The sequence below is a fragment of the Heloderma suspectum genome, chromosome 17, assembly GCF_057233095.1.
Source record: "Heloderma suspectum isolate Gila_16-S chromosome 17, 16-S_ref, whole genome shotgun sequence".
Lineage (NCBI taxonomy): Eukaryota > Metazoa > Chordata > Lepidosauria > Squamata > Helodermatidae > Heloderma > Heloderma suspectum.
This window is the reverse complement of record NC_139474.1, coordinates 21,682,110-21,752,342: the sequence shown is the minus strand read 5'-3', so window position 1 is coordinate 21,752,342 and position 70,233 is coordinate 21,682,110. Positions and strand designations below refer to the sequence as shown.

At 46.4% G+C, this 70,233-nt stretch overlaps 3 protein-coding genes across 9 annotated transcripts; 1 reads left to right on the top strand and 2 right to left on the bottom strand.

Annotated features, from left to right (window-relative positions):
- Positions 1-12,114: 12,114 nt before the first annotated feature.
- On the top strand, positions 12,115-31,474 carry LOC146334707 (SLAM family member 9-like). 6 transcript variants are annotated; one of them, XM_084824244.1, is made up of 7 exons: positions 12,115-12,376; positions 13,136-13,480; positions 13,615-13,914; positions 19,584-19,709; positions 19,942-20,021; positions 24,525-24,613; positions 30,781-31,474. In XM_084824244.1, exons 1-6 carry the CDS (start codon positions 12,301-12,303, stop codon positions 24,606-24,608), a joined length of 1,011 nt encoding a protein of 336 aa, XP_084680370.1. In that variant the 5' UTR covers positions 12,115-12,300; the 3' UTR covers positions 24,609-24,613; positions 30,781-31,474. The 6 variants fall into 6 exon arrangements, with proteins under 6 accessions (XP_084680370.1, XP_084680368.1, XP_084680366.1 ...); XM_084824242.1 differs by having other exon boundaries at positions 19,930-20,021; XM_084824240.1 differs by having other exon boundaries at positions 19,927-20,021.
- Positions 31,475-47,534: 16,060 nt separating this feature from the next.
- On the bottom strand, positions 47,535-57,068 carry LOC146334706 (intelectin-like protein). Of its 2 annotated transcripts, none has more exons than XM_084824237.1 (8): positions 56,961-57,068; positions 56,209-56,273; positions 53,998-54,162; positions 53,114-53,361; positions 52,507-52,665; positions 50,821-50,941; positions 49,209-49,312; positions 47,535-49,084 (listed from the first exon to the last, which is right to left on the bottom strand). In XM_084824237.1, exons 1-8 carry the CDS (start codon positions 57,062-57,064, stop codon positions 48,932-48,934), a joined length of 1,119 nt encoding a protein of 372 aa, XP_084680363.1. In that variant the 5' UTR covers positions 57,065-57,068; the 3' UTR covers positions 47,535-48,931. The 2 variants fall into 2 exon arrangements, with proteins under 2 accessions (XP_084680363.1, XP_084680364.1); XM_084824238.1 differs by having other exon boundaries at positions 53,114-53,337.
- Positions 57,069-60,228: 3,160 nt separating this feature from the next.
- On the bottom strand, positions 60,229-68,161 carry HJV (hemojuvelin BMP co-receptor). Its single transcript, XM_084824235.1, has 3 exons — positions 67,899-68,161; positions 65,348-65,850; positions 60,229-62,798 (listed from the first exon to the last, which is right to left on the bottom strand). The coding sequence occupies exons 1-3, from the start codon at positions 67,990-67,992 to the stop codon at positions 62,166-62,168; spliced, it is 1,230 nt and encodes a 409-aa protein (XP_084680361.1). The 5' UTR covers positions 67,993-68,161; the 3' UTR covers positions 60,229-62,165.
- Positions 68,162-70,233: the final 2,072 nt, after the last annotated feature.

The following is a 70,233-nucleotide window of genomic DNA, read 5'->3' as shown; positions in this document are numbered from 1 at the left end:
GCAAGTTGAGGTCCCTCGTGGTACGGATGACATAGTCGTGACTTCGCAGCCATCGGTGGTTTTCGCCTGGAAAATGCAGAGTTCCAAGTAGGGATGTCAGAGAATTCTGCCACGGATCTCGGGGAGGCCGAATGCCAGTGCATTCGGCCCCCCAAAATCTGTGGTGGAACGGCCTGCCACCCCCCCCGCCACCCCCCGCGGATCCCCCCAGGACGAGACTTACCTGGGGCGGATCTTCCGGGTGGCAGCGGCTCCGGTGGAGGCTCCGGCGTTGGCACGGTGGCGGCCAGTCTTCCGACTGGCTGCTGCCGCTGCCATTTCCCATGTAAAAAAAAAAAAAAGACGTGATAGGCTACATAAAGATTTACGTAGCTTATCACGGCTAGGTTAAAAAAAAAAAAGTGATAGGCTACATAAAGATTTACGTAGCCTATCACATCTGACTTTAAAAAAAAGCACGCGCGTATGGAAATGGCGGCGGCTACGGCCGCCGCCATTTGCATTCTTTATTTTGGCCTGTCTTGGTCTACGTAAATATTTACGTAGACTAAGACGGCGAAAATAAGGGGAACGCAAATAGCGTCCGCTACGCTATTTGCGTTCCCCTTATTTTCGCCGTCTTAGTCTACGTAAATATTTACGTAGACTAAGGCAGGCCAAAATAAAGAACGCAAATGGTGGCGGCTGTAGCCACCGCCATTTGCATACGTGCATTTTTTTGTTTTTTTTAAGTCAGATGTGATAGGCTATGTAAAGTTTTACATAGCCTATCACAGCTGACTACAGGGATGCAGACGGCGGCAGCTACAGCCGCCGCCATTTGTGTCCCTGCTAGCCATCGGCCAGATGTCCGGCTGCTGGCGGAGCGAGCCGGTGGCTCCACAGAATCCCTGCCGAGCACAGCCGGCCGGCCAGGATTCCGGGAGGGAGGCATGGAGTGCCTCCCCCCCCCCGGCGAGGATTCCGGGGGGAGAGACGGAGCGCCTCCCCCCCCCACCATCAACATAATCCACGAAAGGTAAGTCACTTTCGTATATCCCTAGTTCCAAGGAGTCATTTAACTGCAAAATTTTGGGTTTTCTGGAGGTTTCCCCGACTTCGCATTTTATAGTGGGCATGTTGTAGACATGCGTAGTGCCTGCGTCATTCTGTGACGGCCCTTTACTCCCATCGGCCTTCGCAGCTGCAGTTACAGAGGCACAGAGGGGAGTTTTCATCTATTTTTTAATCACACTTTCGCACAGTTTCGCAGCTTCATATCTTCGCAACGGTTGTGGACTTAGTACCCAAGGACCGGGGGGGGGGGCGGTCTTGGGGAAGGACCAACATTGGTCCAGCCACCATTTCGGAGTTATGACTAGGCACGTAGCGCTCATGCTTGTGAGTGCGAACCATTGTGAGGGTCTCTGGCTGGGGAACTGACAAACTGATAGTGTAGAAATGAAGGAACATAAAACACCCACAGAACACCCACTTTTTACCTTAAAAGGGATGGAAAGACACAGCAGAGCCCCTCAAATGCAAAACAGCCAGTGCAGTGTTGCACACCCACACTCATGGCACTGTACAGCTGCGCATTTCAGTATAATGGCAAAAAAAGGGCACGGTGAGTATGTTTGGGAAGCGTGCAGTACATCGCGAGTGTATCGCAGGGCATGCTGACCCAAAGCCACATTGCTGCGCAGTCCCGACGGGGTGGGAGGTCAAAGCTTTGCCATATAGATGCAGCCCTGGACAAACTTCTGAAGTGGTGCAAAAATGTGTGTCTTTTGTTTTGTCCTGAAAAGTAAGATGTCATTGCTGAAGTCCAGGCAAGGGATAATTGGGAGTGGCTATAGCTCAGTGGCAGAACATAGGCAATCTCAAATTCGGGGGAGACCTTGTCAAGCTGGTAGCAGTCACCTTCAGTCATGTGCAGCTTTTGCTCAAGGGTTATCCATTTACAAAATGACACTTCATAGGGTACAAGAAAATAGGTCTCTGTCCCAAGGAGCTTACAATGTGAAAGTTGACACATGGAGGCAGGAGAAGAGGGGAAGGGAAGGGAAATTGAGGGTGCTTCCAGATATGGCTTTCATTGTACAATCCCTTTCCTCATTCACAGAATTTTACGGGGTCAAAATTATGTCATCTTCCATTTGCAACCCTCCAGTGTCTTCCCATTGCTTCTTTCTGTCTTTTTTCTTACCAGAAAAAAATCAGTTAAGGAGGAAAAAATGGAATAGCTACCCACTGCCTTTTGACTGGCTGTGCTAGGAGTCCTCCATCTGAAAGCACACAGAGGCATTTCCAGATGAGGCTGCTGCCAGTCAGTGTCGACAATACTGGGCTAGATGGACCCAGGGTCTGAATCAGTATAAGGCAGCTTCCTGTGTTTCCGAATGGAGTGGGCCTATAGGGAGCTATAGGGCTTCACCCTGGTAGAAGCCATGCCTAAGGGTGCCAGAAGCCATGGCTCCAGCTCTCAATCCCTGAGAAAATTCTGCAGCAGATTATAAAGCAATCAGTATGTAGGCACTTTGAAAACAATGCAGTGACTACGCGAAGCCAACATGGATTTGTCAAGAACAAATCCTGCCAGATGAATCTGATCTCATTTTTTGATCAGGTCACCTCCCTTGTAGACCGTGGGAATGCTGTAGACATCATATACCTCGACTTCAGCAAAGCTTTCGACAAAGTGCCCCATGATATCCTGATGAGCAAACTAGCTCAAAGTGGGCGAGATGAAACAACGATCCGGTGGATCCACAGTTGACTACAGAATCGGACTCAAAGAGTGCTTATCAATGGGACCTTCTCCAACTGGGGAGAGGGAACGAGTGGGGTACCGCAGGGCTCAGTCCTGGGCCCAGTGCTCTTCCACATTTGTATTAATGACTTGGAGGAGGAGGTGCAGGGAATGCTGATCAAATTTGCAGGTGGGCTGGCGTGGACTTGGTCTTGATGCAGCACGCACAGCTCATCCTTGACCTGCACGCTGGGATCTGCAAGTCTGCAGTGAGTTCCTTGGTCACCAACTCCTTCACTGCCTCCATGCTGCTGTGCCCCATGCATCTGTGGGGTGTGTGATCTGCCCTCTTGGCCTCTTTTCTGCTGCCAGCAATCTCATACATAGAGTTCCTCACCCTGGCATTGCCCCACAACCTCCCTTCTCTGGAGATCTGGCATTCATCCCGTTCGAAAAGTGGGCCAAATCCATCTGCTGTGAGCTTTCTTACTGAGAGCAGGCTCCCCTCCAGGTCTGGCACAAACAAGTCATCTGTCAGCTTTGTGTTCCCATCATGCAGTGGTGCTATACAGTCTATGGTGCCTTCTCCTATTCCAGCTGCTTTTATCTGTTTCCCATTAGCCAGGCAAACGTAACCCTGCTTTTGGTGATCCAGTTCCTCGAAGAACCCCCTCCGGCTGGTCATGTGGCTGCCAACTCCTGAGTCCAGCACCCAAACCAGGTTGTGCCTCTGAGCTCTGGTTACTCTGAGGCAAAGAGATGGGCAGGAATGCAGCTCGCAGCTTACTCTGCCTTCATAGAATCATAGAAAAGTAGGGTTGGAAGGGGCCTACAAGGCCATCGAGAACAACCGCTACTCAATGCAGGAATCCAGGTCAGAGCATCCCTGACAGATGGCTGTCCAGCCTTGTCTTGAATGCCTCCGGTGTGGGAGAGCCCACCGCCTCCCTAGGTCATGGGTTCCATTGTCATATTGCTCTTACAGTCTGGACGTTTCTCCTGATGTTCAGCCGGAATCTGGCTTCCTGTCACTTGAGCCCATGATTCCGTGTCCTGCACTCCAGGATGATCGAGAAGAGATCCTGGCCTTCCTCTCTGGGACAACCTTTCAAGGACTTGAAGAGCGTTATCATATCTCCCCTCAGTCTTCTCTTCTCCAGGCTAAACATGCCCAGTTCTTTCAGTCTCTCCTCATAGGGCTTTGTTGCCAGTCCCCTGATCATCTTCATTGCCCTCCTCTGAACCCTCTCCTTGCCTTTTGTTGCTCTTTGGCTCCCCCTTGCAGCCGTTTTCAGGACAGTCTCTCTTGAAATGTGCCCTGGCCCTACACTTGTAGCATTCTTTTGTCCGTGCCTTAAGGGCTTGTTCTGATTCCCTCGTGGCCTTTGTCTCCTGCCTAGCCTTTGTCCTCTCCCATGAGGCGTCGGCCATGTTTTCCATCCTGTGATTCCACGCACTAATCAGCCTGGCCTTTACATGGTCCAATGCTAGCTCTGCTTTGGGGAGCGCTTCCAAGGCTGTTATGAGGGGCTCATAGGAGTCATCTAGGCTGCACAAGATGATGCCACATCCTCCTCCTCTGGGGTCTCTAGGCCAATTGCCTGCAGCTCCTCAACAGCTGGCAAGACTGCATTTACATGGTCTGGTGAGCTGGCTCCTTTCTCGGGATTCACTTGAAACAGCTTCCTCTTCAAGAAGAGCTTTGCATTAATGTTGGTAGGCTGGTGCACTTTCTGTAGGGCCTCCCACATTCCCTTAGCTGTTTTCTCATTTCTGATGTGGAGCAACTGGTTATTTTGGACTGATAGAGCAATTGTTGCCCTTGCTTTTCTCTCCCTTTTGTCCCAGTCCTGGGGGTTTTCTGCAGGGCGAGCCAATTCCCAAACCTCCCACAAGTCCACTTTTGCTAGCACCATTTGCATCTTGAACTTCCATATCTGGTAGTTCCCAGGGCCTAGTTTTTCCATGGCTGCATGCGTATTTCCTTCAGCCGTCATTCCACCCTTCAAGATTTCCCCCCTCTTGTCTATCTGATGGATAGTACTCACAGGTCTCCAGGTGATTCCTTGCAAAAGCTTTTTTCTTCTTCATTGGCTGCTAGGCCCATAACCTGAAGTCTGAATCTGCCCCCCATCAGTAGCCACGGATGTAGACAGAACACACTCGAGGGGTGGGGTAAGAACAGACTTTACTGGAGATCTAACAAGCTTACATATCAAGGTAAGTTGGCTGAGGTCAGCCCCGTGGTCAGTATCCCTTGCAGGAGGAAGTCGGAAGAAGAATAGGAGAGTAGAGGGAGGAGACAAGGAAAAGGCAGAATGACCTCTCAGAGACCCCCTCCCACCTAGCTCAGGTACATATGAACCCTTCAAGTTCAGGTTAAGTAACTCATGGCCCAAGTCCCTCCAACAAAAATAACAGCACATGAGATCGAAACTGGGCCAAATGCACTCTGTTTGAACTGTCATCCAGCTGTCTTTTTGCCACAGGGTACAAGACATATCCTAAATGCTAGCCCATATTCCACATGGCTACCTGGGGGATCCTTCGGGATTGAAAGATGGGACAGAAGTCAGATTAATGTCATGTGTATTTCCTGCCTTGGGCTTCTCTTAGTTGGTTTTACAGTATCCCTCAAGAGACAATTACGGCTCATTGCAGGTGAAACTCAGTGCAGGAGGAAGTGGTTTTATGCCCTACTTGTCATGCTATTTCTTATCCTGGCTGGAAGTTTGGGGATCTGGCAATGGAAGGGAAACTGGCAAAGGGGGGGGGATGGCAGTAGGCAGAGGTACAAAACAGCTGTATCCCTCTTTAGCCTCAGTCAACAGGAGCTGGGGTTGGGCAGGGCCAGTCCTACCGTTAGGCAAAGTGGGGCGGCAGGTGCTGAGGGGTGAAGAAGACAGTGAAATATTGGAGGACAGAGCTTTGTGTGCCACATGGCCAGCACTGCAGCCCCAAGCTAGTCTGCAGCCCCCAGGTGCAGTGGAAGACCCTGGCCCATGGCCAACGTCAAAGTGAGATTGAACCGCCAGCCTGATCACCTTCAGGGACAGGTGCCGTCCTGTCCTTTGCCTCAGGCAGCAAGACGTCTTGGGTTATCTGTGTGCTTGGAGTTTCCTAAAGTGCACCCTTCTTCCTTTGTTTTTCTGAGACAAGGCAGATTTGGTCAATGCCGTGGAACAACGTGGCTCATGTTACATTCACAGGTGTGGTTCTCGCAGTGCTGACGATGGGCATCAGAATGCAGGAACTGCAAATGGGAGGAGACTCTGAGAAGGTGGCGATGACCGGACAAGACTGCATTACACAGTTGTGTCAGCCTTGGACCAAATGAACATGTACTCCAAAGCACATGGGAGAAGCCCCCGAGGAGAGGATGGTGATGGATGTGCCTGATCTCATCTGATCTTGGAAGCTAAGCAGGGTCAGCCCTGGTTAGTGCTTGGATGGGAGACCTCCTGGGAATCAGACTTCCTGCACTGAGCAGGGGGTTGGACTTGATGGTCTTGTAGGCCCCGTCCAACCCTATGATTCTATGATTCTATGACAGAATGAGATTGCATTACACAGTTGTGTCAGTCTTGGACCAAATGCACACATAACATACTCCAAGCAATTACATTACTTTGGTGCCAAAGCGTTCAATACCTCGTTAAAAAACAGACAAACCTCAGGAAAGACGGGAAAGTGGAAGGGGCGCTCCTTCAAAAGAAATACCTCCCCCTCAGAACTAGTTGCTGTTTCCGCAACGGAGCCGCTTCCACCAAAAGATCCCCTCCCTTCTGTGCCTGCTATCTGAAAAGTTACCTCAGTGTATGAAGCTAGCAGTTTTCTTAGTTAAAGTGGAGAGGTAGGATAAAGCCAACAGACTGCAATAGTCATAGTCCTGTTTCTCTGATAAATGTCAACTCATCAACAATTTGGGCAACCAGATGCAGGAATATCCAGGCCAACCCAGGTTTATCTTTAAGCCCTACAACTCTGATCCAATTAGATAACTCATACATGCATTCTGATGGCCAACATCTATCCACTTTAGATGAGAAAATATTTGCCAGCATTAATTGGAGTGGTTGCCATTTGTTTCGTATTACAGCAGTACTGTCTTCCTCGCACTTTCCTTAATGATTAAGGCTGATTTACAAGTTTCTGTGTTGTTGTTTATTCGGTCAGTCGCTTCTGACTCTTCGTGACTTCATGGACCAGCCCACGCCACAGCTCCCTGTCAGCCGTCGCCACCCCCAGCTCCCCCAAGGTCGAGCCTGTCACCTCCAGAATATCATCCATCCACCTTGGCCTTGGTCGGCCCCTCTTCCTTTGGCCTTCCACTTTCCCGAGCATCAGCATCTTCTCCAGGGTATCCTGTCTTCTCATGATGTGGCCAAAGTACTTCAGTTTTGCCTTTAATATCATTCCCTCAAGTGAGCAGTCTGGCTTGATTTCCTAGAGTATGGACTGATACTCCATGCTATTTGAAAAGCAAATAGCCAATGTTTTAAGGAAGCATGATGTAGTAGTAATGGGGGACTTCAATTTCCCCGATATTTGTTGGGAGACAAATTCTGCAAAACATGGCCCCTCCAGGAAATTCCTGACTTGTGTGGCGGATAACTTCCTCCTACAGAAAGTAGAGGAAGGAACTAGAGGATCGGCTATCCTTGACTTGATCCTAACCAACAGAGATGACTTAGTGGATAAAGTAGCAGTTACAGGAACTCTGGGGGAAAGCGACCATGTTGTACTTGAGTTCTTGGTTCTAAGGGAAGCAAAAGCCGAGTGTACTCAAACGCGTACCCTGGATTTTAGGAAAGCTGATTTTAATAAACTCAGAACAATGATCAGTAAGGTCCCATGGCAAGCAATGCTAGCGAGAAAAGGAGTCCAAGATGGGTGGGAACTTTTAAAAAAGGAAATTCTCAAGGCACAATCACAAACAATTCCAACAAGAAGAAAAGGTGGAAGACAACAGAAGAAGCCAATGTGGCTTCACAAAAAGCTTAGGGATGACCTGAAAACAAAAAAGGACACATATAGGAAGTGGAAAGAAGGCCAAGTAACAAAGGAAGAGTACAGGCAGGTAGCACAGAATTGCAGGGATGGCGTCAGGAAGGCTAAAGCGGAGAACGAGGTGAGGTTAGCGAGGGATGCTAAAAACAACAAAAAGGCTTTCTTCAGCTACGTGCATAGTAAAAGGCAGAGGAAAGAAATGGTTGTTCAGCTATTAAATAAGGATGGCAAAATGATAACAGATGACAAAGAAAAGGCAGAGGTGCTCAATTCCTACTTTGGCTCAGTCTTCTCCCAAAAGAGGGTCTATGACCCCCCTGGCAAAGGCGAAGTACAGGCTGAAGGGGCAGGATTGCAGCTTGAGATCGACAGGCATATGGTCAAGGAACACCTCATTACTTTGAATGAGTTCAAATCTCCAGGGCCAGATGAACTGCATCCTAGAGTCATAAAGGAACTGGCAGAAGAGCTCTCAGAACCGCTGTCTATTCTCTTTGAGAAATCATGGAGGACCGGGGAAGTGCCAGATGACTGGAGGAGGGCTAACGTTGTCCCTATCTTCAAAAAGGGTAAAAAGGAGGAACCTGGGAACTACAGACCAGTCAGTCTGACATCAATCCCTGGGAAAATTCTGGAGCAGATCATAAAGCAATCCATCTGGAAGCACCTTGACAACAATGCAGTGATTACTCGAAGCCAACATGGATTTGTCAAAAACAAGTCCTGCCAGACAAATCTGATCTCATTTTTTGATCAAGTCACCTCCCTTGTAGACCGTGGGAATGCTGTAGACATCATATACCTCGACTTCAGCAAAGCTTTCGACAAAGTGCCCCATGATATCCTGATGAGCAAACTAGCTCGAAGTGGGCTAGATGAAACAACGATCATGTGGATCCACAGTTGGCTACAGAATCGGACTCAAAGAGTGCTTATCAATGGGACCTTCTCAAGCTGGGGAGAGGTAACGAGTGGGGTACCGCAGGGCTCAGTCCTGGGCCCAGTGCTCTTCAATATTTTTATTAATGACTTGGAGGAGGAGGTGCAGGGAATGCTGATCAAATTTGCAGATGACACAAAATTGGGAGGGATAGCTAATACTTTGGAAGACAGAAACAAAATTCAAAGTGATCTGGATAGACTGGAGTGCTGGGCAGAAAACAACAGAATGGCATTTAATAGGGACAAATGCCAAGTTCTGCACCTAGGAAAAAGAAACCAAATGCACAGTTACAAGATGGGGGATACGTGGCTCAACCACACTACGAGCGAGAAGGATCTTGGAATTGTCGTCGATCACAAGCTGAATATGAGCCAACAATGTGATGTGGCTGCAAAAAAGGCAAATGCTATTTTGGGCTGCATTCATAGAAGCATCGCTTCCAAATCCCGGGAAGTACTAGTTCCCCTCTACTCAGCACTGGTTAGGCCTCATCTGGAGTACTGTGTCCAGTTCTGGGCACCACACTTTAAGAAGGATGCAGACAAGCTGGAGAGGGTTCAAAGGAGGGCAACAAAGATGATCAGGGGACTGGAAACAAAGCCCTATGAAGAGAGACTGAAAGAACTGGGCATGTTTAGCCTTGAGAAGAGAAGACTGAGGGGAGATATGATAGCGCTCTTCAAGTACTTGAAAGGTTGTCACAGAGAAGAAGGCCAGGATCTCTTCTTGATTATCCCAGAGTGCAGGACACGGAATAATGGGCTCAAGTTACAGGAAGCCAGATTCCGACTGAACATCAGGAAAAACTTCCTGAGTGTCAGAGCAATACGGCAATGGAACCAATTACCTGGGGAGGTGGTGGGCTCTCCCACACTGGAGGCCTTCAAGACGAGGCTGGACAGCCATTTGTCAGGGATGCTCTGACTTGGATTCCTGCATTGAGCAGGGGGTTGGACTCGATGGCCTTGTAGGCCCCTTCCAACCCTACTATTCTATGATTCTATGATCTTCTTGCAGTCCAAGGCACTCTCAGAATTTTCCTCCAGCACCACAGTTCAAAAGCATCTGTCTTCCTTCGCTCAGCCTTCCTTATGCTCCAGCTCTCGCAGCCATAGGTTACTACGGGGAATACCATTGCTTTCACTATGCGGACCTTTGTTGTCAGTGTGATGTCTCACCTCTTAACTATTTTATCAAGATTTGTCATTGCTCTCCTCCCAAGAAGTAAACGTCTTCTGATTTCCTGGCTGCAGTCAGCGTCTGCAGTAATCTTTGCGCCTAGAAAGACAACGTCTGTCATTGCCTCCACGTTTTCTCCCTCTATTTGCCAGTTATCCATCAAGCTGGTTGCCATAATCTTGGTTTTTTTGAGGTTTAACTGCAACCCGGCTTTTGCACTTTCTTCTTTCACCTTCGTCATGAGGTTTCTCAGCTCCTCCTCACTTTCAGCCATCAAAGTGGTATCATCTGCATATCTGAGATTGTTAATGTTTCTTCCAGCGATTTTAACTCCAGCCTTGGATTCATCAAGCCCAGCACGTCGCATGATGTGTTCTGCGTACAGGTTGAATAGGTAGGGTGAGAGTATACAACCCTGCCGTACTCCTTTCCCAATCTTAAACCAGTCTGTTGTTCCGTGGTCTGTTCTTACCGTTGCTACTTGGTCGTTATACAGATTCCTCAGGAGGCAGACGAGATGACTTGGTATCCCCATACCACCAAGAACTGGCCACAATTTTATGTAATGAGATGAGTTGCGCAAGTTTATGTAATGAGATGTTTTTAGTTCCTATTTGTCTTTGTTTATTTAAAATGTTTTTTAAGCTGTCTGTATGAAGGCTGCCTTGGTTTTGATTAAACAGAAATATTTGAAATAAATAAAATAATGCCCTGTGTTTTGCGTGATAAATATTAAAATGTCTATATTCAGTTTCACCTAATAATAGAGGTGCCTCATACTTACATTCTATCTCTTGCTCAAACATGCAAACTATTTTGACCCCTGTGCCATGATGCTAAGTGAGATCCAGCTTTCTTTTTAAAACCGATGCAATGCTGAGCTGCCCTTCCAGTGGATCTTTCTTTAGAATTGCAGCATCCTTGGGCAGGAAAGCTGGCGCGCACCGCCCACTTAGACTGTGTCACATCTTAAGTCTGCCAGAGATCACCAGAGCTGTCTCCTTTTTTGTAACACCTTGTCTAGTCCTCCATGGGTAGAGTTTAGAGGAAAAGGGGAAAGTGGTGGTGAAAACCTAATGGTCGGACAGGAGTGTGTGGAACTGGCCTGCCTCACACAGCAGTTGTGGCCTGGCTGTGTTCCAACCTATTCCAAAAATCTGTGATGAAACAAGTTATGCACCTGAAGCATTTTGCTTCAATTAAAAGCCCACCCACCTCAGATATCTCAGTCTTACAACGCAGTCCTTTGCATGTTTCCTTGGAAGGAAGTCCCTCCGTGCTCCAAGGGGCTTTTGGTCTAGAAATCACGTTTGGGGTTCCAGTATTTTTTGCTGCCAGTAGAGAACCAAACTTCTCTGTTCTCTGTCTTTCTCTTTGCTGCTGACACCCATGATGCTGGGCTCCTTGCCCTGGCAAGGCACACCCTTCCAACAATCTTCAGTCCTCACTGCCAGGCCTGTTCCCTGATTCTTCCCTAGGGAAGATGCATACATGGTTAAACAATTCTGAAAAAGCCTTTTCTGTAACTTTAGCCCCCAAACCCATTTTCAAAGCCTTGAATTAAGCAGTAAAGGAGAAATAAATGTGAGTGCTTTGGGCCCAATCTATATGGCACCACTTTGACCCCCCCACCCCATCGGAACTCCGCAGCAATGTGGCTTTGGGTCAGCATGCCCTGCGATACACTCGCGATGTACTGTGCGCTTCCCAAACATACTCACCGTACCCTTTTTTTGCCATTATACTGAAATGCGCAGCTGTGCAGTGCCATGAGTGTGGGTGTGTGACGCTGCACTGGCTGTTTTGCATTTGAGGGGCTCTGCTGTGTCTTTCCATCCCTTTTTGGGTAAAAAGTAGGTGTTTTGTGTTCCTTCAGAAGATTGTATCAGAGAGTTGCTAATCACTGGCATTCCTAACTCTTACCTCCAGAGGCCAGTCCTGGAAGGTGGAACAAGTCTGCAAGGGGCAAGGACAAGAGGAAGAAGATGGACAAACTGCTTGCTTAGAGAAAAGATAACTGGATGGTGTGAACTGCAGAGCGCTTGTGTTCAGATATCTCTCAGTTTAGAAATCAGCCATCACATGATTGCACCTGCAGGAAGGGGAATGCTGAAGAGAGACGGAGGCTGAGCTGCTAGCTCAGCTGGGCAGGGCTACTATCTTCATCCCTCCCCCTCCCCAGGGCGTCCTAATATTAGACACACCCACCTTCCCCTCCTTTTTGGCACAGCTGTTTTGTCTGTAGAAAATTGAGAAACAGGAGTCTGAAGACCACAGTCTGCATCCTGTGAGTGAGACAGAGCCAGCATGGCTTTACTTGGCATGACTCCAAATCCTGTTCTCTGTAGAAAAAAAACCTTAAAAATGAGTCGTGGCCAACAAGTGTGTGTGTGTGTGTAAGTGTGTAAGGAGGGGCTCTCCGCATTGCAAACAGGAGATGGTTGAGTCATGCACCAACAACAGAACCCCCCGGATCCTTCTTCTCTCTGCAACATTAGTATGTTGTTTCTTGGGTAAGTCTGCCAATATGCTTGCTGTCTTTTCTTGACACAGAGAAAATAAGTCTGCTTTCTCCTGAAGGAGGAAATAGAACTGTGTTTTAAGCTGAGTGAGAAAATGCCAACAAACCCATTGGCTCTGTCACTGCAAGGAGCAGCCATGGGATTCAGCTACTTTGCAACTTTTAAATTTTTTAATGAAGCTACAGTACAAGCAGAAATAAAAAATGGAAATGATAGAGAACAAGCTTATGAATTAGAAGAAGCAAGAGGGAGTGACTGTGTTTTTTTAAAAAAGAAGATGGATGCATTGCCTGTAGATTATACAATTATTTTTTACTTGCTGCTTAAGCAAATGAGGCTTAGAGGTAGAATATAGCTACATATTCCCAGACTTTCCCCCTCAAATTGGGAAAGGAAGATGGTGATGAAATGCTTGGATCTTGTTAGTAGTGTTGAAATACTATTTTCATAGTGACTAGAGAAAGTGGTTCCAAAACGATCCAGAAAATTCTGAGTGCTTCACTAATTCTTGGTTACTTTGGCGGGGCAAGCAGACCTCTGACTGAAAAAGGCTGGCTGTTTTGTGTTGCATACTATGGCTTTTTACAGAGGTGTATAGCTTGGTCTTGGAAGATACCACTGAGAATGGTGTAACTAGCTGCACACATCCAGCGAGGTTTAGACTGGTGCTTCTCACATGGAAACTTCCATCCTTTGTCGCTTTGTTTGACATTTTTTTCCCCTTCTCTCCCCCCCCCCATTGTTTAAAAGACACTGTAAGCAATTCAGCACAGAAACCTCCCCACTATCAGGTGAATGGGATCCTAGGAAGATCAGTCTCCCTTCCTGTGAATATTCTCTCAGCAGAAACAGTGGCAAGAATTGAATGGGACTTCCAGCCAAAAACCGGCTCGGCATTTCAGCTTGCTGAATTCATAGATGGAAAATTGCTCCGGCCTAATCCAAGCGACAATTTCAGGCAGCGGCTAGAAGTGGCCAACAAGACCACGCTGAGGATCGATGACCTTGAAATGGGGGACAGTGGCATATATAAGGCTCGTGTGAGGTTTGCCACAGCAGAATTTCAAGAACACACATTCAGCCTCACGGTCTATGGTAAGTCATTATTGCACCAGCCTTCTGCTTGTTGTGGAGCTGAGCACTGAAAAGAGCCCAGCACTGTTTTTCCTGCACAGTTCTGACACCCGTGGGGGCACGGATAACCTGAGCTGTTCATGCATTTCTAACAGAGCCCGTTCCAGAGCCACGGAGTCTTCACCTCGTATCCTCCAAAACGTCAGATGCCTGCAATGTGACCCTGACGTGTCAGGTGTCTGGAGAGGGGGAATTTAACATCTCCTGGAAAAGGGGGGCTCCTCCAAGAGGTTTAGCAGAAAGGCCAGACTGGTACCGGCTCTCCGCCAATACCCGGGAGCTCCATTTGTTCTGGCAGCCCAGCGCCTCGGACCCCACCTTCACCTGCCTGGTCACCAATCCAGCTGATCAGAAGCACATCTCCGTCAACGTGCTCAGCATCTGCCAGAGTGAAGGTGAGCAATTTATTGCCCCCCCCCCTCATTTTACATCAGCACCGCTGCTCCTTGGGGCGCTGAATACTTAACGCAGGGATGGGGCAGCGCTTTTCTCTCAAGACCCGCACAGAAGGCCAATCACAGGTAAAGCCCCTTGAAAAGAATCCAGTAGGGCTGACGTCTGAGTGAACATGCAGAGGATCTGCCTGCCTACTCACTGAAATGGTGGGGGATTCAATGCCGCCTCCCCAAAGACTGGCTTCTTCCTTCTTTTGCTTTTGGTGGACAGCATTGCCTGTCCTGTCCTGTCAGGCTTTTAATGTTGTATAATGTTTTGTTACTCCTCAATTTTAATTGTAATGCCATGTTCCAATTTTTTGTTTTTTGCTCCTGTGTTGGTCATATGTTATGCATTTTGGTCTCTCCTTAGGGTTTGGAATCTATTGTTGCAGAATTTAGGAAGACTTTAGCTGCTAGTTAACCATCTATAGTTGCTTGTTGTTGTTGTTGTTGTTCAGTCGTGTCCGACTCATCGTGACCCCATGGCCCAGAGCACGCCAGGCCTTCCTGTCCTGCGCTGTCTCCCGGAGCGTGCTCAAGTTCATATTCATTGCGTTGGTGATACTATCTAGCCATCTCATCCTCTGCCGACCCTTCTCCTTTTGCCTTCGATCTTTCCCAGCATCAGGGTCTTTTCCAGGGAGTTTTCACATTAGGTGGCCAAAATATTTCAGCTTCAGTATCTGTCCTTCCAAGGAGCAGTCAGGGTTGATTTCCTTTAGGATTGACTGATTTTACCTTCTTGCAGTCCAGGGGACTCGTAAGAGTCTTCTCCAGCACCACAGTTCAAAAGCATCGATTCTTCGGCGCTCAGCCTTCCTTATAGTCCAGCTCTCTCAGCCATACGTTGCTACTGGGAAAACCATAGGTTTGATTATACGAACCTTTGTCGGCAAGGTGGTGGCTCTGCTTCTTACTATGCTGTGTAGGTTTGCCATAGCTTGCTTAATACACTTCAAAGAAGGGGTACATCAAAATTGCTTCAGATGGGTTCAGTCTTTGGGTTTCTACTAACAAGAATTAGTAAAGGAAATATCTTTTGATTCATTTCTCACTTTTATTATAAATATGTAAACTCAAAGCAGAATCAAATTGCATCATATTACTTATGAGAAATCTTGATATTATAAAGGAGAACATTGCTAAATATTTTAAGAACATAATAGTGAACAATAATGTTTAGGAAACACTTTTTTCTATCAAAGATGTATAGTCTTAATAGGCTAAAAGAGAGCTTTCATCTAAGCAGCAAGTATCTTCCCACAGCTCCCGCTGATCGGTATTATGCATATTTACTTGTTCAAAATGTTAATTATGTGTCATTAACCATTTTCAGTCGTTTTCACTTGGCATTTCATACTAAAATGTCTTAGATTGTTTTGAGAGAGGTGAGTTAACAGTTTCTCAATATCCTTCCTAGCAATTCCATTAAAGCAAAATTAACTGTTTTGTAAAAATCTGAGACAATGTGAAACTTTTATGTTTTTATTGTACGTTGCCCTGAGCACCTGCTAGATGGAAGGTGCGATTTATAATTTTAATAAGCAAAAAACCAAACATGCTTACTTTGGAATACACCCCATTAAAATCAACAAGGCTTACTTCCAAAAAAGGATGATCTGTGTGGATTTAGTTTCTGAACTAATTTGCAGAATAAACTGCACTAACGTTACAGTAATGATGATTAGGACTGATGCACCAACTGGGCTGTAGATTTCTCTTCCCAGGGACCTCCAAATGTATCCTTGTTCGGGTGGTCCTCTCTTCTCTGCAGGTTTTGGACTGCATGCTCCCTCAGTTCTCATCCATTACCACACTTAAAATGGAACTATGCTGAAAGGAACGTATGCAGAAAACGTTCCCCCAACAAGCAGTGGAAACAATGCCACCCCCCCCCCCAGTCTTTTGGTTCTCGCCCCAGCATTCCGCAACATCCACGTGCGCTTTGATGTGCTCTGGAGTTCCCTCAGTAGGAGAATAAAGGGTGATACCCAGCATTTTTCTTCCCTAAGGTGGAAGGAGCTGAGCTAAACAAGTAACCAACAGCACCAGCTACAGCTCTAAATCAAACAAATATATTGGTTTTCCTTAGAACATTTCTACATCAGCCTAAAATCTCGCAACTTTACTGGGGCTTTCTGCTTCCGTTTTAAATGCAGGATCATGAGGGGCTCCCTTTCCATGCGCTTCCCTCCCCCCCCCATCTGTGTGTTCTATGTTTCATATACAGCACTGTGGTCTATCTTGTATTGCATGACGGTTTCATGGGGGAACTCAACGCGCTGTAATTACATAGCTCAATATGTCTGATCTTCTAAAAAATGGGATAAAGGTCATTTAGCGCGGGAGAAGCCCTGGAGGTTGACAACATTGTGTAAAGGACCCACAAACTTCCATGAGTAACCAATCTCAGTAGCAAGATAAAAGCCCCATGTGGCGAAGCCCTTAGTATTTATGTTGCTTACTATTTTCAACCAGACAAAGCATTTTCCCTGGGGCAGGATGGGACACCAAGCCAGTTTTTATACCTCTCCTTTAATCATCTCCATTTTAATTCACATAAATGAGCAACGCTCAAACCATTTATCATCGGCAGGATTGTTCCAAACAAGTGAAACCATCTCCCCCCCCCCCCCCCGGCACACCCGCTTCATTTCTAATTGCCGCTTGTTTTCCTCTCAAATCCAGAAGGAAGGATGGAAGAAGATGGTTTTCATTTCTAGATCACCCAATAGCCAAAGCTCTCTGGTTGGTTCACAAAGACTATGAACCACGAATACAAGATAATAAAAACATAATATAAAATCTCTAACAAACAAAATTTAAGAAAAGTTTGAACAGCTAAGCTGTTGCTTTTGTTTTTTTAAATGTGTGCATATGGAGAAGGTGGTTAAAATGACCTCATCCTGTGTATTTGGAAGCAAACCCTATTGACTTCAGTGCAGGGGTCTGCTATTCTCAGGTGAGAAATTAACTAAGAGCAATGAACAGAGGAGAGACCAGAAGGCAAAATCCCCCCAGTAAGCAAAGGCTAAACTGATCCAGGGGCATCTTGACAGTTCCCCTTCCTTGTTGCAGTGGAGCCCTAACTCCACTTGAGGAAAAGCTCCTTGAACTGCAGCTTCAGGCTAGATAGATACGGTCCAGTATCTTTCCCTCTGCATTGGGAAATTTTTAGCAGAGAAATAACCGAAGGGAAACTAGTCCCCCCCGCCCCCCGCTGTCTGTCTTTCGTAGACGACTGCAGCTTTAGTAACTAAAGGGCAGAGTTCTCCAGTGGAGTTCTCCAGCTGCCAAAGCACCTGTCCTAACCTGGACAGTTTCCCATCTTGATAACCTTGTTTATACTTGTGGATATAAACTGAAATTCTGTCTATACCACTACAAAATGGAGACAGAAGTGGCTCAGCATGGGTGCATTAGGATAGATTTTTCGACAATGTACAAATCAAAGGCATGTTTAGGAACAGGGTTGAACTTTTTTATTGTAAACAAATCTTGCTTGCTCTACCCATTATGGGATATGTCCTCTGTTGGAGCTGCAGCAAGACTGTGTCAGGGTGGACACTGAGCCCATAGAATCCCAGAGTAGTTCTGATTCTGAGCTGGAGCAGCTGCTCCTGGGAGAGGAGCGCACTCATCCTTCCCAGGGCCAACAGCTGACAGAGATTCCTCCCACCGGCATTCCTAGCATAGATAGTCCCGGGAGTGACAGAGCGCGGGAAGCAGACTTGCTGGACGCGCAACACTGACGCAGGGAGCGGCGCCAAATGGAGGGCGCGGAAAGGAGGCGTAGTGCCCGGTTGGCGCGCAAACAAAGGTTGCGCCCAGAGGATCCAAGGGTAAAGGGGAGGGACTCTCCCTAGCCCATAGGTGCAGGGTCTGCCAGTGATTCCAACGGGGAGCAACTGTTCCAACTTAGGGCATAGGTACTCTGCTGTTCATATCTAGTTGCTAACAGTAGAGTTGTTAAGTTGTAAAAGAGGAATAAAGCTTTGAAAAGAATCCCTTTGTCTACTTGGCTACTGGATTAGACTGACTCCTGAGAGAGGTTGTTCACTTGCCATAACTCAACCAACGTTTGCAATAAAATAACATTTGGGGATCAAGATACTGAGATTTTGAAAGCTTTCTGTACATGTACAGTCCTGGTAAACTAACTAAACTGTGATTGTACAAAGGAGAAACCTTGATCCCTGTAACCTTGTCTTACACTTTAAAAAAAAGTATAACAAATCGCATTTCATCTTCCCCCCACAACGTTAACAAAATATTGTAGATATTAAAAGCCCCAGACTGCAAAACTGCACAGACATGCTTGAGATAGTATCCACAGCATTACAGAGTTGGAAGAGATCTTGAAGGTCATCTAGTCCAGCTGCTTTGCTCAGTGCAGGGTGCAGTACTGCAGGGTACAGCTACAGCATTCTGTCAGCCTCTGCTTAAACACCGCCAGTGAGGGAGAGTTCCCCAGGCAGCCTGTTCGACTGTCAAATCTTCCCTCACTGTTAGAGTGTTTAGCTGAAATCTGCTCCCCTGCAATTTCAACCCACCAGTTTGAATCCTGCCCTTTGGAGTAGGGATTCTGGAGAAATCCACAATGGAATCAAATGAGTTTGGATTTCTATGAATCTGACCCATGGATTCCACAATGGACCTACTTTTCCAAAGTCCCATGGATTCCGTGGACTTGCAGATTAGTTTTCTTACTTTCTGGAATTTAACACAAAAATATGTTAGCCGTAGAAAAATAATAAAAAAAAACAGAACACCAACCAAAAATGCACATTTCCCCAATAGGCTAAAGCATGAAAATGTGCATTTGGGGAGATACGTGCAAAGGGGGGTGGGGTGTTGCACATTTTTGCAAGTGTGAATTTGCACAAATGCAAATTCATGCAAATTTGGGAAATTGGAAAAAATCTGATTCTGTTAATGAGCGGACAACAGAATGAAAGGCACCTGTCTATCGGTGAAATGCAGACGGAACAGATTTTACGAAATCCATACATTTCTTCTCTGGAGCAACCAAGAAGAACTCCGCTCCTTCTTCTGCATGACAGCCGTTCAGATATGTGAAGATGTCAATCATGTCACCCTTTTCTCTTCCCCAGATGTGCCACTGCATCCAATGTGAAATAAAAGGCCAGTTACTTAATGCATTCTGGCTAGAATCCAAGTAAAGCAGCATTGTTTAAAAGTATTGAAAGAGGAACATAAGAAGAGACTGGCTGCTGGATCAGGCCAAAGGCCCAACCAGCATCCCACAGTGGCCAACCAGATGCCTCTCAGGAGCCCACAAACAGTGCACGGAGGCTACAAGAACATATCTTGTTTTATTTGAAGTTGCCATATACTGAGTCGCACCATTGAGACATCTAGCCAGGTACCATCTGGTTCTAACTGGCAGAGCTCTCCAGGATCTCAGGCAGAGAAAGGTCTTTTCCTAGTCCTGCTAACAGATCCTTTCACTGGGAACTTAACACATGCTTGGCGTGTGCTTTAGCTAAGTTTAGTTCTCCTTTCACGGCATGTGTTAGCCAGCACGTTAGTAGTTTGCCCATGTCTTGTATTTTCGCAAGCTGTTCATGCAATAACCCTCGCTAGGGAATTGTTGTTTAATGCAGGTCAAACTCAAAACCAAATGGTGCGTCTGTGGTGTATTCCTCCCATTGTGATCATCATGGCTTCTGCAGTTTGGGGGATCTGGATCTGGATCCGGAACAAAAGGAGGAAAAGGTCACCAAACAGAGGTAGGGAACCTCTCATAAGAACCAAAGGAAACCCTTACCAGATCAGGCTAAAATATCCACGTGGCCCAGCATCCTCTTTGCCACAGATTATCTCTATTTATCTTCAGTCCCTATCAACTGGTGTCATGGGTTCCCTAATAATGGGTTCTCTCTTTCCTTTGTTTATCCTTAGAGGCAGGGATTGTGAATACAATAACATGTCTCGTGTTACATTTAGCAGCTGTTTCCACAGTGCTGAAGGAGAGACTCCCTGAGTGTCAGTACTCCAAAATCATGAAGAACAGGAGCCCCCCAGAAGGCAATGAGGACCAGGTGAGATTAGCTTGTAGAGCGATGTAATATTGAACTATAATCATCATCAGTCATCAGCTGTGAGCTTGAGTCTCCAACAGGAGTGTAACCCCATCCAGCACAGGTTGAATCCCTCTTCCCTGATCTGCCTTTCGAGTACCCAGGAGAACCTTGTCTAGGTTAAGCTTCAGTTTGTTTACCCTCATCCATGTCTTGCCCCACTGGAAGACCCCTCCTCAGAGGAAGAGCAGGAGGACCAGGAACCACCCACCACTAGCAATGCCCAGGATCTGCCAGGAGACCAGGAGGAGCCCGGGCCCTCAGGGACGACTGCTGTGAGAGCATCACCTGCGGAGGATTCAGGGCTGGGGACAGAGAAACCCCCAAGCCTTTGGGAGAGATGCCACCTGAAAAGATATGAACTCAGAAGGAGGCCTCCTTGTGAGAAAAGGTCTACTTGCATGTAGGGGGCTTGCTCTTAAGGAGGACATTTTCATCTGCAGTAACTAATAGCTCACCGCAGAGGCTTGGATGTGTCTGACAGCCTCTACATAAAAACAGTGGTGTAAGTCTAAGACAGTTGCTGGAAACAGCGTCAACTAGAGCTTCCTTAATCCAGTTTATCTTGACTCGGACGGTTTCCTGGTGCAAGTACTTTTCAGTCCAGAGTTTTGGACTGAACTCTGACTCTCCTTCTGCCTGCTGCTTGTCTGCTGTGTTGCCTTGAAACCTTGTTGCCTGTGACCTGAACTGTTGGGAACTTGCCTGTTGCCTGGTCCCTGTTGTGCTGGCCACCTTAGAACTCTTGGACCCTTGAACCTGCAACTGCTAGGCTCAGACTCTGGACATGTGACAATCCAGTCCATTACTGATGTTGGACACTGATTTAGAGCTAGAACAGTTTCCTTGGCTTTGGATGGAAAGCAGAGATAGATTTGGGAGTAATCAACATGCTAGAGGCACCGAACCCCCAAACGCCAGCCAATCTGTCCCAGCAGTTTCATGTATATGTTAAATAGCATGGGAGATAAGAAGGAACCCTGAGGGACACCACAGGCCAACAGCCACGGCATCAAAGAGGAATCTCCCAGCACCACCTCTTGAGATCGCCGCGCCAAGGACTGGTGGAGCCACCCTATAACACTGCCTCCCAGTCCCATCTCAGACAGATGCCCCAGAAGGATACCATGGCTGGTAATATCAAAAATATGTCCAGAGGTCCAGCAGGACCAACAGCAACACACAGCCCTGTCCAATTTCTGGTGTAGATCATCCACCAATGTGAACAAAGCAGTCTCTCTCCTATAACCAGGCCCAAAACCAAATTGAAATAGATCTAGATCATTCCAGCCAGCCACACCCTTTCCCAGGATACTCCATTCAATTTCCCCTGGCCTGCTTTTGTTTTCCACTACCACCTCATAGGAAGTAAAGGCACCTTTAAGTTTTAAGTTTTAAAGTTTTAAAGGCAAAACTGAAGTACTTTGGCCACATAATGAGAAGACAGGATACCCTGGCCTGGAGAAGACACTGATGCTAGGGAAAGAGGAAGGCAAAAGGAAGAGGGGCCGACCAAGGGGGCAAGGTGTGTGGGCTGGTCCATGAAGTCACGAACAGTCAGAAGCGACTGACCAAATAAACAACAACAACACCTCATAGACACAGTGTTCTGTCGCCACAGTGCACACTCTGTCATTGAGCTGTTTGGGGGGTTCCCCTTTTCTCCTAATCAAAAATATACTTCTGCACACCTTGGGGTTCCCCCAAGCCTGCTGATATCTGTGAGTAGATGGTGATGTTGTGGCTAGATAAGGACCAAATGAGAATGAGATTGCTGTCAGTGCATGCGGATTCTTTTCGGACACTAAGGAAGTTTTAAATTTGGGCGTCAGTTCGTAGCAAACTCTTGTACAAGTGTTTTTTATGGACTGTATGGAAACTGGTCTATTTTCCATATGGAAATCCCCTTAGAAATTGTAGGTTGGTGCCATTGCTGAGAATTCTAGTGGAGTGCACTACAGACACATCATAGACGAATGTGTTTTGTGGCTCTGACATGGCCTTGGAGACTGGGCCACTGTGAAAGAAGTGGCAGGAAGATTGTTGTCAGGAATTAAAACTAAGTAGCGGGGAAAACGCTAAATGTCTCTGAAACAATAAACTCCAATTTATCCCAATGCCGTTTCCTGGCAACAACACAGTCAGGACCTTGAAGCTTTGTCATGCAGATGGCTTCTTACTGACCACGGTGTTTGCATAGAGGAATAATGTTTGGATATTGAACAATACACCTTAATGCATCCTGCACACACTGTACAGCTGTTCGGTGTCAGCTGTCTTGCTCAAACAGGCTCCCTCATTTCCCTCTTCTGAAATCTCCCTGCCGTTTCAGCTTGCTTGAGAAATCTCCCTCACGCTATTGTCCTAACAAAGAGTCACTGAGATGCCTCTGTGCTCCCTGGAGATGCTTTGAAAGAACACAGGATTCTGTTCTTTCAAATATTGGATAACTAAGGGTGCAAGGCTATGTATGTTTAGACAGAAAAAAGTCCTACCATGCTGGCTGGGAAATGCTGGGAGGCGCCAGACTTTTTTTCTGTCTAAACATGCATAGGATTAGGATTGCCACTTCGCTCTTTGTCTGATGGGCTCCTGATCTTCAACAGCTACGTAGCAGGCAGGCACAAAATGGTCCCCTCCACAAGCTGTACCTGCTGAATTTGGCTGGTGCAATTCATTGAGAATCTTGTTTGGTTTGTTATTTAATAAGAACTTAACGAAATTTGCAGGTTCCTTCATAAACAGAACAGAAAGAATTTGAGATTTTAAAAATCTGGCTGTGGGAGAAAGCAAAACTACCATCCCTGTGCAGGACAACGGTTAATAGTGGGAAGAAATTGAAAAGAAATAAATAAATATAGAAATGAAATAAATAAAAAGAAATAATAAAAAGAAATTCTGAGTCACAGCGTGAGCTTCCCGGGTGCAAAACCAAATGAATATTAGTGGGTCTCCTTTATCAAAAACTACAGGATACATTCAGCTGTTGAACAGCTAATGTGGCCCATCCCAGAAGTGGCTTGGGCACAGGGGTGCAACCATCACTGGGAAAGGTCCTCCTAATATTCCCAAGGGCAAGTAATCCCATGGCCATGGCGACTGCATGCAGACAGCCAGTTTGCAAGTGCGTTTCCACATCAAGGTCTTTCATGCAGTATGAGTAGCGATGAACAAATTGGTATATTTATGGCCCCTATGTTTACACATGTCTGGTGCATCCTATTTTTGGATTTTTATTTTTTTTTAAATCCACACAAAATGAATAATTAAATATGAATTTCTAAACATTTTCAAAATATGCATCTCTAAACCATCTTTGATACGGCCTTTGAGCTGAAGATTGTTTTGGAATGTTCAGGATGTGCAAGAGCCAGTAGGTAACAGCAGAGGTAAATTCCTACAGCTGGCACGTGCATAACTCTGCCAAGAATTATCTCATTGTGGCTGATGATGTTCCCTTTCGGTGTTACTTTCCCATGCTCTCGCCACCACAAACAATTGATTAGTCCTTGGAAGTAACAATGACCTGCTTGTACAATCTACTGCGATAAGCAAAACAGTGGTGCCTGCAGCCAAAGATTTGGTTATGTATTTGAAATCAATATGTGAACTTCGCCCTTGGCCATGATACATACATATACATACATACATACATACATACATATATATATATATAATTTTCCTATGCATTTCCCTAATATATGCATTTTTCTATGCAACTTTTCTTAATATATGCATTTTTGCTGAACATGCATGTGCAAAACTGGCACACACAGCCTCTATAACAATCTTGATTTAAATTACAAGCAGAAGACCATTATCAGGGAAAGGGAGCTAGCCTCAAAATATATTCCTGTATTGAAAGCTGTGTAAGTTGGAATTTCAAGAACATTCGTCAGGGTCAGCCCTACCATGAGGCAGTGAAGTAGTTGCCTCAAGCGGATGATACTGGGAGGTGGCAGCACAAAAGGAGAAGTGCTGCCTGTTGGAGGAGGAGAGACCTGTGTACCACGTGGCCTGCTCTGTGCCCCCTAAGCTGGCCTGCTGCCTTCAGGTGCAGATGAGGACGCTGCCCCATCATCAGTGTTGAAGGCAGATTCTTCGGCCAGCCCAGCCAGCGTTTGTGCGTGGAATGGGAAGGGGCGCCATCTTGTTCTTTGCCTCAGGCTGCAGAACGTCTTGGGCTTGCCATTCACTACCTTATTACTTGAAAATATGTAAGCAATATTTAGTGAAATCTCAGAAGTGGGGAAAGAGGAGGAATAGGATGGACAGTCCTGCATAACTTCTTTTCCCTTTCCAATGGCTAGCAAATGTCGAAGAAATAAGCCCTTTTCAAACTTGAAAGTTTTATGCAGCTCACACAATTGAGCTTGTCTTTCCACACAGGCTGGATCATTTAAGAGGAGAGTTTAATTGTTATTTTTAACAGAGGGTCTGTAGAAGATTTGTTTTTCCTTTCAGGAACTTTACTCACCCTCTGATTGGAGTCCCACAGAATATGCTCTGCTCCAGCTGCCCACTCATCTTTCTGACCAGGTTATCTAAACAAGGTGAGTCCATAATTGGGTAGGGAGAGGAGGGCTTCATTTAAGCAGGGTTTAGCCCCACCAGACCTTGCTGATAGTGCCAGAGGCTCAACCCTGGAATTGGGAGCCACTGTAGTACAAGTGGAGTGTAGATCAAATTAGATTTGGGTTCCTATCCAAGCTCAGCCAGGAAGCTAATGGGGAGGGTCTAGACAGCCTCTAGGTTCATCCTAGCATTACGAGTCCAGGGATTGAGGGTGCAAGGCTGAAAAAGGCTGATATACCACCTACACTCTTATCTGGACAGAGATAGCCTAGCTACAGTTATCCATGCTCTGTTATTGTCTCTTGCCCTAACCTACACTTTATAGGGGCGTTGCAAAGTTAAAAGCCTAATAATTCCATATACGTTATCTCCAAGCTTCTTGGTGGAAGGGAATGGATAAAGATGTGACATTATAATACTCAAGGAGAGAGTGTTTTGGGTCATGTACCAAGTGATTTATCCACACTACATAGTAACCACAGTTAGCGTTCTGGGATTAGTGGAGGAAGCCGTTCATATCAGAAGGATGTGCATTCGGCCCCCTGAAATCTGTGTCGGAACGAAGCTCCCCACCCCCCCACCCCACAAAAGGCGCGCAAAACGGGACACCAGCCTGGTGCCATTCGCGCTGCTTTGCAAATTGCAGCCGCGTCTGTGGCCGCCATTCGGTTCTTCATTATTGCCGTGATAGGCTACGTAAATAATTACGTAGCCTATCATGGCTAACGCAGGGATGCCATTTGTGTCCCTGCGGAGGTTGTGATAGGCTACGTAAATATTTATGCAGCCTATTGCGGCAAGAAAAAGGGAACACAAATGGCGGCCGCCGTAGCCGCCGCCATTTGCGTTCCCTTTTTTTTTTGCTGTGATAGGCTATGTAAATATATACGTAGCCTATCATGGCAAAATACAGGGACGCAAATGGCAGCGGCTACGGCGGCCGCCATTTGCGTCCCTGTGCAGCCCAGCGGCCGGATGTCTGGCTGCGGGCAGCCCTGGCCGGCGGCTCCGCGGTGTCGCTGCAGAGTGGAGCCGGCCAAGGAGAATTTTAGGGGGAGGGACGGAGCGCCTCTCCCCCACTGCGAATGTCACCCTTCGAAAAGGTAAGTGACTTTCGTACATCCCTAGCTCTGTTTCCCTCTGCCCTGCAGGTTTGCTGAAACAGAGGCAGCCTCAAAATATTTAGGGAACCTGTCCCTCTCAACTGGGAACTGGTTGTCACCATTCTGGAAATTTCAGGAACTGACACTATTTGCAGCCCACTTCCCACAATGCAAATGGTTAATGCAATTGGCAAAGCAGCAATCTTGTTTGGTCATTCCCTAACCATTATCCAGCCCTTTCTCCTTCTCAATCAATGCATCTCTCTAATTATTTTTTAATTTGGCAAAGCTTATGGTCTTGAACGAATTAAAAAGCAAGAATTCTGAGAGCTTGTTTATTTCAGGACCAAGAAAATGAACAGATAATGGAAATAAAATTATGCTGGACAGAAAGACAGACACACATGAGTTACATAGAGCCCAAATCACTTACAGTATATTTAACACTGTGCAAACTAACACTGTTAATGAAAACATTGAGAGAAGCAGCATGCATAGATGTAAGCATCAAATTTCAATTTCCTTAACCACCCAGGCTTCTGAAACTAGACATCAAAGCTGGATTATGCTCTGAAAAAAAACCCAACTTCCCCTTTTATTTCCCTTTTTTCTTGTTCACAGATCAGATGATTTATCATTATATATTATATGGTCTATGATAAGAACTGCTTAACTAAGAAAGATTAGACATTTCCAACATGTTACTAGTTCCTGTAAAAATGGACGGGGATGGGGCGGGCAGCGGAGTGTCAAATTAGGATTGCTTTCTGTTTATGTAATGGGAATGGTGTTAACAACAAAGAGTCAATTCACAGTTTCATTTTTTAGACACTGAAGTCAGCAGGAGCTGGACTTTTTCAGTGCCTTTCCCCTTAAAGTCTCATGAATCTACACATATCTAAGTAGTAAAATTACAAGGGACCATGGCAATTAAACTGATATCAAAAATTGATGGGGAAAGTTGTAATCAGTGGCAAAAAGAGCAGCAACTGCAGATCTCCTCAACTATACTGGCTCCCCTGGGAACAATCCCCTACCATTTGCATGGGAAAATAGGCTCAGGAACTACTAAGTCAAGACTAGCCCCTGTTTGTGGAACGCCTTCGCTAGGGAGGCCTTCTAGCTCCATCAGTGAATGTTTGGGGAAAGCTGGAGTTAGTCCTGGCTTTTCAGAGATGACTTCGTGTCACTGGAGGCCCAGATGACCTCAGTGGCCTGGAGTAACCATCACCACTTCGGCTGGCGCACCAACTATGAGCATTCCTGGATAGGGATAGCTTAGCCATGGTGATTCATGCACTGATAACCTCACGATTAGACTACTGTAATGTGCTCTATGCGGGCGGGCTGCCCTTGCGCCTGGATCGAAAGCTGCTGTTAGTGCAGAATGCAGCATCTAGGATGCTCAGTGGACCACCTAGCTATACACATATCTCACCTGTGTTAAAAGAACTGCACTGGCTGCCTGTTAGCTACTGAGCAACGTTCAAGATTTGGTTTTAACATGGTTGTTGTTGTTGTTTTTCAGTCATTCAGTAGTGTCCGACTCTTCATGACCTCATGGCCCATAGCACGCCAGGCCTTCCTGTCCTCCGCTCTCTCCCAGAGCGTGCTCAAGTCCATATTCATTGCATCAGTGATGCTATCTAGCCATCTCATCCTCTGCCATCCCCTTCTCCTTTTGCCTTCAGTTTTTAACATACAAAGCCCTAAACAATTCAGAACCAAGATACCTAGCTGACTGCCTTCCCCTACGTACACCAAATTGACTCCTGAGATCTTCTGGCCTTATTGGTCATCCAGCTACCAACAGTGTGTCATCAGGTAGCAGCACATAAGCAGGCCTTCATGGTAGTGGCACCCACCCTCTGGAATGTTCTCCCACATGTAGTTCAAGAGGCAGAAACTGTGGTGAGCTTCAAGGGCCTCTTGAAAATGCATTTGTCCGCTCAGATTTCCCCTGACTTGTAATCCATCATGATACTGCTCTGTTTTACAGCTTTTGTTCTAAAGTTTTTCGGGCGTTTATTATACTGTTTCTGTATTGGGTTTTATACTGTATTATATGTGCTTTTATGTAAACTACTTGGAGATCCTGGTATGTCTTGTGATATAGAAGCAACTGAAATAAAATAAAATGATGGCTGTTTTGCTTATTTTACCCTTTTCTTTTGTGCTGGGATCATTTCTCCTCTTTTGTTCTTCTATTGCTTCAGCTTTGATGGTGGGATTGTTGTTTTGCTGCTTTTTTATTTGCAGTTATGTTTTTCTTGTTATATGATTTATTTAGTATTTATTAGAGCTGTGCACAAATCACCTCTCAAAATTCTCCACTCTATTTTGTGGGCAGAGAAACTTGGGGGACAGTTCCTCTGAATTTTTTCCAGGGGGAGGAGAAATTCTCTAACAGTTTCTCACAGGTATGGCTTTCCATCAGCAGGGGTTATAGCACAGCTTATTTCTCCTTTCCTAAGGGTTTTTTTGGGGTGGGGTGGGATAGTGCTGCCACTAGGGATGTACGAAAGTCACTTACCTTTTCGAAGGGTGACATTTGCGGTGCAGGGGGAGGCGCTCCGTCCCTTCCTCTGAAATTCTGTCCGGACAGCTCCGCTTCATGGAGATTCCGCAGAGCCGCCGGCCAGGGCCGCCCGCAGCCGGACATCCGGCCGCTGGGCAACCTGCAGGGACGCAAATGGCAGCTGCCGGAGCCACCTCCATTTGCGTCCCTGTATTTTGTCGTGATAGGCTACGTAAATATTTACGTAGCCTATCATGGCAAAAACAAAACAAAACCAGCAGACGCAAATGGCAGCGGCTATGGCAGCCACCATTTGCGTTCCCTTTTTTTTTTGCCGTTTTAGCCTGCATAAATATTTACGTAGGCTAAAACGGCAAAAAAAAAAGGGAACGCAAATGTCGGCTGCTGTAGCCACCGCCATTTGCGTTCCCCTAGTTAAGCCGTGATAGGCTACATATGGAAGAAGCGAATGGCGGCCGTGTCTGCGGCTGCCATTCGCAAGTCAGCGCGGACGGCAGCAGGTAGGTGCTCCGTTCCGGGCCCATTTAACGGGGGGGCGGGGGGCTTCATTCCGCCACGGATTTCGGGGGGCCGAATGCACCGGCATTTGGCCTTACCGAGATTCATGGCAGAATTCTCTGACATCCCTAGCTGCCACTGAAAGTGTTACCTACAGCAACTGCGTTGGCAACCTGGCCCCCATTTTACATCCTCCACAAATGTCCCATACATTGGAAGGCAGCCACCAGATAAAATTAATTGAAGTGTAGGAAGCTGAGAAGGTTCCAGGCTGCCAGAGAGATGATGGTACAATGACAGACAGGACACTCACACACATTCCTCAGTCACTTCATAAGTAATATAAGCATAAGAGCCCATGATAATTTCTCCAAAATTTTCTTCTCGTTTGAATAACCCTACAACAGACCATGGCTAATTTGAGAGTTAGAATCATAGAATAGTAGGGTTGGAAGGGGCCTACAAGACCATTGAGTCCAACCCCCTGCTCAGTGCAGGAACCCAAGTCAAGGATTCTTTGGCCCTCCAACCCATGCTGCCGGGGTTTGGATGACACATCTAACCATGGCGTAGGGATGTCAGAGAATTCTGCCACGGATCTCGGTGAGGCCGAATGCCAGTGCATTCAGCCCCCCGAAATCCGTGGCGGAACGAAGCCCTCCGCGGCCCCCACCCTGTGAAATGGGCCCGGAACGGAGATTTACGTAGCCTATCATGGCTAGGTTAAAACAACAACAACAACAACAACTGCGTACGCAAATAGCGGCGGCTATGGGCGCCGCCATTTGTGTTCCTTATTTTTGGCCGTTTTAGTCTACATAAATATTAACGTAGATTAAGACGGCCAAAAATAAGGAACGCAAATGGCGGCGGCCGTAGCCGCCGCCATTTGCGTACGCGGGTTTGTTTTTTTTTTCCCCCAGAGCCCTCCGCAGCCGGAAATCCGGCTGCGGACAGCTCTGGCCTGTCTGGGCCTGGCCGGCTGCTCCGCAGAGCTGCTGCTGAGCACAGCCAGCCGTGGAGGATTCCGGGGGGGGGAGGAACGGATCGCCTCCCCCTCCGTCGAGGATTCCAGGGGGAGGGACAGAACGCCTCCCCCCCACCATCAACATAATCCGCAGAAAGGTAAGTGACTTTCGTACATCCCTACCATGGCGACCCCCTGCCCAGGGTTGAATATTTAAAATAGATGCCTCCACGTGCCGCAACCCACTGTGGCTTAAATAAGCCAGGTAATTGAGCTCAATTGTACTTAACTTTAAAAAACGAACAAACCCGTACTTAAGATTGCAGCCTGAGGGCTGGGTTTTTGTTAGTGTCTCTGTTGTGCTGTGCCTGTGCTTGTTATATCAATTGTTTTGTACCTTTTTAACTTGTTTGTATAGTTGTAGAAATTTAATTTAAATAAAAAGAAAGAGGGGGGAAATAGCAAGAGGGAAAAATAGCAGAGCACAGTGTATCCTATAGGAACACCAGACGTTTCTTCAGATGTTTCTTGCATCACATTAGCTCTAAGGGCTTATTCACATGGAGCTTTTATCCTGCTTTTGTAGTTGCTCACTCATAGAAGTTTGTGGGCCCTTTAGATGACGCTGTTAACCTCCAGGGCATCTCCTACCCTAAATGACCTTTGTGCCATTTTTAAACAGATCGGAGATAATAAGCTATCAAATTACCCCGCTTGTGTTCCCTCCGTGAAGACGGAAAAGCCGCAAGAAGACTTAGATCAATGAAACATATGGAAGACTCAGAGAAGGGGGAGAAGGAGGAGGAAAGGGGAGGGGGGAAAGGAAGCATGTCTAAAGGGAGTCTGTTGTGATCCTGCGTTTAAAACGGAAGCAGAAAGCCCCGTTTTAAATGCAGGATTTTACACTGGTGTAGAGATGCTCTAAAACTATTTCTTAAACAACAAAAGTTAGGGGGGTATATGTCTTTTTTATGTGTTTTGTGTGAATTAAATTACACAACCCATGCCTGAATTTGAACTTGTTTAATTTTGCTGCAGATCCTGCTCAGTTCTATGCCAAAGGCTTTGGCAATGCTGCATGGATTACAGATCGCAACTTGCGTGTTGCCACTGGTGTGTTGGTGGAAACGCCTAACGTCTTCGGGAAGGAAACCATCATCATCATGCAGCTTCCCTTACGCAAATGGTCAAATAAGCCATATCTTATTACATTGTCTCAGGCTACTATCGGTCTTTCTTCTAACCTTTGTTAACATACATATAGTTGTCGGGAAGCGTGTGGGCCATCCAAAGCTCCAATCTGATATCCCTGTTCTCTTTCAAACTGACTTCAGATTCAGACTTAAAGACAAGCTGGGCAACATTCATGCTGGCGACTGATTTTAACCTCCTGCAAATGACAGCTACTTATTAATTAATAATTAATTAATAATTAATTAATAATTAATTAATAATTAATTAATATTAAGTATTAATATGTAAGAAACATGTAAGCAAGCCACCAGGCAGATCTGATGTCACACTTTGGAGGTGTCCTTGCTCTGTAAGGTGTCCTTGCTCTGTAAGAAATTAACATTGTTAGATCACTCGTTTTCTTTGCAAACTGTGTGATGCTTTGTCGGCCACACATTGAGAAGGGAAGACCTTTGGCTTTATCAACTTTTTGCCTCCTTTCCTGCATGCTCAACTATACATTAGAGCTTAAATAAACAAGTAAGATTGCTGTTCTGTATATGCAGTGAAACGTCAGATGATGTAATATTTTCTTCCAAATTTGCAGCACTGGAATAAGAGGCAGGTTGAGAATATAGAATCTGTCCTGGTGCAAGTTTGGATAGGAAAGTGGGGGACACAACGTGGATAAGAATGATCACACCATCTCTAAAACAGAAGGCAGCAGCATCCTATACCTGTTTTGGGAAAGCGCCTAGCCTGGTTGGATTCCGGCTAGGGATGTACAAAATCCCCCTTACCTGGCTCCGCTGGGTTCCACTGTGGGGGGGGGAGGCGCTCCGTCCCTCCCCCTGGAATCCTGGCTGGCCGGCTCCGCTCCGATTCCGCGGAGCTGCCAGCCAGCTCCGCCAGCAGCCGGACATCCGGCCGCTGGCTAGCAGGGACGCAAATGGCGGCGGCCGTAGCCACCGCCGTTTGCATCCCCATAGTCAGCCATGATAGGCTACGTAAAGACTTACGTAGCCTATCACGTCTGGCTTAAAAAAAACAAACACGTATGCAAATGGCAGCAGCTACAGCCGCCGCCATTTGCGTTCCTTATTTTTGGCCGTCTTAGTCTACATAAATATTTACGTAGACTAAGACAGCGAAAATAAGGGGAACGTAAATAGCGTAGCAGATGCTATTTGCGTTCCCCCTTATTTTCGCCATTTTGTCTACGTAAATATTTACGTAGACTAAGACAGCCAAAAATAAGGAACGCAAATGGCGGCGGCCGTAGCCGTACGCGTTTGTTTGGTTTTTTAAAGCCAGACGTGATAGGCTACGTAAGTCTTTATGTAGCCTATCACGAATGGGGGGGGGAAACCAGACTGCAAATGGCGGCGGCGGCGGCAGCCGTTTGGAAGACCAGCCGCCTAAGCCGCCGCTGGAGCTGCCGCCGTCCGGAACATCCGCCTCAGGTAAGTCTCGTCCCAGGGGGGATCCACGGGGGGGTGGCAGGCCGTTCTGCCATGGAGTTCGGGGGGCCGAATGCACTGGCATTTGGCCTCACCGAGATCCGTGGTGGAATTCTCTGACATCCCTAATTCCAGCCAGGTCAATTATCTGTTAGTTTCCTCCTAACACTAGCTCCCTTCCCCCTACTCATACCTTCTAGCGACTGCTTGCATTATCTCTTTGAAGCTTCCTGTCTCCTCTTCTGCCTCCCTCCTTCTTTAGGAGGGCTGTTACAAACAGCACGCCTTTGCATATCTCAGCTGTTGTGCAAAGAGGATGAGGCAAGGACAAATACCATTTTCTTAATGCATTGGTAAAACTGACTTTAAAAGCAGCCAGACAGTCACTAAAAGGAAGAAGTTCTTAAAAGAGGAAATGGAGGCAAGGAAGTCTGAGGCAGCAGCATGGGGTCAAGGAGAGAGTGTTAGTGTAGATTTGTAGAGAAACAAGGGTGCAATCAAAGGGCATCCCAGAGTTAGGCAGCACCCATTTATTTCCATATGCTCCAACTGCTCGTATTGACTAGGGATGCTCCATAGTTAAATTATCACAAGATGGCCACCAATTTGGACGGCCTCAAAAGGGGATTATTGGTTGAATGGAACCAATAATCAATAAAACAATTGAACCAATTACCTAGGGAGGTGGTGGGCTCTCCCACACTGGAGGCGTTCAAGACGAGGCTGGACAGCCATCTGTCAGGGATGCCCTGACTTGGATTCCTGCATTGAGCAGGGGGTTGGACTCGATGGCCTTATAGGCCCCTTCCAACCTACTATTCTGTGATTCTATGATTGTACAGATTCACAGAAAAAAAGGCTACCAATGGCTACTGGTCCTGATGGCTATATGCTACTTCCAGGTTCAGAGACACTGTGCCTATGTACACCAGTTGCTGGGGAACATGGGCAGGAGGGTGCTGTTGCACTCATGTCCTGCTTGTGGGCTTCCCGTGGGCAGCTGGTTGGCCACTGTGGGAACAGGATGCTGGTGCTGGACTAGAGAGGTCTTAGGTGTGATCCAACATGGCTCTCCTCATCTAAAATGCATGTGCAGTAACACTTAACACATCCTGCAGCCGCTGAGCTGTATCTTCAACTGTTGGTAACACATTCTGTGGATAGTCCACAAACACTGTCACCTTTTAAATTGATGGAGAAGCTATTTAATCAACACAGCAGCTGGGGTAGGGCCATTAGTGAAGGGTGGGGAGGGGCAGCAGGAACTGGGATATTACAAGCATGTCCCTATTTTCATTAGTGGAACCAGTGGTGCGGCTTTGGGGCCAAAGTCCTGGGCCTGCAGCAGAGCCCCCCGCCCCCCCAAGAGCAGCAGGTATTCCTGTAGTCACGATAGTGCTATGATTTAAGTGAGTTTAAAATGCAAAACTGCACATGTTTGGAGGTTTGTTTTTCTTAGCAGGGTTGTCAAACAGTTGTTCTAATGTATCAGGAATGTGGGAGCAGTGGGAAAGCATGGAATGGCGGTTGTGGGGCAGGGAAGAAGAGAAATGCTACCCGTGTGCTTCACAACTGAAGTCGTACACATGCCCATCTAAAGGGGGGGGGGGGAGATAAGAAAATTCCAAGGTCTAAAATTATTTAACTGCACCACTGAGTGGAATGTAGGAGGGGGCATTCTGGATATCTACAACCTTGAACGACAGTGCACAACTTTGTTCAGAAGGAGCTACTCCAACTATGCAGTTTATTCTTTGCTGCCCTTTCTGAACCGCAATGACATTATTTCTCATCCTAGCTCCGTCTAAAGCTCCGCATCCCACAGCTGTGCTTATTGTATCACAAGATGATTAACGTTCAAGGAAGCTGCAAGAACATCTGTTGCTCTGGTGACCACCCCCACCCCCTGCTAGTGAACATTAACTGTTCACCCCGCCTTGCTATCAGCAGCAGGAACAGCAACCTGGTGGTACACAGCTGCCCAAATTAATTTGGGCTGTAATGAAAAAATGCTGAAACACATCAGGGTGGAGGTGGGAGTTGCTGGAGCCTCAAGCCTGACCTACAAGACAAGCAGCATGACAGGCCGGATGGATCCATAGCCTGTTTACTTATAGACAGAGGCCAGTGGAAGGTCTCTATATGCTCAGTTCCATGGTGCTGTGTCCCATCAGGAGAAACATCCCAAGGTAAAATCATTTCCAGAAAATGTTGCACATAAGGAGGCTAGCCACGGCAGTAAGGCTTTCTCAGCCAGGAAGAAAAGCAAAGGATAATGCCTGGAAAAAGGATCTTCCTTGTCTGACTGTGACAAAACTGGCCCACAACATTTCAGCACCCAGAATGGTGCGCGTGTACAATTTTAGAAGTATGCCAAAGTACCTCTTGCAATGCCCCAGAGCTTGTTCGAGAATGACTCTTGGATCATGGAGTCACTGTGACCATCATCATGTGCAACATTGCAAGAGGGCACTTCTCTTAAATCACACACAGCTTCATTGGGGCCCCTGATATTAGTTTTATGCTAATGACCACTAGGCTTGCTTGTATGCTGTGTCTGGTGAATTCCATATGATTCCCTGAATTAAAGCCATCTGTGAATGTGATGCCCTAAGAGCTTGGGGTCGGGAATATGTCCTTCAGATGCCCTCTTGCTTTTCATGTCACCACTTCAACAAACCAGACTCTGTGTCAACTGTTGAGAGGATGGTGATGGCCAAAAAACTTGTGAGAAACTAGAAGGAGGAAGGAATATCAGCAGTCCACCGGGCCTTGCACTAAACTGGAAAACTATGAGGCTGGGTTACGGGCTCTTGCCAGGGCTGCACATATAGAAGGTCCTAGTGTTTATAAACAGGAAGGCCATCTGTGGGTAAAAACTGAAGGTATGCAATAAAGCCATTCATTCAACACATGAAAGGGAAGGGGAATTCACAGTCCAGGACTTCCAGCAGTTAATCACTGCTCACCTGGAGAAGAGGAAACTTGCATAATGCTTGATTTAAAGTGCAGCTATTGTTATTTATTCTGACATTTACTTCAGAAACCACTCGCCCCCATGTGAGCCTGCCTGGCCTTTAAGAAAAGCTTCAGAAGCTCTGTTTTCTGTCCCATTCATATGCAACATCAGCTGGCAGGTACAAGAAAATGGGGCCTTCTTGGTGGTGACACCACAACTGTGGAACTCCCTTCTGTGGGAGGTCTATCAGGCTCCTTCTGTTTCCATTTCTTGATGGATGGTATATAGTGGTACATTTTGAAGTGCAGGCTGTCTTCATGACAATCCCTATACCCATGCCTCCAAGGACAGTCCAAAATTGCAGGCAGCTGTGTTGATCCTGCTAGGAGGAGCAGGTCTTTTGTAAAGCTAATGGGACTTAATTGCCCATTCAAGACCAAGCTAGCCCAGAATAATTTACATTACAACTAGGAATATATTCTTGCTGGGAAAATTATTTTCCGCCCAGCTACTGTGAGGATTGGAGCTAAGCTCAGAGGGAACAAGACATTCTGAGAGTGGTGGCAGATGACATCCCTGCTGATAAAAAAAAATCCTGACCTTCGACCCTGAGAGCCCTGGTTCCACTACACCACTGATGGTATAAAGACTTTTTTAAAATTCAAGCTAGCCTTTAGTATCATTGACCTGCCGTTTTATGATGTCTTCAGAAGTTTTACTCTCACTGCCTTTTATTATTGTTATTATTGTAATGAATATGCAATCTTACGGCTTTGCTGTGCTACCTAGTTTGTGTTTTGTTTAATTGCAAGCCATTTTGGCTGTTATTTTAACAGAAAAGCAGAGCATAAATATTACATTAACTAAGAATTGTGGACAGATGCTATAGCTGCTGCTGTGTTCAGGAGATAAGATCGCCAGATCGCCTCAGCAAAGCAAAACCTCAAGTTGCTCATGAGGCTGAGATCGGGAGGCCAAGTCTAGCTTTTCTCGTAGCTCAGCCACCCGAAGGACAGCATTTCTAAGAAGCCACAAGCGGGCTAGCCCTGGGCCGCTCTCGCCCACGCATGGCTGCTCTAGGCAGCGGTCGAGGCCCAACAGACGCAGAGGGCTCCTTCCTCTGCTGTCTGGGTTTCAAGACTGCAGGCCCAGAGGATGCTGCAGAGGAGAGGCAGAAAATAAATTTTGACCTCAGTTGCAGTAGGTTGCTGCTACCTGAATGGAAAAACTGAAGGCCAGACAATAAGCCAAGCAGAGGCAGGGTGGAGGTGGGCGAGGGGGCTTTTCTTCACGTCTCTCAGCTTTCCCCCCGCTTCCCCACAAGTATCTCGCAAACCATTTTTCCTTCACCCAGGTTCAACTTTCATGAGCAAATGTCAGTGGAGATGGGTGGGCTCCTTTTCCATTGGGAGGAGGTTCTTGTGCCATTGACAGCTACTTCACATGCTGAGGCTTAGCAGCTTTGCAGTGACATTTCAGATTAGCCTTGGTTCAACCTGGATGGTTTGCGAACTGTGCATATTCAACACCAGCCAGCAAACTGTAGCTATCGCCACTGATCCAGCCTACTCTATGTACCACCCAGGGGCTGAGGCAGCTCTCTTGTTCTCTCTTACAGACGCAAAGCGCCCCGACCGCAGCATCTGCTCAGCATGCCATTTCTAAACAATTCCTCCTTGGCTGCTAAAGCAGCTGACATGGCTTTGCAAACACCGCTGTTTATGTTATTGTCATGCACTGACCACACAGTATCTTCAGGTCATGAGCTGCTCTGTGGTTTCTTTTGCTTTCTGCCTCCCAAATTGCAAGGATTAATGCAACACTGTCAGCATGGAAGGCAACAAGTCCCTGCCCCAAAGAGCTTCCCAATTAAATTTAACAGAGGCTGAGGATGAAGATGTAGGAGCCACGCAGGTTAAATGAGGGAAGATGTCAGTACATGTATTTAGGCCTCATTTAAGTTGAGGGCAAGAACTGAAGCAGTAAACCACTCCTGCTGTTTTCATGGTGGGTTTTTTGTTTTTTGGTCTGCTCCTGTTGTGACCTTGGGTCTCTTGACCCAGCAGGATGATTCCTTTGCAGTGGCTTCTTTTGCAGCTCCTGTAAGTTGTTGTTGTTGTTTTTCAGTCATGTCCGACTCTTCTTGACCCCATGGACCACAGCACGCCAGGCCTTCCTGTCCTGCGCTCTCTCCCGGAGTGTGCTCAAGTTCATATTCATTGCATCGGTGATGCTATCTAGCCATCTCATCCTCTGCCGTCCCCTTCTCTTTTTGCCTTCAGTCTTTCCCAGCATCAGGGTCTTTTCCAGGGAGTTTTCTCTTCGCATTAGGTGGCCAAAATATTGGAGCTTCAGCTTCATTATCTGTCCTTCCAATGAGCAGTCAGGGTTGATTTCCTTTAGGATTGACTGATTGGACCTCCTTGCAGTCCAGGGGACTCGTAAGAGTCTTCTCCAGCACCACAGTTCGAAAGCATCAATTCTTCAGCGCTCAGCCTTCCTTACAGTCCAGCTCTCACAGCCATACATTACTACTGGGAAAACCAGAGCTTTGATTAGACGGACCTTTGTCGGCAAGGTGATGTCTCTGCTTCTTACTGTGCTGTCTAGGTGTGCCATAGCTTTCCTCCCAAGGAGCAAGCGTCTTTTAATTTCCTGGCTACAGTCACCGTCTGTGGTGATCTTGGAGCCCAAGAAAATAAAATCTGTCACTGCTTCCATTTCTTCCCCTTCCATATGCCAGGAAGTAATGGGGCAAGATGCCATGATCTTAGTTTTTTTAATGTTGAGTTTCAAACCAGCTTTTGCACTCTCCTCTTTCACCCTCAACAAGAGGCTCTTGAGATCCTCTTCGCTTTCTGCCATTAGGGTGGTATCGTCTGCATATCTGAGGTTGTTGATAATTCTCCCGGCGATCTTAATTCTGACCTGTGATTCATCCAACCCGGCGTTTCTCATGATGTACTCTGCATATAAGTTAAATAAGCAGGGCGACAATATGCAGCCTTGTCGTACTCCTTTCCCAATTTTGAACCAATCGGTTGTTCCATGTCTGGTTCTTACTGTTGCTTCTTGACCCTCGTACAGGTGTCTCAGGAGACAGGTAAGGTGATCTGGTACCCCCATCTCTTTCAGAATTTGCCAGAGTTTGTTGTGATCCACACAATCAAAGGCTTTAGCGTAGTCAATGAAGCAGAAATAGACATTTTTCTGGAATTCTCTTGCTTTCTCCATGATCCAGCGAAAGTTGGCGATTTGATCTCTAGTTCCTCTGCCTCTTCTAAACCCAGCTTGTACTTCCGGTAGTTCTCGGTTCGCATACTGCTGAAGCCTAGCTTGTAGGATTTTGAGCATCACCTTGCTGGCATGTGAAATGAGCGCAATTGTACGGTAGTTTGAACACTCTTTGGCGTTGCCCTTCTTTGGAATTGGAATGTAAACTGACCTTTTCCAGTCTTGTGGCCACTGTTGAGAGTTCCAAATCTGTTGGCATATTGAGTGAAGCACTTTAACAGCATCATCTTTTAGGATCTTAAATAGCTCAGCTGGAATACTGTCATCTCCGCTAGCTTTGTTGTTAGTAATGCTTCCTAAGGCCCACTTGACTTCACTCTCTAGGATGTCCAGCTCAAGTTCAGTGACCGCACTATCATGGCTATCAGGGACATTCAGATCTTTCCTGTATAGTTCTTCTGTGTCTTCTTTCCACCTCTTCTTAATCTCATCTGCTTCTGTTAGGTCCCTGCCTTCTTTGTCCTTTATCATGCCCGTCTTTGCACAAAACGTTCCCTTGAGATCTCCAATTTTCTTGAAGAGATCTCTAGTCTTTCCCATTCTGTTGTTTTCCTCGATTTCTTTGCATTGTTCATTTAAGAAGGCCTTCTTGTCTCTCCTTGCCATTCTCTGGAACTCTGCATTCAGTTGGATATATCTTCCCCTTTCTCCCTTGCTTTTCGCTTCCCTTCTTTCGTGAGCTACTTGTAAAGCCTCATCAGACAGCCACTTTGCTTTCTTGCATTTCTTTTTCTTTGGGATGGATTTCGTTGCTGCCTCCTGAACAATGTTACGGACCTCCGTCCATAGTTCCTCAGGCACTCTGTCTATCAGGTCTAATCCCTGAAATCTATTCCTCACCTCCACTGTATATTCATGAGGGATATGATTTAGGTCATACCTGAACGGTTTAGTGGTTTTCCTGATGTTCTTCAATTTAAGCCGAAATTTTGCAAGAAGCAGCTCATGATCTGAGCCACAGTCAGCTCCAGGTCTTGTTTTTACTGACTGTATGGAGCTTCTCCATCTTTGGCTGCAAAGGACATAATCAATCTGATTTCGATACTGACCATCTGGTGACGTCCATGTGTAGAGTCGCCTCTTGTGCTGTTGGAAAAGAGTGTTTGCTATGATCAGCATGTTCTCTTGGCAAAACTCTATTAGCTTTTGTCCTGCTTCATTTTGTACACCAAGGCCATGCTTGCCTGTTTTCCCAGTTATTTATTGACTTCCTACTTTAGCATTCCAATCCCCTATGATGAAGAGGACATCTTTTTTTGGTGTTAGTTCTAGAAGGTGCTGTAGGTCTTCATAGAACCGATCAACCTCAGCTTCTTCGGCCTCAGTGGTTGGGGCATAGACTTGAATTACTGTGATGTTGAACGGTTTGCCCTGGATTCGTAGTGAGATCATTCTATCATTTTTAAGATTGTACCCCAGTACTGCTTTTCCCACCCTTTTGTTGACTGTGAGTGCTACTCCATTTCTTCTAAGGGATTCTTGCCCACAGTAGTAGATATGATGGTCACCTGAATTAAATTCGCCCATGCCTGTCCATTTTAGTTCGCTGATTCCCAAGATGTCGATGTTCAATCTTGCCATCTCATGTTTGACCGCCTCCAGCTTACCTTGATTCATTGATCTGACATTCCAGGTTGCTAAACAATATTGTTCTTTACAGCATCGGATTTTCTTTTCACCACCAGACACATCCACAGCTGAGTGTCCTTTCGGGTTTGGCCCAGCCGCTTCACTCTTTCTGGCGCTACTTGGAAATACCCTCTGCTCTTTCCCAGTAGTATATTGGACACCTTCTGACCTGAGGGGCTCATCTTCCGGCGTCATATCTTTTAGCCTTGTGATACGTTCCATGGGGTTTTCTTGGCAAGAATACTGGAGTGGGTTGCCATTTCCTTCTCCAGTGGACCACATTTTGTCAGAACTCTCCGCCATGACCTGTCCGTCTTGGGTGGCCCTGCACGGCATAGCTTATGGCTTCACTGAGTTACGCAAGCCCCTTCGCCACAACAAGGCAGTGATCCATGAAGGGGACTTTTTTTTTTTTAAAATACTGCGTAGTAAACCTGAGGTAGAGGTTCTCCAGAGGAATAGTAAGAAAGGCTCTTAAAATGGTGCTTTCTCACAGGAACTTAAAAGCTTCTCTCAAGGGGAATGGGATGGTGGTTTGGTTAAAGTTCCTTTAGACCAGAGAAGAAAAATAAATCTGAAAAACAAGCAGGAACGTTATTTTGGGGATTCAGTAGAAAGGTCAAAGCGTATATGTAGTTAAGTTTAAACTGCAAAAACAATAACAATCCAGCATATTTCCCATACTTCTGAGGGGAACTTCCATCACGGATATGAGGTAGAGGTTTCTCTTTCACTTTTTCGGGGAATCCGAAGCCTTCTTTCTCCCCCCCCCCCCGCTTTTTTGGCCTGTACAAAAAACTGAAAATTTGAACTGATTCCCAGACCTCCTCTTGTAATTCTGAGAAAATTTTCTTAATTAGGCTCAGCTGCAACCTGTGTCGTTTTCTACCAGCAATCCCCACTTGAGGCTGCTCAAAGGGTGTTTTATAAAGGATATTGGGTCAGGAGGGGAAAATGTGCGTCCTAAAGAGTGAGAAATTTGAAGGCACATCTTCATGAAAATGTGCGCTGTGACCAAGGTAGAAACTTGCCTCATGGGAAAAGGAGGCAATAGTCCGAGGCATTTCTAAAAAGACCACTTGCAGTTGTGTTCCTCAGGAGCATTTATTTCTTGAGTTATGAGGGATAAAAAGCTGTTCACAAGACATGCTCTTAAAACAAGCGACTCTGAAGCTTGATTTTGAATGTATCCAAAAGCACAGGTGTTGGTTTGCACCTTCGCCTTCTCTAACAAAATCATAGACTAGTAATAGGGTTGGAAGGGGCCTATAAGACCATCGAGTCCAACCCCCAATGTTCCTGTATCCTTGATGAAGCCAGCAAGAAGCCCCAGCTCAGAAGGATTATCGATCCCTTCCAAGATTTATTTTCTTTTGTGCTCCAAGTGACCCAGCACTAAAAAACCAGGTTTCTGTTTCTTTGAGGGCAGACTTTGAATATTCCAGCCTCACCTAACCTATTGTTTAGTTTGCCAAGAGTTCTTCTCTCTCATCTCCTCTGTGAATCTTGGAAATGTTCCTCTTAATCTCCGTATTTTTTCCACTCATTTTAACCTAGTCCGTCCTCCCACATCTACACAGAAGAGTAAGGGGCATCCACAAACCCTCAAAACTCTTCTTGGAAGGTTTGCTGAACAACACTGATCTCACTCAATTTGTTTTCTTTTTCTGTCCAACCTGAAGCTGAAACGTTAAATAGTAGTAGTTCTCTAAAAACAAACTTACTTTGTCTTTACGCTCCGCTATAGCAAAGCCCAGCAGGTCTCCATAGTGGTGCAGCAAATTTTAACCCCTGGACTTTCAGGGGTGTGCGCGCGCACTTTAGGGACATGTGTATTCAGCCACAATTAAATTTCTGTTCTGCACTCCACCCCTGCCATTCCGTGCTTTGCAGCTGCTACTAAATTTCTGATACTTTAAAGCAACCCCACCCTCCAAAGCAAAACTGTTTGCCAACCCTGATTAAAAAAAGAGAAATATCCTGAGTATGTGCACTCTTGCATTTCATTAAATTGTAGCACTATTATTACTACAGGATTAAATAGAATTTGCTTATGCTGCCCTGATGCTAAACATATGACCAGCTCCATGACCTGCCAGTCTCTGGTCTATTATCTGGTGGGTGGCCCTGGGCAGTGGAAGAATGGGGTCGGCTATGCCCAAATTTAATCTTCTACATTGCCCACATTTAATCTGCAACATTTACAGGAGCTAATAGAGTTTTGCCAAGAGAAGAAGACTGGAAAAGGTCAGTTTACATTCCAATTCCAAAGAAGGGCAACGCCAAAGAGTGTTCAAACTACCGCACAATTGCGCTCATTTCACATGCCAGCAAGGTGAAGCTCAAAATCCTACAAGCTAGGCTTCAGCAGTATGCGAACCGAGAACTACCGGAAGTACAAGCTGGGTTTCGAAGAGGCAGAGGAACTAGAGATCAAATCGCCAACATTCGCTGCATCATGGAGAAAGCAAGAGAATTCCAGAAAAATGTCTATTTCTGCTTCATTGACTACGCTAAAGCCTTTGATTGTGTGGATCACAACAAACTCTGGCAAATTCTTAAAGTGACGGGAGTACCAGACCACCTTACCTGTCTCCTGAGAAACCTGTACGAGGGTCAAGAAGCAACAGTAAGAACCAGAGATGGAACAACCGATTGGTTCAAAATTGGGAAAGGAGTACAACAAGGCTGCATATTGTCACCCTGCTTATTTAACTTATATGCAGAGTACATCATGAGAAACGCCGGGTTGGATGAATCAGAGATCGGAATTAAGATCGCCGGGAGAATTATCAACAACCTCCGATATGCAGATGATACCACCCTAATGGCAGAAAGCGAAGAGGATCTCAAGAGCCTCTTGTTGAGGGTGAAAGAGGAGAGTGCAAAAGCTGGTTTGAAACTCAACATTAAAAAAACTAAGATCATGGCATCTGGCCCTATCACTTCCTGGCATATAGAAGGGGAAGAAATGGAAGCAGTGACAGATTTTACTTTCTTGGGCTCCAAGATCACCGCAGACGGTGACTGTAGCCATGAAATTAAAAGACGCTTGCTCCTTGGGAGGAAAGCTATGGCCAACCTAGACAGCATAGTAAGAAGCAGAGACATCACCTTGCTGACAAAGGTCCGTCTAATCCAAGCTCTGGTTTTCCCAGTAGTAATGTATGGCTGTGAGAGCTGGACTATAAGGAAGGCTGAGCGCTGAAGAATTGATGCTTTCGAACTGTGGTGCTGGAGAAGACTCTTACGAGTCCCCTGGACTGCAAGGAGGTCAAATCAGTCCATCCTAAAGGAAATCAACCCTGACTGCTCATTGGAAGGACAGATAATGAAGCTGAAGCTCCAATATTTTGGCCACCTAATGCGAAGAGAAAACTCCCTGGAAAAGACCCTGATGCTGGGAATGATTGAAGGCAAAAGGATGAGATGGCTAGATAGCGTCACCGATGCAATGAATATGAACTTGAGCACGCTCCGGGAGAGAGCGCAGGACAGGAAGGCCTGGCGTGCTATGGTCCATGGGGTCACGAAGAGTCGGACACGACTGAACGACTGAACAACAACAACAAAATTTTAAAAAGTAGTAGGTAACAACTGGTCTGAAATACGGGCAGGTCGTTCCCCCCTTGCCTACGCAGAGCCCACACTCCTTGCGATTAAAATATGAAGCAGAGGGAGAAGTCTCCGTATTTACTTTTGCCAATTTTGTGACAGAAATACCTGGCCTCTGTGGTAAAGAAAAACAAGAAAGTGCCTGCATAAATAATGATAAATGTGAAGACCCGTTTCCTCCTTCCACACCACAGCTCTCAAACTGACCACAGCCCTAAACTTGGAGGAGCTGCTGACCCTCTTAAATAGCGTTTGTGGGGAAGCAGCGAGGCCATATTGGGTGCAGCTGGGCCGTGTTGCCTTCATCATCCTGTCAGCACAGAAGTAAAAATAAAGGGAAGGCTGCCCTGGGAGCCGTTTCATATCATCTCTCAGTCCAAAATGAAATTGGGGTGCTGAAAGGGGCCAGGGGAAAACTGAATAAATCCTTTAAAGCAGGGATGATATCATGAATTATATCATGGCAAGTTTGATCTAATTGCTTTCCGGCCGCAAATGGCATACCAGACGCCATTTGCGTCCGGAGTCAGTCAGCCCAGCCAGCGATACGGCAATGGCGGCCGTATCGCTGGCGCCCCGGAGCAGGCCAGCGGCTCCGCAAAATTGCCGCGGAGCCGGCCAGCGAGGATTCTGGGGGGAGGGACGGATGGCCTCCCCCTGCCGGAAGGGCAGTTAAGTAATTTGTAAATCCCTAATGAATACACCCCTAAGCACAGCTTGAGCTCAAGTACTTGCAATTTCTTGCAAGGCAGTTCCTTATCTCATGAAGCAACAGGGGACCATTGTCTTCATGAGACAGGAGTCTCAAGACTCGGAACGCGTCAGTCAGGGCCTTTATCCATGCTTAGGAATGTTTATTCCACCCTCTCACCCAGTTGTTTGTGTCTGATTTTTCACAGTAATTCTCTTATGACATGCTTAATACTTTTCCATCTTGGGGACTTCGGTTCAGGCCTGCAGAATAGGCCTTTTCTCCTACAGGGTATAGTACCCAAGGCCCAAAGAGAAAAGAAAATATTCCCAGGTGCCTGAAAAGACGTCTATTATGCCCAATACGTTTCACAAAGGACTTTCCTTCCTCAGGGGCCGCTTATCTTTCTCCAAATGTGTCGCAAGGAATGATCCTTCCAATGCTTCTTCCGTCTTAAAATGCTCCATAGCACCCAAGGCCAGCCAAACTATTCTGGCATCTGAGGCAGAAAGTCCCTTGAGGGCCTATTCCCTTACCCGGAAGTAAAAGTCGTAATTGAAATAACTAACTAAATAAATACGTTTGCTGCCCTTTCGTGACCATTGCCTGCAGAGGCCCCCGCCCCCTCTCTAATGGTAGGGCTGGCCCTGAAAACATAAAGGATCTCTTAGCAGAGGCCATAAAATGGTACTTGATTTTGTTCTTATAAGCTTGTCTGTAGTGGTGGTGTCAGTCCCATGCCTATGCCATAGGAACCAAGCTTCTAAGTTTGAGCATCCCTAGTCTTCTCGACGGGTTCTTAGTCCAAGACGCAGTTGGGGCACCCAAGAAGGCCAGAGAGAAATAGGCTTTTGAGGAACCTGCCACATAGGCACGAAAAGCCAAGACGACATGGCCTTGCCTAGCACCACTGATAAAAACACATTGCACATTCTATCTTTTCTTCCTCCTTAATGATTTTTTTTTTCTGATAAGAGAAAAGGCAGAATTAGCAGTGGGAAAATAAAAGATGGCGACTTGAACTCCTGTAAAACTCTGTGTTTGAGGCAGGGCAATTGCAGGATTAAAGCATTATCTGGAGGCCCCCCTAAAATATCCTTCAACAGAGATTTATTATTTATTTATTGCATTTATACCCCGCCTTTTTTCCTCTTGCAAGGAACCCAAGGCGGCTTACATTATCCTCCTCCTCTCCATTTCATCCTCACAACAACAACCCTGTGAGGTGGGTTGGGCTGAGAGTCTGTGACTGGCCCAAAGTCACCCAGGGAGCTTCCATGGCCGAGTGGGGACTAGAACCCGGATCTCCCAGCTCCTAGTCCAACACTCTTGCCACTACACCACACTGGCTCTCAGATCACAAAATGGTGCTTGATGATCTCTCTAGTGAATTTAGCCCTTCCTCAGTGAGTCAGGAGTTAAAACGCGATCCTGTGCGTGTTTAGTTGGGGAATGCTGGGTGTTGCAGGACTTTTTCCTGTCCAGATATGCATAGGATTGCACCCTTAGTTGGTAAAAGAGCTATATTTTCTAGGCCCCAAAACAAGAATCATTCTTCGTTTCTCAACAGATAGTCAAGCCTCATTTCTAGAGACTGTGAATGAGGAGGAGAGTGCACTGAGTTTCGAAGTCTGACAGGTTTTCCCCCTTTTTACTTTAGCGATACTTTGTGAAGTAAATTTCTAGGCCTTATTGTGGGAATGCGAGGCTGAAAAATTTAAGCACCCTTCGAAAATGGCTCACTTCAAAATCTGAAGGCTCACTTTCACCTCCACCCACAACAATTATCAGATTGTCTGTGTTCTAAATCCTACAGCAGCTGAAGCTTCTTATGAATGAAGCCATATATAGGGTCTCGTTGCCAGGACTGCCCTCTCAGGCCCAGTGCAAAAGAACCAGCCAAGGGGCTAGTCCCTGTGGATACTTGGTCCAAAATGAGGGAGCGGGGAGGATGGGCACAAGAAGAACTGTGCTGGATCAGACCAAAAGCCTGTCTAATCCAGCCTTCTGTTTCCACGGTGGCCAACCGGATGCCTTTGGGAAGTCCACAAGCAGGATATGAGTACAGTCTAAGTAGGCCCATCTAAATAAAAAGGTCTTTACCTATTGATGGGAGGTCATAAGAAGGGGCACAAAATGGGCCTCCTTGAAATGGAGCTCCAAAGCCTAGCAGCAGCTACTGAGAATACCTTCTCCTTAGTCTTGTCAAAGCACCTTGCATATTGCAGGGTAGAGCAAAGGTCCTCTCCAGAAGATCTTAAAGTCGGGGCTGGTTCATATGGAGGAAGGCGGCTTTCAGGTTACCTCATTCCAAGAAACTTGGGACTTTATAGGCCATAACCAGTACTTTGAATTGTGCACTTTATATCTAGCCTAATTAAATAAGGATGATAGGACACTTTCAGACACCCAGAGCACCTGTCCTCTCGCCTTCCCCCCAGAGTTCTAGCCTTCATTCAGGACCTTCCTGGGAACGAGCTTGCTCCATGAACTTCACCCTCCCAGCAGCTTCGGCCTTGCCCAGTTCCATTTGCAGGCTCTTTGGGTCCTCTGCCCCCCAAAGCCAGCAAGTTAGAGAGCCGTAAATTTAATAAATTCCTGCATTGAGCTGGTTGGACTCGATGGTCTTATGGGCCCCTTCCAACCCTACTATTCTATGATTCTATAAATATATTGCAAAGACTGGGAGTGCTTTGCTGGATCAGACCAAAGAGCCATTTGTCAGGATTGTTCTTCCAATGGCATTTTTTAAAACTCAAAAGCAGGTCATGATGGCAGTTATTTCCCCTTGTAGGGAAATAATAGGGTTCAAAATCTGTTTGGGCTTTTAAAAATCAAATAACAGTGTTCCCATAAGAACAGGGTCCCTGCAACCCTGTCTAGTGCGGAGGATTGGGTTTGCAGCCTGTTATTTACCCTTGGACTCAGTGCAGCACAGTTACTTCATAAATAGAGGCTCATATTTTAGTTTTAAAATGTTTATTAACAAAAACACATATTTAAGACAATTACAGAAAGAAAATGGTACCATGGTATTTGTTGACTATGTTTAAAATAGGAAGAGAGAACAAGAGAGAACAGAGTGCATATGTTACCTATCCATCTTTCTGCTAGCAGAGGTGACTCCCTGCCAGGATCAAGCTCTCCCAGTGACTGGGTTCAAACATAACATTAAGCCACGATGGGTTGCTAACCACTATGCATCGTAGATTATGCAAACAACCCACTACGCCCATTCTGCAGAGCATGGGTTCTCAGAGTGGAACAGATTAAGCCATCGTGGGTGGTGGAAACATCCCACAGACGACACATGAACCCAACATGGGTTCCCCCAGAAAATAAACCATCATGGGGTAGCGTGCTGTGTGAATCAGCCATTATCTTCCTTTTGCTTTTATAGTTTTATACTTGCACATGATGCGTCGTGTGACTGGTTACTCTTTTACTCCCACCTCCTTACATCTATCCATTCATCTGCTTCTGTCACTTGTGACCTCATTCTCTCAGTGACCTCTGTTCACATCAAGAAAATTGCACTCTGGCGATGTTTGGGTACCTCAGCCTTAATAGCAGGATGACATTCTTTGTGCTATTGGCAAAGCCTGCTTACAAATCACAGCCTTGCCATTACTTCCCTTTTCTGCTCTTCAGCTGTCCCTTATTTCTGTTTAGAACGTGCTGACAGCTGATTTCTACTAGGGTGATGTCCCGTCTCCATCTTTACTAACTTCAGACAGGCTGACACTGGGTTTTACTCAGGCTGATGCTTGATTCAAGTTTTTATGCTGCCTTCAGCACAGCAGGTCTGTATGCTGGGCCCTATAACCTTTGGCCTCCTCTGTCTAGCTCTTCGTGCAAGACTGTATACCTTGGTCTGGTGTACCCTCTTGTTCCTACACGCTGTTTGTCCTTAATTTGGTTTTGAGAGATAGAGTGCCTCTGAACGTAGAAGGTGCATTTAGCTATCATGGCTAATGGTCATTCATTGACCTATCTTCTGTGCTATCTTAAAATTTGGCACTGCTTGAGGGGATGCTTGATGGTCAAAGGGGAGCTATGTGCAGCATGATCCCATCCATTTTTACTCAGACATCACCCTTCTGTGCTCAGTCGGATTTATTCCCATGTAAATGCATAGGATTGCAGCCTAAAGTTTTAATTCGGGCAGCATTTGATAGGAAGAGTAAGAGGTTATCGCAGGTGATCCATGGACCAAGCAAAGAAGAAATTACACTGAGACAAAAGAGTTATGTTTAGTCACGTTGTTTTATTGGCCTTGTAGGCTGTGGAGAAGCCTTGGAGGCAGGATTTTGAGGGTATGGTTCTGGTGCTTGTGAATGTCACCCTTCGGTAAAAAAAAACCAACCCTCATCGGTAAAAAATCAGCATTGCAGACTCCAGTAAGACTTTGGAAACACTCCAGCCAGTGTGCGTACCATAGCCGTCCCACTCGAAAGCAGTGTAATCACCGCACTGCCGGGGACTTCCTTCTGGAAAATACCCTCCTCCGCCAACACAGAACTAGAGAAGGGAAAATGAAGAGAGTCTAGGCTGGAACCGAGTGAGGGGGATCATGGTGGCAGCAGCACCAGGGAAACAACCCAGCTCCAAATCTTATGCCGCTACCTTTGGTCCAGCTACTCACCATCTCTGTATTACAGCCAGTGGCCTTAATCCCAGCACAGAGAGCCACTGCTGATTTCTCGTGATTAAACACCCGGAACTGAATGAAGCCAGGGACAAATTCAGCTGGGAAAATAAGGTGTTGGTTTTTTAAGGAAGCTTGTACCACAGCCTGGCTTCAGTGTCCCAAGAACTTAGTATTTTATAACTAACATTCAAGGGCAATCCTCTGTATTTAATCATATGTATTGCATAAGGATACAGCCAATCAGGCTGTGCAGGGACCCCCCGACCTGACTCGGAAGCTGCTTCACAGCTGCGAAGGTGGGCCTGATTCAGCTTGGGCTGATTCGGGGGGGTCCCAACCCAACTCGGCCCCAAACCCGAAGTGGGATTCGGATGGCTGAACCCCACTTCGGGTCCCCCCCAACGCACCTGCACAACCCCCCAGATCCTTACCTTGCTGCCACCGCCTCCTCCATCGCCGCCTCCTTCTTCTCTGTCACCGTCTTCTCCTCTTCTGCCTTCTCCTCCACTGTGCCCTCTCCTTGCTGCTACCTTCTCCGCCACCGCCGCCGTCATCACCACCTCCACCAGCTCCTGAGGCCTCGACGTGCACTGGATCTTTTTGCAGGGAGTCACCATTTCTAAAATGGCAACTTCCAGGAACTTCCACGAAGGTGCCATTTTAAAAATGGCGACTCCCTGCAAATGAGAGCCGGTGTGCGTCCAGGCCTCAGGAGCTGGTGAGGACGGTGGAGGAGGAGAAGGCAGCAGCAGTGGAGGAGGAGAAGGCGGCAGCGGTGGAGAAGGCAGCGCCGGTGGCAGAGAAGGTGGTGGAGGTGGGCGGCTCAGGTAAGGACCTGGAGGTGCCGGCGTGGCTGGGCCAGGGTGCCAAAGCGCACCAAGGGCTTCGGAGAGCCCCTGACCCGTTTCAGCCTTTCAGGTTGCTTCATGCTTCCTCCGCTTTGCTTCGGAAGGGGCTCAAAGTGACCCGAAGGAGCCCGCCTCAACTCAGGCTTTGGGCCTCGGGCCAAAGCGGTGCACAGTCCTAATAGCCAAACTGTTCAAGCCCTACATTAGGCCCAAGCTACATAGGAAAAAAGAGTAACGTATAGGTTTCCTCAAAACCTCCGCCAACTCCACCCTTTTTATTACATTCTTTCTATGCATACTCCATACCTGTAAGGCAAGAAAGGGCAACTTGGGCCCTGCAGCTGTTTTGACCTTCAACTCCCATCAGCCCTAACCAGCATAGCCAATGGTGAAGGATGATGGGAGTTGTAAGCCAGAACATCTGAAGTGCCGCAAATTTTGCACTCCTACCATAAGGCATTTTAGAATAGCTGCTTTTAGCTGTGGAACTCCTTCCCACTTGAGACTTGTCCCATCATCATCTATATAACATTTATAAAGTGCTCTCAAGGGTTCAAAGTACTTCATATGCACTATTGATTTGTAAGGAATATAACAATCCTGTAAGGTACTGGTATTATTATCCCACTTTTTTTGTTGTTGTTGCAAACTTTGGCATTTTCTTGTATTCCCTACCAGAGCTACCCAAGCAGACACTGGATTTTTGCCTATTGAATGGGGCATTGAGACTTTGGAAATACAAAAAAACAACAACTTACCTCTGGAATTTGGAGAATAATAGAAGGATGTCTGCTGAGCATTACCAGTATCATAGACAACTGGTACAACTGGACCGTTATTACCTGGGCAGCTGCCGATGCCGAACTTCACCGGGTATTGCTGAAAGGAAAGAAACAAAGTTAACACGAACCTGAGACAGGTCTTGGCCTGTTTAGCTTGGAAAGAAAGGAGACTGAGTGCGAAACTGGATGAGTCGTAGGATTCCTTATTTATTTATTTATTTATTTATTTATTTTATTTATGTATGTATTTATTACATTTCTATACCACCCAATAGCCAAAGCTCTCTGGGTGGTTCACAAAAACTAAAACCACAGAATACAGCATAAAATACAATATAAAATATAAAAGCTTAAAACCACAGTGTAAAAGGATAACCAGAATAAAACCTAGCAGCTCTGCAGAGATTTAAAACACAATAATCAACAGAGCTAAAACGCTAAAATGCCTGGGAGAATAAAAAGGTCTTCACCTGGTGCTGGAAAGAGCACAATGTAGGCACCAGGCGAGCCTCTCTAGGAAGCTCATTCCACAGTGAGCTTATGTGGGAGGAGCCATAGCTCAGTGGTAGGTCACATGCTTTTCATGCACAAGGTCCCGGGTTTGATCCCCAACATCTCCAGGTAGGGCAGGAAAAAACCCTGCTTGAAAACCTGGAGAGCTGCTGTCAGTGAGTGTCAACAATACTGGACTAGATGAACCAAGGATGTGACTCAGGAACAAAGGAAGCTGCATTTACTATCTACGTGTGGTTGTTGTGGCACATGTTACTTCCTTACTCTGTCTTTGGATGGGTACTCTCTTCTTTTCTGCCCTTTACTTAACCTGTGTCCACAGAGATGCATGCTTAGTGCTTTTGCTCTGCCTGCTCATAGAGAATGGAGCACAGAGTGTCCCATGCTCAGCATCATCTCTGTAGTTTGGACACATTTTTGTCCCTCTTTATACGTGTCACTGCAGTCCACAAGTGGCGCAATTGCTCTTCTCTACAATCCCATTCCCACTGATCCAATGGGAGATGCTCTACTGAAATACTGAAGTTTTCCCTAGCAAGACAAATATCAGATTCAGGGAGGGGTGGGCAGGGGTGTCTGTGTGTGTGTGTGTGCGTGCGTGCGTGCGTGTGTGTGTGTGTGTGTGTGGATCATGCGATTCAACAACGTAAGCAGGTAGATGGAAGGAATCCTGCCATTAACTTCGTATCTAGTTTGGCCTTGAGAATGGATATGACAGCTATCCATAAATATACCTCAGGGGGTAGCAAGAAAGAAGGGGAGAGCTAGTTAGAAAGATGGATGTTGGCCTTGAACACAGTCCTTCTGGTATACCACCCATATTCGGGCTATTGCCCTGAATCTAGCCATAATGGCACCACTGCTGGGATCAGGAAGAATGCTTCCATCAGTTGACAAACCAGTCAACTTCTTCCCCGTCCCCTAGTGGTATTAGAAACTCAACTGGAAACAAGAAGTTGAGTGATGTGGTGTTGCATTTCTAACCTAAATAAATGCACAGACCACATTCATACCCATGCTAAACATTTTGTAATCGGAGCTCTGAACTTCCCAGCTCCTCAAACATCCATCTCCTCCAGTTTGTGAGAGATCCGACTAGCTGAAGCCCTAAACGTCCCAAGCATTGGCAGTTCATGGAGCCACAATTACCTGATAGAGCCTGAGAAGGTTCCCTCCTTCTACAGACAGGAAGCCGGTCTCGGTGTGATATCTCAAGATAGCAGCATCCTGCCATTCCTTCATGGGGCTGTCATTGGGAACGTGCCATATGGCCATATCCCGTGCTTGAAGGTCATAGTAGCCAGGGTTCTGGAAAGCCAAGAAGTCTGTGAAGAAAGCCCATCTCTTGCTATGTTACGAAATGCCTATGCCCCAGATTCATCCCACCGTGGCTCCCACAACTTTCAGTGAGCAACTGTTATAGAGAGTTGAGCTGAGCCAATATTTTCAGCTGAACAGTAAGAGCTTCAAGCTAAAATATGCTGGTGTTTATTGCCCCATCCCTTTTGCCTTTCTCTTTGCCCACCAGTGGAATGTGGCCCCTGAGAGATTCTCCAAAATAGAATTTGGTCCTCAGGCTGAAAGGGTTTCAATACACCTGTTGTAGGGGGCAGTGGCAGAACCCCCACCATTACATCTACGCTAGGCCCCATAAACCCTCTGTGCAGGTAGAGGTATGTGTGTGTGCCTGTAGGTAGGAAAAGGCCCATCTCTTATGTTTTGCTCAGGAAGATCCAGCATGCCTACAGAACCTCACCTTGTAGTCATCGCTAGTTGATCCCACGGCTGTTCCAAAGGTGGAGTTCTTGGACCAGTTTCCTTCCCCACTTGGGTAATTCGCGTTGTTCCCCTGTTGGCTGGACCAACGGTCTCCCAGGGTGCATTTTCCATAGATGTTGTTCTCATGGATGCTGGCCACCAGAGTCCAGCCACCTCCATTGGTAGTCATGTCGCAGAAGGTTTGGTAGATCTCACCCTCTTCTGTGCCCAGGAAATACAGTCCATCTGTAGAAACCCCAGTCCATTGTGTACCATAACTCTCACTTCATTACTTTGATTACATTTTGTAACAGTCTTAGAATCAGGGGTCCACACATTTTGGACGGCTTTGTTAACTAACCATCCTGGTGGCCAGGATGTTGGAGAGCATATGCAATGCCATGCTGAGAAATGGATGCGTCTGGAGCACTTCCACAGTGTAGCAGGAGATCATGGACAATCACGCTCCCCCAATACAGACTACCCCTGCCTTCTTCCCAAGCTTGGAGCTGGAGAGGAGAGTGGGGAATTGTCCTCACAGTCACACTGTGCTTCTAAGGTGCCCCGAGCACCTCTAAGGGGAGGCACTACTGCAGGATCAATCCCACACTCATCTCAAGCTCAGAAGGAGTGCTGGGACTAATTGCACTCAGCAGTGATGAGAAACACATTTGCATGACAAGCACTTTTGTGGACCCAACCGAAGAGACAAAGCTGGATGGGACTGCTACTGATTTCGGGGCATAAGGGGCTATGCAGTGTCTAGTTTATTCGATAAGGATTTACAGCATGGAGGTTAACTTCACCCCCTCCCTTCAGCCCACTGTGGCCAAAGAAATCCCTTTCCAGACATCTGACATATTCCTTTTCGGGGTCACCCACCTGCAGCTCCTTCCAATGCCGTTTTGATTTCCTTGCAGCTTCGGGGCAGAGTTTGCAGGAGGTTTGGGGGCAGGCCTTGCTGATTCTGAAGACAGGTTGCATCTTCCCATTTGACCATCAGCTTAAGAATGTCCCGTTTCAATGAGGTGACACAGCCATTGATGTCTGCACCAAGGGGACTAATTGTTAGACTAACAAGAGGAGAATTGCGAGCATTTGTACTGAAGAGGAATGGCAATGTTTCAAGATGAGTTCTCCCATCTTAACCTTCCTGCTGTTTAAGACCTGTCACTAAGGTTCTGTAAACCATGGTGACTCCCCCCGCCCCAGCCCTCCAGCCTATACTGGTGCTGCACCAAGCGGCCAGGTGGGCAGAGGTGGGTCAGGTCAGCCCCACCCTGCTCACCAACCCGAGTCTCCGTAATATACGCCAGATAGACTTCCTCATCCACGATTAAATCGTGAATGAGTGTGATCTTAAATAGTGTTAAATAGCAGAACCGCAAGACAGGAGGGCTCTGTAAATGAGTTACCAGGTACATGAGAGCTAGTGGAGAGGGTAGAAGGGGAGCAGTGTAAAAACACCTGTAACCCATTCTACTCTGGTGTCCCAACTCCCTCCTCCTACCATATCTGTTCTTGCCCCACTGGAATAGTCACTGGAATAGAGGTAACATCTCCCTGTGTCACAGTTTTCCAAGCACATCTTCACCACAACAAAACTTCCCACACACTCTCAACACCCACTCAGAAATTAAATATACCTTCAACCACGCGGAACCTCAGCCACTCTATTCATCCAACCAATCACACACAACCAACCAGGTACAATCACAGATTATAGCCTGTGGTTATAACCCGCCACTGGTCACATATAGGACATCAGGCTTGCCAGCCCACCCAGCAACACAGAGAACAACTGAAGCACATATATCCTATCTGTTCAAACCTTCTTCAGCTAGTTCATGCTCACTCCATCTCTCACCAGGAGTAAGTTAGAACCTGAGCTCTTGAAGGTGAGACACAAGTCACAGTGAACTTTTTATTGCAGTAATTCTAGTAATTAGCTGTAAGCCTTTTGAGTCTCAATAAAGATTTATAGCTAACGGATCACAACGTAAGACTTTGACTTCTCTCTGTTCCACAGACAGAATGAATCGAAATAGGTTCATAGAGTTCTAGTGAAAGCGGGAAAGCAGCAATTCCAGATAATCAAAGTGTTGTTTCTAGCAAAGTCTGTTGCTGGTTGCTCTGGTTTACGTACAAGGCAGTGGCAAACCTGCCTCTTTGGCGGTTGCTGTGTCTCACCAGATGTCTCTGTCTAGGGATGGGCAGATTCCCTACCTGCTGGTCTGGGCTGGAATCCACCCGCGGTCCTCCCCCTAGAATCCTCTTCAGCCGTCTCTGCTCTGCAGCGATTCCATGGAGCCGTCGGCCGGCTCCATGGCGCCAGCGATATGGCCGCCCTTGCCGTGCCGTATTGCTGGCTGAGGGCTCACTCCAGACGCAAATGGTGTCCGCTCTTAGATAAAGCTAGATGCAGCCGTAAATGGCTGCATTTAGCTTAAGCTGAGGGCTTTACAGCCACAAATGGCGTGCACTATGCCATTTGCGTCTGTGGTTTTTCCCACGATAGGCTAGCTTAATCTAAGAGCTTAGCCGCTGCAAATGGCATAGCTGACGCCATTTGCATCCAGAGTGACCCCTCAGCCAGTGATATAGCACAGCAATGGTGGTGTATGTAGCTGGCCGGTGGTTCCGCAGGATTGACAAGGGCAGGATCTGGCCAAAGAAGGATTCTGGATGGAGGTGGAGGTAAATGCTCCGTTCCGCCACAGACTCCAGAGGGGAGACTCTCATTGGGGTCCATGGCGGAATTCTCTGCCATCCCTATCTCTGTCTGACTCAGAATCTGTGTCCCAGGCTATAGCTCCCCCTGAACTTGGGCACGGTCTCACAGTTATTATGTGTTATAATTCTGTTGTAAACCACTATGTGGATTTTAGGAATGGAAAAGGGGGGTTGAAATTCTCTAAATAAAATAATAACCTTTTGTGGACCTTCTCAGATAAGACTACCTCCAAAGCCCCATTTCATAGATTCTGTGAATTTGGTCTCCCTTCCTGCTTCCCATCCAACTGCCAGCTTAGGGTGACCAGATGTGAAGAAGGAGAGGGCATCTTCTCCCAGATAATATGCACACACACTTACCACACAGCTGACCTTTAGGGAACACAACCAGACAAAGCAGGACAACCGGAAGCAACTTCATTTTTCTGTGTGGGAAAATGAAAATTTGTTTTTTAAGAATCTCTCTTGCCTACTGGAACTGCCCCCCGCCCCCATGCTTCCTCTGCTAAGCAAGCTGAAGCAAATGCAGCTATGTATAATTTGAACCCCAAACGGAATAATTTGGAAAACTGAATTTCATATAGCAGAATCTGAATTTCGAAACTATGTTTTGGCACCAGGCATTCAGTCTGGTGATCAGTGACAATCTGTGATGAGCAAAACTAAGCCCTCAGCTCTTAAATCTGACTGTTTTTCTTTTGTACTGCAAGCTCCCCAACGTGTGTGTGCGCGCGCGCGCACACACACACACACAGAAAGTTATTTGCTCCAATTACTAAAGCGTAACTGTCTCTAAGTACATTAAAATATATGTCAGAACTCTTAAATATGTCTAGTGGCGAGAGGAAAGAGAAATAGGAGAAATAATTAGAGAACCTGGACAGGAAGGAATTTGCAAAACAATTAATGGAGATGCCAGCTGGCTAGGAAGGCTGGGCTGGTGGGCTGTTGTAATTTTTTTCCACCATAAAGGCAGAGAGGAACCACTTCCGTGATTCCTATTCCCTGTTGGGAGGTTGGCATCCATTTTGGGAAACTCAGGTTTAGGCCATCAAAGCCTTCAGACTAACTGCATACGGCACAACATAAAAGAGGGAATATTCCCAACTCACCTGTTAATCAGCTGAACTTGCACTGAATTTCCAACAGCAGCAGCGTAAATGGACCGAAACACCTGATAGATTTGTTGTGTTCGGACCTCGCTCTGTCTTTTCATTAACAGTCAAACTGACCTTGGTACACCGATGAGGAAATCCAAGTAGAGCGCCCGCTGTCCAGGGACTGTTGACACACGCAGGACAAAAGGGCAGTAGATCAATTTTGATGCTCTGACTTGGATTCCTGCATTGAGCAGGGGGTTGGACTCGATGGCCTTGTAGGCCCCTTCCAACCCTACTATTCTATGATTCTATGATTCTATGAATTATAGAAGGATGGATTCATTTACTTTTTTCTGGGAGTATACATTCAAAGGATTACCATCAACACCTCCTACCATGTAGGCTCTTAGAATTAGAAGATGTAGGATCTGTGTAGGATCTTTCTCACAATGGCGTCCAGATATCTCTGGGAACCCCCAAACATTGATGGACAAAACTATCAATTCCAGCTATTCTAGGTTTCTCATTTTTCCTATCTTAAGTTCATCTGAAACTTGAAGAATTTCTCCGGTCTAGTTCATCCCAAATTTTGAGTATCTTTTTAAAAATATGTTTGCATGAATATTCATAAGCTTTTTTGTGCAAATTTCTCCTAATACATGCATTTTTAATTCATTTTTGCCTATTATAAACATTTTTTGCATGCAATTTTCCTAATATAATGCATTTTTTTATTTTCCCTTATTCATTGTTTTGTATGCATTTTTTGACTGGAGGACTATATTGCAAAATTCAGAGAGGCGTGAATTTCAAAGGATAACAGTGTTTCAATTCGTATGGTGATTCAAAAGTGCAAAATTAGGAAAGTTCTCATTAAAATGTGATATTTAAATTAAAATTTATCCTTAAGTTAAAATATGCTGGTATTCCCCCCCCCATTTTTGCCTTCAGCCCCACCCACCACTGAATGCAGCCCCCAAATTCAGACCTCAGGCTAAAAGAGGTTTGCCATCCCCTGCTAGTTGCACCCTGGCCTATACTATAGTTTTGTAGGGCTAAACACGCCTTTTCCTAAATTCCTGGCTGTTGCAAGTCCACATATCTTCTCCAGAATTCCTGGTAACATGTAGTTTACACAGCAGCGTGATGTGATGTCATCTCATTCTGCATTACGCCAATATGTTGCATGGGGATGGAGGCACACTGAATGCTAGACCCCAGGGACCTTAACAAAGCAGTCAAGAAGCAACATTTCTCCATTGCCACGGTTGATGGTGTCCAGAGAAACCTGGCAGGGAAGGAAGGCTTCATCATCCTTGATGAAAAAGATGGCTACTGACAAGTAGCGCTGGACAGTGAGTCAGCTGAACTGTACACACTCAACACCCCATGGAGGCGATATCACTTCAACAGACTCCCTTCTGGCATCAAATCTGCTAGCGAGGTGTTCCGGGAGAAAAACTATGTGTGTTTTGGAGACATCCCAGGTGTCCATGTCATAGCAGATGATATGATCAATGCTGCTGCAAATAAGGCAGAGCATGACACCATCCTGTTGCAAGTTCTGGAAAGAACCCACGCCACAGGTGTCAAGTTTAATAAAGATGCAATAGCTGGTTGATCATGTCAGATATATGAGACACATCTGCTCAAGTGAGGGAGTGACACCAAATGACAGCAAAGTGGACACCACCAATAAAATGCCTCCATTCAATGACAGGAAAGTTTGCAAAGGCTCTTCGTGACAGTCCAGTTCTTGGCTCAATTCATTCCTAATGAATCTAGCCTAACAGCCCTGCTTAGAGCATGTAAAACGTTGGTATCCTCTAGGTGGGAATGCATTGCTGATTCTGTGTTTAGTGTGTCCTTCCATCCTCCTGGCTTCTTAAAAATATTGTACATGGTATTATTATATTTCATTAAAGTATGCTGAGCATTAATTGTGTTGTGGTAGAGAGTCCCAAGAGCTAACCAACGTATTGTACGTGTGCGTGCACAAGGGGAGGGGTTTATACAGGTCATCGTTATTAGTTTGTGAATGTTTTAATGAACAGCCCTGCTTAGATTCATAGAATAGAAGGGTTGGAAGGGGCCTACAAGGCCATCGAGTCCAACCCCCTGCTCAATGCAGGAATCCAAGTCAGAGCATCCCTGACAGATGGCTGTCCAGCCTCGTCTTGAATGCCTCCAGTGTGGGAGAGCCCACTTGTAGCAGCAGAAGTCATTTTAAAAGCTGTTTTTAACAGCTGCAATTTCCTAAGAGCAGGTGAGTGAACTTGTGGGCAGATGAACCAGGAGTTGTGATCACTGATGGAGAACCATTTTTTATCTTTTTGTGACCTCTAGTGGTGATGGGGGGGGATTTTCAGAAGTGCACATTCAACATGAACACAAGTTCAGGAAACTGAGAAAAACCCCATTCTATCAATGAGCGGACAACGGAACAAAAGACACTGACAATTCATGAAACACAAGCAGGATGGATTTAACAAAATCCGTACATCCCACTCGTCTCAGCAAGGTTTGTGCAAGCAGGACTTCTTAGTGGATTGTGTCCAGCGTGGCCAGGTCTCCTACTTTACAAAGGACAGTCCTCTATTTGAAGACGTCCTGTATTTGAAGGGCTGCCCAGTCCAAGTCTGGTTGAAAGAACTATAAGAAGGGAGAGCAACGCAGGGCCTCGAAGGTGCCCGCCAAGCGTTAGCACCTGGACAGTAGACTGAGCAACAGGTTAGTCTTTTCCAGTATGATGAACTGTATTGTATTTCCATTGAAATGATAGTTATTATCTCTAAATTTGCATCTATACATACATAAATTAGCATATCAAAATGTTATGCAAAGTGGTGTCCTCTTTTGGCCTCTTTTTGGTGTTGCATTTCCTCTTTTTCAGCAATGTGTAAGTGGTTACCCTAATTGTGCCCCTATTTTAATTTATGGGAGGGTGGGTTTAACTTGGATTTCCCCATTTGGGGCTGGCCCTGTCAGTCTGAGAAAAGATTTCTGCATTACATGCTGTGTGGCTTCAGCAGCAATTAAGCAGTCGAAGAGGGTCGCACCAATTGGTCCTGAGCTAGGAATTGGTGGGCCAAAACGCAGGAGGGGGTGTCTATGAGGGATGCCTCGGGATGCCCACCCCTCCTGCTTTGTGTCAGGCACTCCTTTTTTGTACATATTTGGGTTTTGAAATGAAAGAGGAGAGCCCTCCAAGTTATTTTTAGCTTCACCTGTTGCACGCCAGCCAGCTAAATGAGAAACAGATGACAGGAAACGAAGGCTTCAAAAATAGATGTATTTTAATGCCAAACGTTTGCAGATTAACAAAGCCAACATACAGGCAGCTCAGAAGCTACAAACACTGTTAACAGTGGAAGCCAAGGGTTTGGTAGCACTGGAGAGATGTGGAATACAACCATACCTTATTATTAAAGACATTCCTCTCATTTCCAACCTTCTATGTCTTTCAAGCCTGCTGCATGCAGAAATGTAGGTCCCCCGCTTCCAGTGTCCATGCTAATAAAGCTCATCTGCTTTTAACCACTTTATCTGTTATATAGCTTCCCCAAAGAAAGACTGGGAATTGTTATGTCACAGGAGGGTTCTCAGAAGGAGAACTCTAGCCCTCTCAGAGAGAAACCAGACAGTTGCTTTGGTTTCAACTTGTGGTGTGTGCGGCTTGGGAGAATCAAACCACAGAAATGCATCACGTATTATTGGTTGATAAATCCCACACCCAGTACGTGTGTGCACACACTCTTGCCTCCTTGCAAGTTTCATTTTCAAAAGTCCTCTCAAATTTAATTGCCACTAACCAGCAGCAATTGACAGCAGAGGGGTGTTCAGTGGACAACATTCCCAGCCTCTATGGAAAACAATAGCTACTAAGCAATACAATGGCTAACTTCTCTTAGAAGAATTCAGCTTTAATTTATTAGATATATTATTCTTTATTTACACTGCTTAAAAGTTTTCTAAGTCACTGATAAGCTCCCATTAGGTTTCAGTTATCACAAGTTATATGGCCCTAAGGATGCAATCTACACACCACTGGGGCAATCTTACTGATTTTAGAGGGATTGCTCTGCAGTAAAGGGGTTGCAAATTCAGGACACAGAGGGAAGTCCAACTGTGCAAGCTTCATTGAAATATGTGGATCCTACTGCATTGTGCCCTCGAGTTATGATCCTCAAGCCTCTTTCTCAAGGCCTTAGCTAGGATAGACGGTAGTTTTTTCAGAGAACAGAAGGTACAGTTAACAGATGATAATTTATGGTGCATACTCTCATCCCGTTTTTGGTCCTGGTAAACAGGTTCTGTATGTTTTGTGCTGCCTCTAAAATCTGCAAAAAAAAATTTGATAGGCAACAGTGGGGCAAAAGTAATAGGTGCAGACATGCCACTGAAAGCAAAGTTTCTCTCAAGACACTTTCAACTCTCCTCAAAACTACTGTCTGTCTCCAGGTTTAGCAGAACCTTCTCACTGCAAGTGTATTGAACATTGCTGTGCAACTTGCACCCTGTTGATTCTACATTCCAAGCTGTCGAAAGGGGGAAGGAATGATGACATGAAGCTTGTATTAAACTGGAAAACTGATCTCCCCCCATCCCCTTTATTCCATTTATAGTTGAGCCATTCAAAATGATTATGCATGAGGAGTATTTGTGTGTGGGGTGGGAAGGGGTGTTCTTGTTTCATTTTGTACCACAAATGGGACATTCCAGAAACTTACAACAAATGAAGGGGCGTCTTCCAAAAAACACTGACTTTGCAAAATAAAACAACGAAAGTGGCAATCCCTTCCCTCTGTGTCAGTTTCCTTAGATTGCTGTGGATTCCTAGTTTTTTTTCCAGGAGGCATTAAGTAAATGGGAATTTTATCCTGAGCAAAGCTGAGCTTCTATATGGGGATTTCCTATGATGTTCAATGTATTTTAGAGATTTCCAGCTTATCTGAGAATGTACAGCAACAGTTCTATTCTCAGCCTCTCCTCTTCCTAATTACACTTAAAAGCAGTCCATTTTTCATTTAATCTTGCTCCATCCCTGGATCTTACTGGTCCAAAAACAAACCCACAACCCTCTCTCTCTCTTTTCATCCAGTCAAGAGCCCTTTAACAATCCTGCATTTGCTGAGTGCCACCCTTGAAAGGAAAAAACGCTGCCCATCACCTTCTTAGACTGGCACAATATAGCTAAGCACCAATTCACAGGAACTTTTAAAAGTGCCATGAAAAATCTGAAGTGACTGATGCAGTGAGGAGGAGGAGGAGGAGCAGACACGGGCTGCTGGTCCAGCAGGATGCACCTCTTGGGAAGATGTGAAGTTTCTTGGCATCTGGATGGAAAACTCTGGCATCCTCCAGTGCGCCACGTGCCGCCAGTGTAAAGTTGGTATCGCCCGATGTCACCACGTCGAAGACACACGACTGGAAGTAGATGTCCTCTATTGGCAGTTTCTCCTTGCACAACAGATGGGCCTGCTCCGCGGTGATGGTGCCATCGCTGCAGCAGCACTCCTCTCGGGAGATGCGCTGGCTGGATGGGCAGCCCCCCACACACAGCTGAAGATCCTGCTCGTCTGTGAAGGAACGGGCCACCTCCCTGGCTGCCCGGATGGAGAAGGACAGCTGCTTCCCGGCCTGGCGCACGGCAATGGTGGTGCCGATGTATGCTGCTTGGATCTCCACGTGCTGGCCGGGTGTGCGTTCGTGGATGCTCAAGCTATTCCCTCCGGGCCTCTCGCCCCCGTTGACTGAGCCGTCCTCGAAGGCTGCCGGCAGATTGTCTATCTCCGCCTTGTAGACCTTCTGATCAATGCACTCCTTCATGTTCTTAAATATGATGGTGAGCTGAAAAGAGAGAGAGCAGTTTAGAAGCTCCCTGTGCGACCAGGCCCAGGGCAGTTCAATTCCCCCAAGAGCGTGTGACTCTTGGCTGTCCCGCATGTCATTTTCCCAACTAGGGAGCACCTCAGTTTTGACTTGAGTCAGGGCCTTGTGTCTGTCAGCATGCTTCTCTAATCAGGTGCCCTTTCAACAGAGGGGACTGGAATGGCTTGTGGGGAAGGTTTCTTTCTTTGCCTTTCGTGTTCTCCCGAGGAGGAGGAGGAGGAGGAAGAGCCACGCTGCACCCAAACACTCTCTGCTGGTCTTTCAGAGGGTCCCCATCAGGGTGATCAGCCACAGGCAGACTCGAACGACAAGAACGGGCTAAACCCTGGAGCTTCAGCCACAATGCTATTGGCAGAGGGCTCCTTGGACCTCAGTCGCTGACCATGATTGGCTTTTGGCCTTGTTCTGCCCCCTCTACACTGTGACTGGCTGCTGACTTTCCCTGCTTTTACGTGAACATCCCTTTCTCCTAGTACAAAGCATCCAACTGCATGCAGTGCACAAACTACATCTTATTCTGCCCCTCACACATCAAGCCTGTCCCTGCACCATTGTTACCTCCAGTCGCATTGCCTGACTCTCTTCCTGTACTGCCTTTGTCCGCTTGGTCCTGGGCCAGATGAATCTGTCACTTTTGGTTTCTCTCAGTTCCTCATTTTTCCAAACTTAAATTCAGTTCATCTTGAACTTGGACTTTTTTTTAAAGTTTGCATGAACATTTTTGTGTGTATTTCTCCTAATACGTGCATGTTTGTATGCAATTTTATTTAATATACACACTTTGCAAGCAATTTCCCTAATATAATGCCTGTTTGATAATAATGCATGTCTATTGCATGTTTCACTAATATATGCATTTTTGTATGCATTTTTTGATTGGAGAACTGCATTGCAAAGTTCTGATAAGTGTTTTTGAAGGATAATTGTGCTTCACGTGTTTGCTCAAAAGTACAAAATTAGTTAAATTCACATTGAAAAGAATTTTGCCCCTTCCCTACCCTGCGCTGTCGCTCTGGAACAGAGCTTGCCTCTCTGGACTACCATTTTGTCTGGCCCCTCACTCAGACCCATTGGTTTTACAAAGATCCAGAACCACCTTCTCTTCCCCTTGAGAATCCCTGGCCCCATGGGCATGCATGGGATACCTCCGGTATGTCCAGCTGTTACTAGGCAACCAGGTAAATGCTTCCTTAGAATCCCTGGCCCTATGGGCATGCATGGGATACCTCCAGTATGTCCAGCTGTTACTAGGCAACCAGGTAAATTCTTCCTTCCCGGACCTAGCAAAGCTTGTATGCCCTTCAGTGCAGTGAAGGAAAGACAGTAAATGAACCTGCCCTGTCCCATGTCACATGACTGAGCCATCTAACCCAGAATTGCTGTCTTTGACCGGCAGTTGATTTTGCAGGGCAAGTGAGTGCTGGGGATTGAAGCTGAAACCTTTGTGACTGGTGGATCTTGGACCTAATTTGCTTGCGAACGCCACACCAATCATAAGCAGGGATGGGTGAGAATTTTGTTTCAGCTCATTTCTTTTATATGAATTTACCAAATGTACAAATGTTTTCATATTCAGGATGGAAAGAACATGAGATTTTAAAAATTCAAATGTGGGAGGACCCAAAACTGACGGATTTGTCCATCCAGGCCCAGGGCTTGGAAGGCTTTGCTCTTTAAAGTCTGGGTTTGGTCTGCCATGTCTGTAAGGCAGAATTAGAGCTGCCACCTCTTTTTTCTCACGGGTTCCTCAACTTGGGCAGCTACACGGCAGACAGGCACAACATGGTCCTCTCCATGCAAGAGAGAGCTGTATCTACTGAATTCAGCCAGTCCAGGTGGGTGAAAATGTTGTTTCAGTTCTCAGTGATCCCCTTCTCCAATTATGGAATGGTCTCTCTAATGAGGCCTGCCTGGCGCCAACATTATTTTCTTTTTGGCATCAGGCTAAGGCTTCCCTGTACTCTCAGGCATTTGGCAGCATATGATGCAGTTTTAATCAGGTCCCAGATTTTTCTTATTTTTGATTGTTTAAAATTGCTTAGAAGTGTGTGTGTGTGTGTGTGTGTGTTGTCTGTTTATATGTTTGTATGTAAATGGTCTTTATACAGGGTACAATATTGTATTTTTAAGGGTTTTGATCTTTGTAAACCATCCAGAGAGCTTCAGCTATTGGGCAGCATAGAAATGTAATTAATGAAATGATAAGAATTTTCCAGAATTCAGAAATGTCTTCATATTTGGGATGGAAAGAAATTGAGATTTGTACAATTTGAATGTCAGAGAAAGTGAAACTGACAGACTTGTTCCTTCCTAAACTATAAGCTGTCACTTTCTGCATGCAAAACGTGTGCTCTGCTACTAGAGGATCTTGGACCAATGTGCTTGCAATCGCCATACCAATTATAATGTCTAAGCTTCCCTCACTGTTTAGTCTCCCCACCCACTGAAGCACCAACACAGGCCAAGGAAAACATCGATGGACAACTTTTAGAAGCAACTGTGTTTACCTTGCTAGTAGCAGTAGCATTTGATCCTTTTGCTACAGGATAACTCGTGGCCTGAGCAAATAAGTAGTTGTTGTCGAGGAGGGGCCAGGAGCCCTCCACTCTGCAGGTGTGGAATTCGTCACTGAAGGTTCGCACATGAGGGTCCCCAAATGTCGCACAGTGCTGGTACATGGGGAGCCTGCCATGTTTATGGGCAAAACTCTTCTCATAGTCACAGATGTCCAGGGATTCAAAGTCCTGGCGGTTGGGTGCTGGCACAGGGGGCCGTGGCGGCGAGGTGGGGCCCTCCTTAGAACAGTTGTTCTGGATCATGAGATCCTCAATGCCATGAACGGCAGAGTGATATGCGAGGTCTCCACGGCAAGTGCGGGCCGTCCTGCGGGTGCAGCGGGAATAAGAGCGCAAAGCGTTGCAGTAGGCTACATTCTTGTTGGAGCCACGCAAGTTGAGAGTGGAGGCGACATACTCAGAGTTGCAGCGCAAGATCTTGCAGTGGGAATAAACTGTGTGATGGAAACCGAAAAGCATTAGTGTTTGAGTGTGTAGCGCTACAGGTCCTTTGCTTGTCGTCCTTAGCCTATTGTCAGGGTTGGATTGGAGCCCAGAGAACCCCAAAGCAGTTTTGATTCTGAGGAAGAGATAGAAACCACGAGAGGGGAACCCACGTACTGTTCAGAGGTGCAGCCAGGGGGAGAGCCCTTCCCGGTACACATTCCTGAGAGTGATAGTGACCCTGGCAGGGAGAGGGAGGCGCAACAGCAGTTTCTGGATGCTAGGCACCAGCGCAGCGTCAAGCGGAGGATGGCGGGCGCTGAGAGGAGGCGCTCCGCCCGCTTGGCACGACGGCAACAGCGGCGCCCTGATGCTCCATGGGAAAGAGGTGGACTCTCTCCTCCTAGCCCATAAGTTCAGAGGTTTCCCACCTTCCCTTCCAAACGGAGATCAACTGATTCCTAAGGTTAGGACTCCTGAGTAGGCAGCTCTCTTAAGTCTCACTCATAGGATCAAGCAATTAGCATCTATAAGCATCGTTAGGTTGAATGGGAATAAAGCCTTGGAAAAGAGCCCTATTGTCTGCGTTCTGATTCTGGCTACCTGAGGATTTCAGAAGGCGGCAGAGGCGATCTCCCAACACCTATATTCCTCCCTGCCCTCTCAGATCAGGTGGACTGGCCTTGTCCTGTGTTCCTTCTTTCTTGGATGTGAGATTGGTTGGAACACAGAACAGGGTCTTTCCTTTCCTTAGATGATCCAGTTCCTTGCTTCTATGCAGGAAACGTCCCTATATTAGGGATGTACGAAAGGTACTTACCTTTTGCCGATTATGTTTATGGTTGGGGGGGAGGCGTTCTGTCCCGCCCCCCGGAATCCTCACCGGGGGGGGAGGCACTCTGTTCCTCCCCCCCCCCGGAATCCTGGCCGGCTGGCTGTGCTACGCAGTGATTCTGCGGAGCTGCCGGCCGGCTCCGCCAGCAGCCGAACATCTGGCCGCTGGCTAGCAGGGACGCAAATGGCGGCGGCCAAATGGCGTTTGCATCCCTGCAGTCAGCCATGATAGGCTACGTAAATGTTTACGTAGCCTATCACGGCTGATTTTAAAAAAAAAAAAGCGCGTACGCAAATGGCGGCGCCCATGGGTGCCGCCATTTGCGTTCCTTATTTTGGCACGTCTTAGTCTATGTAAACATTTACGTAGACGGTGAAAATAAGGGGAACACAAATAGCGTAGCGTCTACACTATTTGCATTCCCCTTATTTCCGCTGTCTTAGTCTACGTAAACATTTACGTAGACTAAGACGTGCCAAAATAAGGAACGCAAATGGCGGCGTCCATGGGCGCCTCCATTTGCGTACGCGCGTGGTTTTTTTGTGTTTTTTTAATCAGCCGTGATAGGCTACGTAAACATTTATGTAGCCTATCATGGTGTTTTTTGAAAATCTAGCCGTGATAGGCTACGTAAATCTTTACGTTTTTTTGTTTTGTTTTTTTTAAAACCTGGAAATGGCGGCAGCGGCAGCCGGTCAGAAGACCGGCCGCTGCCTCCACCGAACCGCCGCTGCATCCGCCACCGCCAGGAAGATCCGCCCCAGGTAAGTCCCGTCCCAGGGGGGTGGCGGGGGGTGGCGAGCCGTTCCGCCACCGATTTCGGGGGGCCGAATGCACTGGCATTCAGCCTCCCTGAGATCCGTGGCAGAACTTTTGTACATCCCTACCCTATATACAAGCATCTTCTGGCTGTTCAACAATGAGGGCTTTATCTGGCCATATATTTTCTTTTTACTGTATTTATACTGTTTCATAGGAGACTTTGACTTTGGTGTAAGACTCTCTCTATTTTAGTGGCAAAGTGGTTAATAAATTCATTACATGAATTTATGCAACCCCAGACACCACGGAAGGGTATGAATGAGCAGCACCTATGGGAATAGGACATGGCAGTAGGGCCTTGGAAGGGAGAACTGGCTTACTGCTTATTTTTTTCTCAAAATGGCCTCCCATCACAGAGAGTGTCTCAAGAGTGAAGTCAGCCTGCCTTGTCCCACACCTCACCATGTCTGCAGAGCAGGAGAAGGAAGAGTGTTCTAACGAAGAAGCTGGTACTGGTTGAGGGGCATGGCCTCATGAAGCAGGTGGCTTTCCCCATTCCAATCCATTCAGAGTTTATGAAAACTGCTCACTCAAACTTCGCCTCTCCTCCTTTTTCTTTCACTGGTTCCCTGGAAAAAATGCAAAAAAGACAGAAGTCTATGATGAATAAATCTACAAGATCCACCGGATGCACAAAGCTGGCTGTACTCCATGCTGCTGATGTCATGCCACACAGCCCAGACTCTGGAATATTACTCCAAGCGTCAGCCTTGTTTTTTTTCTCCCAAAAGAATAAAAGGCAGCTTTCTAGCACCAGGTTTGACGGAGTCTATTGCCTGCCCCCATCATGCCTCTGTGGCAGCATAGGCAATGCTTCCTGGAAAGCGTTGGAAGGCATCTTTCCTCAGAGCATGGATCTCATGGGATTCTCCTGGTGACCTGAAAAAAATTCACAAATGGAAAACCTTCTGCAGTAGGTTGGGTTTTCTGGTGGTGTCATGCTTCTACTGAGACAGAAGGTCCTTGGCCTTCAAGAAGACAGGTGGATTGACCTTTCCTTTCCTTTTCACATCTCCAGTATCATTTTAAAGAAAGTGGTACAGGAAGACAAGCAGGAATCTTATGCTATGCAAGTTAACACTTGTTGCACCTTAATTGGTTGTGTACTGGAGTGTTTTTTCAGCACCAGCCCCTTTATTCACCACGTTGATGGAACATCAACCTCATTCCCAATGTACTCTGCCTTTCCTCTTAGGCGCCCCATCTTTTCTCCTCATCTCAGGGTGACAAAATGATCAGAAAGAATCTCCACATCTTCCTGTCCCTCCCAGAGACCTCAATTTTCTTCAGCTCTGCGGAGTCCAGTTGCTGTCCCTGCGTTTCTGAAGCCATGCCTGTCCCAGTTGTGCTAACACTTTTGTCCATGGGGTGGATGGGCCTCCACTAAAGTCAGTAAACAATGGCAAAACCCTTGGCCCTGGTTCTGCACTTGCAGCTAATGATCAACCAATTGATCCCTACACAAGATGCGCCCTCACAGCTGTTGGCTGTGCTTGCAAGCCACATCCCACATAGCCCACAATGATGGATTCTGTGGCTAGCTGAGCTTTTACGAACATAGGAAACTACCTTATGCTGCCTTATACCTAGTCATACCCTTGGTCCGTATAGCCCAGGATCGTCAAAAGTGACTGACAGTAGCTCTCCAGGGTTTCAGGCAGGATTCTTTCCTAGCCCTCCCTAGAGATGCTGGGGATTGAACCTGGGACCTCCTGCATACAAAGCAGGGGCTCTACCACTGAACTGTAGCCTCTCCTTCCTCTCTCCTCTCAGCACCAGCCCCACAAACCACAGCAGAGTTGAAATTTTCCTGCTGTTCTCTTCCATATGACAGGGCACTTTGCATATAAGACCTATTTTATATCTCTGTGTTTATTTACCTATGTCTGCCTTTAAAGATTAAAAATACCCTCAAAGTGGCTTCCATAATAAAAGACAAACTGTTCGCAATCACGCAGTCACAAAGCTTTTGATGGCACCAACTCACACATTTAGCAGTGAGTAATCAAGGGATCCCTGACCCAAACAGAGTCCTCTATAGCTTTTCCTTGATAGCCTCCAGCAAGAAATCTCCCACACCCATTGCTGTAGTTCTTTTTCTGTGTGCCCACTGGTCCAAATGACATCCTGTGTGCCCTGCTGGCAAATTATGAGATCTCATCTCGTCCTGACTTTACATTAGAGGGAAACCACGTGTTTCTGGAGCTGAGTGAATACTCTGTCCAGGAAAGCAGACTGACTTCCGTATGCCTTGGACAGATACATTAGGTGCAGAAACTCAACAGAAGTGCCCTTCCTACCCTGTGTATTGCCACATTGGAAAATGCTGTACCTGTTGAATTTCTGCTGGTACCGCAGATGTTAAAGGCATAAAGCCTCTGTCAGGAAATGAAGGAAGGAACTCTGAACACTGAGAGATACCAACTGAAGCACTGGCAAGAATTTTGGAGACTGTTGATCAGATGTTATAATATTACCGCACAGCCTTGGAAGCCATTGTTACAGCTCAACAATAACATGGCAACGGCAACTTTGGGTTCCCCAAAGCTGGGTCACATGGTGTCTGTTGGCCATGCTTCAAAAAGAGTGGGTACATCCAGGGCTGCCCCTACAAGACATGTTGCTGCTTGAGGCAAAGGACAAGATGCCCCCAACCTCCCATTACATGTACAGAAGCCAACTGGAAATACTTCTTCACACAGCGCATTGTTAAACATTGGAACTCACTGCCACAAGA

Bases quoted from the DNA above. Each gene is read 5' to 3' on its own strand.
- LOC146334707 (XM_084824240.1), top strand. From the start codon at position 12,301: ATGGTTGAGTCATGCACCAACAACAGAACCCCCCGGATCCTTCTTCTC. The intron at 13,915-19,583 runs GTGAGCAATTTA...TGTTTAATGCAG, and splicing joins CAGCATCTGCCAGAGTGAAG to GTCAAACTCAAAACCAAATG. The intron at 20,022-24,524 runs GTGAGATTAGCT...TTTTCCTTTCAG, and splicing joins CAGAAGGCAATGAGGACCAG to GAACTTTACTCACCCTCTGA.
- LOC146334706 (XM_084824237.1), bottom strand. From the start codon at position 57,064: ATGAAAAGACAGAGCGAGGTCCGAACACAACAAATCTATCAGGTGTTT. The intron at 53,362-53,997 runs GTGGGTGACCCC...GGGTTTCTACAG, and splicing joins GGCATTGGAAGGAGCTGCAG to ATGGACTGTATTTCCTGGGC. The intron at 49,085-49,208 runs GTGAGTAGCTGG...TCCCTTCTCTAG, and splicing joins CTGGCTGTAATACAGAGATG to TTCTGTGTTGGCGGAGGAGG.
- HJV (XM_084824235.1), bottom strand. From the start codon at position 67,992: ATGGGGAAAGCCACCTGCTTCATGAGGCCATGCCCCTCAACCAGTACC. The intron at 65,851-67,898 runs GTGAGGTGTGGG...TCCATCACACAG, and splicing joins TCTCCTGCTCTGCAGACATG to TTTATTCCCACTGCAAGATC. The intron at 62,799-65,347 runs GTAAACACAGTT...CTCTCTTTTCAG, and splicing joins ATGCTACTGCTACTAGCAAG to CTCACCATCATATTTAAGAA.